The sequence below is a fragment of the Dendropsophus ebraccatus genome, chromosome 7 (assembly GCF_027789765.1).
Source record: "Dendropsophus ebraccatus isolate aDenEbr1 chromosome 7, aDenEbr1.pat, whole genome shotgun sequence".
NCBI lineage: Eukaryota > Metazoa > Chordata > Amphibia > Anura > Hylidae > Dendropsophus > Dendropsophus ebraccatus.
Genome location: NC_091460.1, coordinates 85,536,104 through 85,608,192, shown reverse-complemented (window position 1 = coordinate 85,608,192; position 72,089 = coordinate 85,536,104).

Below are 72,089 nucleotides of genomic sequence, written 5' to 3'. Positions count from 1 at the left end.
GGCTGAGGAACTAGGGGATATTTTGAGAGACTTGCCCAATGGTAAATCCCCTGGCCCAGATGGGCTAACCTACCTATATTACAAGTCTTTTGCCCCCCTACTTACACCCCACCTCCTAAAGGTATTTAACGCATTTCTACAGGGGGAACCTATCCCAACAACTATGTCACATGCCTTTATCACATTAATCCCCAAACCAGGGAAGGACCCCCTAGACTGCGGAAGCTACCGCCCCATTACACTCCTTAATGCCGATTTAAAATTATTTACTAAAATACTTGCTACACGATTGTCCATATGGCTTCCCCAATTAATTGACAAAAACCAAGTAGGTTTCGTTCCCTGCCGTCAGGGGGGAGATAATACTAGACATGTGATTGATCTGGTTGATGCAGTGAACAAGGAGAGAGGCTCGGCATTATTGTTGAGTCTTGACGCGGAAAAGGCCTTTGATCGCCTGGGGTGGTCGTTCATGCTCAGGGTGTTGGAAACGTTTGGCATAGGGGGGGGCTTTCCTCACAGCGATCAAGGGCCTTTATTCATCTCCAACTGCGACTATTAAGTTTCCCCATACACTATCCAGCCTAATCCCCATACATAATGGCACAAGGCAAGGTTGCCCATCATCACCCCTCATATTCGTCTTGTGCATCGAACCCCTGGCGGCAGCCATACAACAGCACCCAGACATACATGGCATCCAGATCAGGGGAGTTGACTTTAAACTTTCCTTATTTGCAGAGGACGTCTTACTTTCACTCACGCAACCACATGTCTCCTTGCCCAATTTACATAGCCTCCTAACCCGCTTTGGCCATCTTTCGGGGTACAAAATCAACACACTTAAGACAGAAGCCTTACCCATTAATTTGCCGAAACCCCTATTAGCTAGTTTGAAATCCAATTATAAATATAATTGGAAGGATCACTCCCTCAAATACCTAGGGATCCAAATATCTAATTCCTATTCATCGCTATACACCCACAACTTCCCCAAGCTTTTCTCGGAGATACGGGCTCTAATGGACAAATGGCACATATTACCCTTATCCTTCTTAGGGAGAATAGCAGCAGTTAAGATGACACTGCTCCCTAAATTGGTTTACTACTTTGAGACATTGCCGGTCCAGGTCCCTCTCAGTGCGCTCAAATCCGTACAAGCTACTATCCTCCGCTTCGTTTGGGCTCGTAGGCACCACAGAATAGCTAAAAATATTCTGCAGGCCCCCAAATGTTGGGGGGGTCTTGCCTTACCAGACGTGCTTTGCTATTACTGGGCGGCGCATTTGCGCCACATCCCGGCGTGGTCGGCACTGCGAGCCTACTCAAAATGGATGATTATTGAGAAGCTTTGGATCGCCCCCACACACCCTAATTCCCTATTATGGTCCACCTCTGACACTATCCTTCCGGGGCCGGTCCTAGGACCTATCACCTACACTAAACGGATCTGGAATGTTTGTACGCGTAAATTTCCCCTAGTGTCCCAACACTCTCCGATAACCTCTTTTATATTCCACCCAAAATTCTCGGATAGTCTCACCAGTGGAATGACAAAACACTGGTACGCTAACAAATTATTCCGCTTTGAGGACATTGTGAATCCGTCAGACCGTACTCTGCGAACGTTTCCGAATCTAGCTTTTGACTTCCACGTCCCTCTGACAGCGCAATAACACAACCTACAGATCAAGCACTACATGATGTCCCTATTCTCCTCCACTACAGTATCAGTCCCAACTGATTTCGAGCGGCTATGCAAAGCAGGGGTCTCCACCAAGGGCCTTATTTCTGATATATATAGAATCCTTAAACAACCCTTGCCAGACGCTGAAGTTATGTACCCATACATGAATAAATGGGAGAATCTCTTTGGGAGACAGCTACCTGTGACCGTCTGGAAGATAATCTGGGATAGAGCTGCCAAGACTTCCATATGTGTGACATATAAGGAGAACCAATATAAAATAATGTTCTTTTGGTACTACACCCCAGAGGTCTTACATGCCATAAATCCAACAATCTCTAATGTCTGCTACAGATGCCAGCGAGACTTGGGAACCCTACCACATATTTACTAGACGTGCCCATCCATCACACCTTATTGGCATATGGTTAAATGTCTACATAGAGAAGTCTCAGGCCTGGACATCCCATTAGACCCAATATTCTATTTATTATATTTAAGATGGGATGTATAGTCCTAAAACTGCTGCTCCATATCCTCACGGCTGCCAGATGCCTAATTGCTAAGTACTGGAAGCGCACCGCCCCTCCAACAAAGGAGGACCTGTGTGCCCGAATCCTGGATGTGAGAAACCTGGAGCAGCTGACGACAATGCTCGATAACAAAATGGAGCACTTTAAAAAGGTCTGGCGCTTATGGGACACCTACTGGGAAGAGAGAAACGCTACCCGTCCTCCACCGCCCCTGAGCCAACAACCTTAACATCCATACCGATGTCCCCTTTCCCCGTTGCCACCCCTATGTGTCCCCCCTGTTTGTCTTGTCTGGTCTCGGTGAGTTTCTCCTCGTTCACCATTGTTTATTCTGGTACATAGCACTTTGCTTGTGTTCACTGAAACCATGTTAACTTTGGGTTTTTACACCCCACGACTTATACTTTGTATCCCTGTGACATCTCTTTACATGCGGCTGTAATCCGCTACTGTTCCTGGAATAACCTGCCTTTCTCAGTTATGTCTCTTTGTATGGAAAACTTTAATAAAAACACAATTATAAAGAAAAAAGAAAAAAAAATGCTATATAAGCATGCATATCACTGTATTCAGACTGACCTATAGAATAAAGATAACATGTCAGTTTTACCGTAAAGTGCACAGAACCCCCCAAGATTTTCGGGATGGTATTTTTTCCCCCAATTTCAACCCATAAATAATAATTTGGGTGTTTCATCATTAATTTTATAGTAGATTGGAAGGCGCCATTACAAAGTACACTTATTTATGAAAAAACAAGCCTTTACATGGCCCTGTAGATGGGAAAAAAAAGAGTTAGAGCTCTTAGAAGGCAAGGAGGAAAAAGAGAAATGCAAAATTGAAAATTGTTGCGGTCCTCAAGGTTGTTTTGGGTTCTGTCCTTAAAGGGTTAAAGCCAAAGCCAGAAACAGACTACAAACAGAGAACAGGTCATAATGGAAAGAGTGAGATTTCTCTTATTTCCAAATCCATTCCTGGCTTTGGCTACAATAATCTGGCAGATAAATCTGTCTGTGTAAACACACCATAACAGGGGTGTAAGTAGAATTGACTGGGCCTCATTGCAAACTTTTGATTTTACATTGTACATACACACGAGTGTACATACACGCTCCAGAGTGGCTCAGGTTTGTTATAGTCACTCCTGTTCCCCTGCAGCAGCTGACAGTGTGCGGCTCCTTCTGACCCTCCTCCTTTGTTCCGACATGTGAGGGGAGCAGGCAGAAAGAAGCCTGAGCTCATATTGAGGAGAAGGGTGAGCGGCCCATGGGTGCAGGGAAGGGGGCCCTGTGTCTTTACACCTTTCTGCCTGTCATAATTACTATCTCTACATAGTAATTTGGTGGTTATCCAGCCTACTGGATTGAGCCTGTGACTGGGATGACAAGCAGAGTGTACTGATTAGCTGGGCTCAGGGATCCTAAAGTCTCTGATGGAGAATCTGCCTCCTGCAGGGGTGGATTAAGTTTACTATAGGCCTCGGGCTGTTCACCAAGCCTGGGCCCCCCACTCCACTGTACCTATGGCAACTCTAGCGGGGTGCTAAGGGTACATGATAGATAATGTCACGATGCCCTGATTTGTGGAAAATTGTGGTAAAAAAGCTGCAATTCTTTTGTAAGTAATGGCAGAACTGTATCCAGGAGACAATACACCACTGAAAGTCTTTTTGGGAGGCCATAGGCCTCCAAGGTGCTCAGGGCCCCGGGCTACCGCCCAAAACGGACCTATTATAATCCACTACTGGCCGCCCGGATTAATTAGGATGCAGGTGCATCCGTGTGCGCCGGCATCCTAATTTACTTTACACACAATGGAGAATGTGACTGGAGCCGCACTCTCCATTATGTGAACTGACATATCTGTGTGGCCGCTATTCAATGAATGTCAGTTTTTACCGCAGCCGCTAACGATCCCGGTCGGAGTGTATGCTAAGTGTATACACTCCAGTTGGGATTCCCTAAAACTGCAGTGAAACGTAAGTTTAGTATTAATCATGGCCGTTGCAACAACGGCCGTGATTAATACTAAACTTACCTTGTGTGAACATAGCCTAAAGCTGCGAGACAGACTTCGCAGGTGGAGGAGACAGCTAAACTCAATTCAGTACAGGACGTTATGTTTAAGGGTTTACCTTAAAAAAAAAAAGCGAGTGTTCCTAGTGCATCAAGTTGCATCAAGTCATGAATAGGTCAATTTTGATAGGAAGTTCTTTGTGTCAAGGGCTGTAAGTTGTCTTTAACTTATGTTCTTCCTTTTTGAGTTTATAATTTTATGTGGTTATTATATCCTTCTTTTGTTGTCCTATGCTCTTTTTGGAGTAAGAAAGTATACGTTTAGCCAGGAGGACTCAGCTACCTGGGATGGTCCCCATAAAGTAGATTCCCTGATGGCTAAAATTTCTAAGAAAAAAGCTTTGCCATTTGAGGACTCAACCTCCTTTAAACATCCAATGGATAGGAGGGCTGAGGTTTACCTTAGGAAAAACTGGGAAGCATCCACGTCTGCTTTCACACCCCTAATAGCCGCAACATCTGTAGCCAGATCTCTAGGGCTATGGGTATCTCAGCTAAAAGAACACATGAAGCCCATAGCAGATGCTAAGGATCTTCTTCCGTCTTCTGATGCTATGGACAATGCTGTTATATATATATCTCTGAGGCGTTTGCTGATGCACTTAGACTGTTGACATGGTCAGCAGCTCCGTCCAATTCAGCCCGTAGAACACTGTGGTTAAAAGAATGGAAGGGTGTTGTAACTAGAGATGAGCGAATACGATCGAGATGGTATTCGAAAGATTCAAATTCAATTAAGTAGTGTGGTGAATATGCAGGAAACATGCGAAAGGCCTCCCATCACAGTTGGCGCTTTTTATAATCCAATCACCATGCAGGGAGGCCGTGAGGGACCCTGGGAGTACGCACACATTGCGAAAACTGCGTCTACCCTCATTGGATGGCTGAACCACATGACCTCGAATCTTAAAAACTTGGTTCCCGCCTCTCAACCGCAGACACGCTTTTAACCTAGCCAGGGAAAGATCTTGCAGCAGGGAGAGAGAGGTTTTAGTTGCATTTTGGTTAGGCAGGCTTACTACAGAACCCAAAAGTCCTTTTCAGGGCTAAGATCCAGCGAAAAAGTCATCTCTGAATCCAAAGCACTTCTCAGTTCTAAGAAATAGATGATATAACAGCAGCAGTATTAGCAGGTGTATTCATTCCAGTACCCTGTGTGTAAAAGTGACTTATAGTGTCCCTGGTTTAGCCCACTAAGGGCACGTGATACATATTGCTCCAGTAGCCCAGTAAGGACACCTGATATATACTGTTTCAGTAGCCCAGAAAAAGGCACGTCATACACACTGTTCCAGTAATGTTCGTACAGCATGATGCAAGATACGCGCTGTGGGGATGAGTTCAAATGGCAATATAAAAATCTTTTTCAATATGCAGTTTAGCCAAACAGCAGTCCTTTTATTTCCAGCATAGAAGGTACAGCAGAACTAAAAACACTATAGGCTTGACTTCAGCAAAACAGAATATAAAGTCCAAGTGGACGTCACAAACTCACAGGTCCTTTTCAGATGCGGGTTCACCCGCTAGAATGTGGAAAGGTGGGATGGCACAGCTTTCAGACACCCACCAGCTTCCCAGGTGACACACTCTGCTGCAAGTCCAACAAACTCCAGAGTTGGAACCACACCCCCAGCTCTGCTGAGCTACCTGGATTTTATCCAGCCACAGAAAACCCAGCCAGGAATACGTGGGAGCAGTCATCCCACCCAGCTCTAAGACTGCTCCAGTGAAAGGCCAGCCCGGATCAGCTGTGCAAACAGCCATACTATTCAACAAAAAGTGTCAGTAACCTAGGTTTACTGACAAAAGCTACCAGCTTACTTCACCGAGGCCAGGCACCTCGGTGACACATATCTGTCATCTACTATGACACCTTGTATCTTCTCACAGCGCGAATAATATGACTCTCCACGGACGCACATTGAAATCATGTATGTAACGCTGTGCAAGAAATACGAAGGAAATGTGTGAACATTGCCGTAAACGTTCGCAAAGCATTCGCAAATATTTTTCATTTGCAGCTGCGGTGAGTGGCATTATACTGCGTTTTTGGGGTCTTGGGTGCACCCAGGCATGCTCCCCCTAATGTCCCAGTGTCATTCTGGAGGTGTTGTCATTGTTTAGGGAGGTTTCATGGGGGACTTGGTGACTTCCAAGTGGTCGAATTTGGATTTCCAAGTGCCGCAAATTCTTTTCCCATAGACTATAATGGGATCGAATATTCGTTCGAATAGTCGAATCTAGGTGACTACTCGATTCAAATATTTCACTACTCGCTCATCTCTAGTTGTAACCTCTAAAGCTAAATTTTGTGCTATTCCATGTGAGGGGCTACTATTTACTGTAGGTCCTTTCTTCATAACATCCTGAAGAGGGCATCAGATAAAAAGAAGGGGTTTTTCCTCATCCCTCAACAACCATCCCGCACCTTTAGTAATTTATTGCGAAAACTACATAACATCCTAAGTGCATTTTTTCCCAATCAGACCAAATGCTTTCCATATGCAATGTTAGAGCATATGGATTAATAAAAGCTACCTGCTTAGTGCCACACTGAAGTATCTCTTTAGATGACTCAAGTCTCAAGGAGCTCAATCAGCTTTGCTCAGCATATTTCTGCAGAGTATCAAAAGTTGGCCTGCGTATACCTATAGCTTCCTATATTGATTAAAAGGGAAACTGTTTTTCAGTGTCAAATCCAAATTTTCTGGTTTGTTAAAACTGTACAAGAAGAATTGAAATATTTGTATTTATTCATGTTTTTGATGAAAAAATTTAATTGTGTTAATCTATATTCAGCATGAGAAACACAATTGCAAAAAGCCATAATAGCTGCATTTTTTTTCAGCTCAATTATCCCAACTTCCTGTGCCTAGGTATGTGTTGCTGCATAAATTAGTTTTCCAACAGTGATCTATTTAAATACGAAACCTTTTATAAGAGGCAATTTTTTTTTAAAACCTTGTCTCTGTAGATGTTTAAAAATAATATTTAAAAAGAGAACCTATCCTTTTATCTATATTTTAGAATTAAATTGTTTATTTCCAATGCAACATACTCTTGTAAACATACTGTAGATTATAAATTAGTGTATTACAAATTAACCACCATGGAGTATTTAAGAAAACTGGCAGTATTGGGCAAAGGCAACTTAAAAGGGTACTCAGAGGCTCAAATTTTTTTCTTTTGCTAATACATTGCTATAATATAAATTACTTTGTAATATAACTTCATTAAAATAAGTTTTTTTTTATTACATAGCCACTTCCGGGTCCCTCTGCTGCCACCAACATTTGTGTAGGGAACTGCAGGTCTGTCTAAGCTCTAAAGTTCCCGATCCCCTGCTCTGATCAAGCGCTGCCACACAGACAGCACTGCAGTTCTCAACACAAACGTTGGTGGCAGCAGAGGGGCCTAACATATTTGGCAGCAAATGAATAGTCAGTTGTTGAATATGGTGTGTTGCAACCAGTTAAATAATGAGAAATAACAGAAATAGTGCCAGCCCTTCTGCTATAAAGGTACTATTAGACAAAGTGATTTTTAACAATTAGTGACTAATGCTAAGTTTACATGAGGCGATTATTGGCCCGATCGTATGATTAACAATTTCGAAGTAACGATTTTCTTTTAATAACGATCATCGTTTAGAAGGTACGATATATCGTACGGAAAAATCGTTTTGCGGCCCACCCGCAGCCCGCCCCCACGCTCAACCGCAGCCCTCTGTGCCGCCCCGATCGCCACCCCCGCCACTCCTATCGCCACCCCCGCCGCCTCTCCGATCGCAGCCACCGCTCCGATCACCACCCCCGCCGCCGCTCCGACCGCCCCCACCGCCGCGGCCAAGAGCATACGTTACCTGCTCCGCGCAGCAGGTACTCCGACATCCCCGGCTCCCATCTTCAGCGCATTGATTGGCTGAAGAGATGAGCCGGTAATTTCAAACGGCTCCTCTTCAGCCAATCAGTGCTCCTCTTCAGCACTGATTGGCTGAAGGGGAGCCGTTTGAAATTCCTGACTCGCCTCTTCAGCCAATCAATGCAAGGCAGCACTGATTGGCTGAAGGGGAGCAGTTTGAAATTCCCGGCTCCCCTCTTCAGCCAATCAGTGCTGCCGTGCATTGATTGGCTGAAGAGATGAGTCGGGAATTTCAAACGGCTCCCCTTCAGCCAATCAGTGCTGCCTTGAATTGATTGGCTGAAGAGATGAGCCGGGAATTTCAAACGGCTCCCCTTCAGCCAATCAGTGCTGCCTTGCATTGATTGGCTGGAGAGATGAGCCGGGAATTTCAAACGGCTCCCCTTCAGCCAATCAGTGCTGAAGAGGAGCACTGATTGGCTGAAGAGGAGCCGTTTGAAATTTCCGGCTCATCTCTTCAGCCAATCAGTGCGCTGAAGAGGGGAGCCGGGGATGTCGGAAGACCTGCTGCGCGGAGCAGGTAACGTATGTTCTTGACCGCGGCGGTGGGGGCGATCGGAGCGGCGGCGGGTGGCGATCGGAGCGGCGGCCGCGGTGGTGGCGATCGGGGTGGCGGGGGTGGCGATTGGAGCGGCGGGGGTGGCGCCTCTTGTCTGGTGATATACATCTGTTTGGCTCCGGCCTTTTTTCCATTTACCTTCCATCTTCTTTGTATTTGTGTCTATTCTGTTTCATATCATTTTCACCAGTGAGGATCTCCTATACTTTTGTATGTCAGCTTGTCTTTGTACCGTGTTTATCATACACGGCACAATGTTCGATTGGTTGTGCATTTTAAGTGTTTTTAACTTGTGTGTCCCATTTGTCGTTTTGTACCAATAAAATTTATTTTTGTCATACTCTAATTGACTTACTTGGTTAATATTCAATTTTGGATGTGCCACCGATACATTTGGCATGCTTTTGTTTGTGGGTTCTGAGACATATTGTAATCGTAACGACTTAAAGAACATATATAACAAGTCAGTTTTACCCCAGGGCGAACGGCGTAAATAAGAACCACTCAATAAAAGAAATGCTTTTTTTTTCAATTTCACCACACATTGAATTTTTTTCTGGTTTCGCAGTGTACTTTATGAAAAAAATTCAGCCTGTTGTTGCAAAGTACAATTAGTGGCGCAAAAAATAAGATCAATGTGGGTTTCTATGTGAAAAAATGCAAGTGCTATGGCCTTTTAAGCACAAGGGGGGGGGAAAAAAAAAAGGCAAAAATTTAAATTGGCCTGGTCCTCTAAGGGTTAAAGAGTAGAGATGAGCGAACTGCTCGGACTTTTGGTCCGAAAGCAGTTTGCTCTCTCATCATGCCTTTGATCCCGGCCGCATACTTGCGCTCACGGGAATATGCGGCCAGGATATTCCAGGAATTCCCTGGAATATCCTGGCCGCATATTCGCGGGAGCGCAACTATGCGGCTGGGATCAAAAGCATGATGAGAGACCAAAAGTCCAACGGTCCGCTCATCTCTATTAATGAGTCACCGTTGTAAATAATTTTTTTCCAGAAATCAGTAGTACAGGCGATTTTAAGAAACTCTGTATTTGGGTTTATTAGGCAAATATGCCATTATCTGCATTTAAAAAGACTTTTCCCAGGTCCCCCCCCCCTTCCTCTCCTTTCTGTCATCCACTGCTCAGATTCAGGAAATTTTGACTGTTTTACATCAGTCGGATCCTGTCTATGCTATGGGGGGGGGGGGGGGGGGGGGAGGAGAAAGGAGAGAAAGGAGGGGGATTAGTCGGCAGCAGAGAGCAGAGAACAAAGGATTTCACCACAGGGAGCTGAAAGCTCCTATATAGAGGTCAGAGAGGTCAGTGCTGATGTCAGAGGAGAGAGCCTGGTGATGTAGCTGTAAATTAACTCTTTGTTGTCCTGTTTTGGTGCCTCATCTCTCCCCTCTCCATAGAGAACAATGAAGACAGAGGGGAGAGCTTCAAACTGCTTTTTCATGATAAAAATGCATTTTTCGGCTAATTAACCCAATTACAAAGTTTCCTGTACTGTTCCTGGTGTCTGAAGTCAGCACACAATGGGCTAGGTCTAAGTGTCCTAGAGCAAGGCAGAAGAGACAAGCAAAGCAATAACCAATGACAATTGTCCATACAGTATATAAGACAGGAAGGACCACCCACACACAAAGTTCGTATGCAGCAAACAATATTTAATAGGGATGGCATGTTGTGCTGCCTTTGGACACCAGGAACATTTCTGGACATTTAAGTATAAAATTCCCAAGTTCCTAGGTCCTATGGCAGCCCACAATGGGACTAAGTAGCAGTGCAAAACAAAGGAGGGTATAAATCCAATACTTAGAACTCAAGCTCCTTCCTGCCCAGGGCTGCTTCACCAGTGACATCCAGCCTGTAGTAGGAAGTAAAGGTTGAAGCTCTTTACCACGTAGCTGCCCTGCAGATTTCCTGAAGAGACCTATTTGAGACTTTGGCCCAAGAAGAAGACATGGCCCTGGTCAAAAGAGCTGTAATCCCAGCAGGAGCTTGGAGATTCTGAAGCAAACAGGCTAGATGATTGGCACTAGATGAATGGCGCTAGATGAATGGCACTACGAATCCATTTGGAGATGGCATTTTTTGAAGCCTTGAAGCCTCTCATCTTGCCGCTGTAAAGGATGAAGAGATTTCAGCAGATCTAAAAGGCCCTATTACACCAAAAGATTATCTGACAGATTTTTTTGAGCCAAAGCTGGGAATGGACTATAAACAAAGAACAGTTAGTAAAGGAAAGACTGAGATTTCTCCTCTTTTTAAATCCATTCCTGACCTTGGCTTAAAAAATCAGTCAGATAATGTGAGGGTGTAATAGGGCCCTAAAGGAGCTTACTCTGTTTAGATATTCTAGAACTGCTCTTTTAACATCCAGTGAATTGACTGAAGCGTTTGAAGAAGGAAGGCTAGGGAGTATGATCTCCTGATCCATGGCTGATTGGGAGGAGACTTTGGGTATGAACCCAGGCATAGTTCTCAGGAACAAGGTGTCCCCTACGTCTCTGAGGTAGGGTTCTTTGCAAGATAGCACTTGTAACTGGCTAACCCTAGGAGCTGAGACCATGACCACTAGGAAGGCTGTCTTCTAAGACAAATGATGTAGTTCTGTTGAATTGAGTGGTTCAAATGGCGCCATCTTGAGGGCTTCCAAAACTAAATGCAGATCCCAGAGGGAGTGGGAGGTCTTATATTTCTTGCTCCTTTAAGGAATCTGGCAACCAAGGGGTTGCTGGAGAACCTTCCACAAAGGAAGGAATTAAAGGGGTAGTGCGGTATAAAACCTTTTTTCACTAAATAACACACATTACAAAGTTATACAACATTGTAACCTTAGTGTTATTTATGTGAATGGCCCCCTTCCCCATGTTTCCATCCCCCCCGACCGTTGACTCGGAAGCGTGATACTGTATACTCATGGAATCTCTGATGACCCTGTCCGCCATCTTGGGACGATCACGTCGCTCTTTAGAAGGCCGCCTGACTGCTCCAGCCCTCCCTCATGCCGGCCCCCCTCCAGTGTGTCATCAGCTGCTAAGCCGCAATTGGCTGAGACTTACAGAAGCCCCAGACCTCTTCTGTTATGCTCAGCCAATCGCAGCTGAGCAGCTGATGACGAGCTAGAGGGGGGCCGGCATGAGGGAGGGCTCGAGTAGTCAGGTTGGACTCCTGAAGAGTGACGTGATCGTCCCAAAATGGCGGCCGGGTTCGACAGTGATTCCGGGAGTATACAGTATCACACTTCCGGGTCAATGGTCGGGGGGTGGAAACATGAGGAAGGGGGCCATTCACATAAATAACACACATTACAATGTAGTATAACTTTGTAATGTGTGTTATTTAGTGAAAAAAGGTTTTATAATGCACTACCCCTTTAATGGCAGCGTATTGGACCTGAATGGTGTTAAACTTAAATCCTTTATTAAGTCCTTTTCTGAAGAAAATTCTGAAAACTGTAAATAGAGCAATCTGGAGAAAAGGCCCAGAAGGTTTTCCAAATCCCTGCAAAGACTGGTAAAGACTATCAGGGCTGAGGACAGCCCGAAGGGGAGACAGGAGAATTGGAGGTGATAAAGTTTTCTATTCCAGAGCAGTGCCACTCAAAGAAACTGCTGATGGGCTGGTGCTATTTGTATGTGTAGATAAACATCTGTTAGGTCCAATGATGAGAGGTGATCCCCCATATCCAGCAATGGAATCACCAATTTGATATTGTCCATTTTGAAGGAGATTCTCTCAATGAATTTGTTCAGGTGGGAGAGATCGATGACTAAACAAAACTGCCTCTTGGACTTTGAGACTGTAAATTTCCTCTTTGAGAGGGAGAAACTGGTTCCAGGCTATTCTTAAAAATAAATTCCTTGACCAGAGGATGCAGATGGGGGTCTGATGCAGTTAAGGAAGTATTGATCTTGAGGATGGGCTCTTAGCTTGAGGAAATAACTATGTTCGATGAGGGACAGGACCCACTTGTCTGTTGTGGACTCCAACCAGGATGTAAGATAGCGCCCGAGCCTCGCTCCTACACCTGAGACTGTTAAACTGGTGTCATAACTGCACATCTTTCTTAGGTGGAGCCTTGTTTTTGGAGAACAATGAAACAGATCTGGACTGCTTCGGTCTGAAGTTCTTGAACCTGTTAGCTCTATAATCCCTGCGAGCCTTGGGGGGCCCTTGGTTTGCCTCCGAGGCTGGCTTCTTAGGGAGAGGGAAAATTGTACCCTTATCCTCATGTAGATCCTTCAAAATGTCTTTTAGTTGAAGGCCAGAGACGCTGGCTGAAAAGGCAGAGCACACAAGTGATTCTTGGAGGACAGATCTCCAGCCTACTGCTTTAACTATACATATCTTCTGGTATAGTTTGATGCCATAAGAACCTTGGAAGAAGGTGTGAGTGCATCCACTGGAGCATCACAGAGGAACTCCGCAGCTGCCTTCATGGTAGGGATCTTTTCCAAGATCTCCTCCCGTGGAACCTGTGAAGACCAGTTCTTTGTGACATTGCTAAGCTGTACATCTAGAGCCTGAGCCACTGGCATTGAGGCTAGAGAAACCTTAGTGAGAGCCACAGCTGCAGAATAAACTTTTTTAGCAAGGATGTCAGCCTTACTGTCTAGTGCGTCTTGTGGAACAATTGATTTTTTTTGCCACAGCTAAGTCCAGTTTAGGAGGCACTTCCCATGCCGAAGTGTGCGCCTCATCTGGTCTATAAACTGCCTTAAACCTGGAACCAACATCAAGTCCTTTTTCATTCAAGACACAAGTAGTGGGTGAGATGAAAAAGCTTTTTCATCATTCACAGAAAAATAATATAACGCATCTATAGGTGCTTTATCTTTAAAAGATTTATCAGACTTCAATGTCCCTTTGCTTTTATGAGTCTAGAGATCTCATCTTTTTGAAACAAATAATAGTCATTAGATAAACCAGAGTCGGATAAAGAGACATCTTCATGAGAGGAGTAAGCAGGAAAGTTGTTGGCACCTGGACCTTCATCCCCAAAATGTTAGATTACTCACTTCTCACAATTTCACATATAGAATTCACAAGAGATACATTAGAAGCTGGCACTGCTGAAGTGCACAAAGTACATATGTCTGCAGGATGATCCTGAGGAAGAGGTGGCTGACAGGACTGGCATAGTCTGTGTCTCGTCTTGCAGGTATTCTTCTTGGCAGGAGAATCCAGGCTAAATCTGTAAAAAAGAGAGACACAGAACATGGCCAGCACCATAAATGAAATGCATACACAGCATGACAAATGGATAAACCTTACTGTAGTGTCACTATTAGCAGCTGCCCAACTGAGAGCATCAGAGAGAGGGATTTCCCTGTATTAGAAGGAGATCCCTGCTGGCTCCTGCCTCCTCATGCCCCCAATCCCTCCTCCGGACCGCCCACACTCCTCCCTGCATGCACTTTAGACAAAGGACTCCCTCTGCAGCCAGAGGAGTGATAGGACAGGCAGACGTCGCTCAGAATTGCAGACAGAGCGAGCGGGGAACGCAGAGAAGAACAACCCCGTCCAAATTTCAATATGAACATGAAAAACAAACCTGGGAGCACACAGCAGAAGGGGGGAGGAGTCAGATGACATGGAGAACTAATCTCCTCATCCGAGCACTGGGTAACACAGAGAACTCCCTATATGCTGAAACAGCATGATAGGAGTGTACAGTAAATAACAGTACATAATGCTGTTAGGCAAATAACACTCACCCCTGACGTTAGAAGGTTCATCGATTGGAAACCAAAGGCAAAATATGCTGCAGGGAACCTGTTGTACCCTCTTGTCAGGGAGAGGAAGGGTAGGGGGGACCCCAAGCAGCATCAGGCAGAACATCATACACTGTACGGTTCCATCACAAAGATCATCGGGGTAGGGGGTCCCCTGAAAGCCATGGAGCACAGGAGGATCGCACCACTGCTAATCCTAGCTCCTGGCCCCAACCCTCGATCAGGAAGCCAAACAGGCATAGGAGAGCCACACACAGTGACTCTGACTCCTATCCTGTCATGGACCATGGTGCCCAAAACAATGTTAGGGCAAATCCTGAAAAAAAATAGAGAAACATAATAAAAGTTAGAGAACAACGTTAGACGCAGTCTCTTCTATCAATGCAGATGAAAAAGACTGTGTGTGTGGGTGGTCCTTTCTGCCTTATATACTAAATTGCCAATTGTCATTGGTTATTGCTTTGCATGTTTTTTCTGCCTTGCTCTAGGGATCCTAGACTTAACCCACTGTGTGCTGCCATAGGACCTAGAAACAACACTTTTCTTTTCATCAGATCAAAGAAGAAAATGAACTACACTGGACTGCATTTTGTACATTTAACTTCTACAATAGTAGCAACCTTTCATTTTAGTCTCTTTACTGGTTAGCAACTTGCATTGCACAACTAAAATCATGATGCAGTTCTAGGCATACAGTATGATTACACATTTCATTTACATATTGCATCAGTGTAAATCTTACATGCTTGCCAGACTGAATGCATAATAGAGATAATACATTTGCTTCTAGTCCTTACTTGCATTGCCCATGAAGAATAAGGTCCCGCATATCTATGTGGCAGTGACTTCATAATATTAATGTGGCCAGATGTGATATTTACAAAGTTGCCTAGTAAATGACTTCTCTGTATAACAAAATATGACAATATATTGACAGCTTCGAATAGAAATTTCCTTTCATTTACCTTAATGTCTGAACAACTAAGACTGACAACTAAGACTGACCCAGGAGGACCCTGTCAAGTGTTGAGTATTTTGCAAAAGCAGAACAAATATAAACATACTGGCAAATAACCACCCGTCACAGTCAGATTGGACAGTTCAAGTGTGTCACAGAGTGTTTCCTGCAGGATGGAGATAAGATTGATTGGTTAGACTAATTTTTATGTTTCTTCAGGCTTTAAGCAATGAACGAAGCATACAAATCAGATGACAGCACATAAAGTTAGAAGTAAATCTCTAATGGTGGTTGCTTTCAATTTATCACATCATTAGTGAGTAGTGATTAAATAATTTACTTGACTGCCATAAACCGAAGCACTTTGCATCTCTTTTTTGAATACCATAGGGTGAATCGTGAAAAGCCAGTATGAGAAATTCTCTAGAATGAGTGTATTCTGTCTTTTCCCTATTAAATGTTTTAAATCACTAGACTATTGAAGCGTAGTTTGATTAATCACATATAAAGTGGTTGGCACTATAACCAGGTAACTATGAAAATGCAAATAACAAAAAACAGGTAGTCAAAGCTAGGGAAATGTATTAATGTCTATGTTGTAAGTAAAATCAAGAGACAATTCATCTTTATTGCATAAATGTAAGAAAATTCCCTATGTCTGCCCCCTCTCCTCTGTTCCCTGCCGCTGTCACCATCTTGTGACAGCGACAGGGGAGAGAGGGGAGGGGGCATAGCGCACAGCCGATGCATGCCCTGCCTTCCCTCTCTCCCCCTGGCTCGCACCATGGCTTACCTCCCTCCCCCCCGCCAGCCTCTGTAGGCAGGAAACCGGAAGCCTCCATGGCTAGCATCAGGGCTCTGCAATCTCTTCACAGAGCCCCGATGGACACCACCGGACAGAGAATTCTCCCTCTGTAGATGGAGAATTCTCTGTCTGGAACCCTATAGATGCTGCGGTCATGCTGACTGCAGTATCTACAGGGTTAACTCTCAGCACCGGAGCACGGCTCCGGTGCTGAGAATTGCGGTGCGTCCCCGGCTATCACTGACAGCCGGGACCCGCCAGGGATTACACAGACACAGCTTCTGCACCTGTGTTATCCTCAATCGTAAATGAACGTCACTGCAGCCTCAGGCATAGGCGCTGCAGTGATGTTAATTTACTGTGCAGTGGCGGGAGGGGGTTAAGGAAAACACATTATCACTGTTATCTTACTCCACCAGTATGCCTGGTAGCTCTGGGACCGCCAGACATGTGTTTTACACTTTTACATGCTTTGTCACAATGTAAGTGATTTTATATAAATAATTTGATTACATTTGTGCAAATGTGTAAAGATTGTTTCTCTACTTAATTTTGGTGTTGATCAATTTGTAGGATATATATATATATATATATATATATATATATATATATATATATATATATATTTGGGTCTTAACACCCTAATTAGTGATACATTTTGAGGGTACAACTATTTTTTGGGTGTGTTGTCAACCTATATTAATATTTATGCCACTATTATGGAGAAGGTTTTGGCAAATCAGCCTACATTTTAGCTCATTCCATTAGGTAACGGTTGTAATATCAAATATAATTTGTAAATAAACGGTGAAGTAAATGTAAGCTTCTCATGTTAACAAATAAACTATCATAATAATAAAGTCACATACAATATGTTGTTTTATATTATAATAAACAACAATTTACTGAAAGGAAAAGGATACAGTAAAAATGTTTCTTTAATATGAAGTAAGAATGTGGCAGTCCTGATCAACTCCGTTCAAAGGAAGAACAATTTCATTTATATCTACGAAAATCAGATGAAGCATTTACAGCAGAACACTATTCATTTTTGTTGATCCTCTCTTTATAAATATTTCAGTGAACACAATATGTTATGTATGACTTTATTTCTTTGGTTTAACATTTGTTGTTGAGAATAAGATATAATTAAGAAACACTTTTAGAATAATAATAAAAAAATAGATTTAAAATGTAATTCTTTTGTCCTCCTATTCTGTAGATCCATAATATACATTACATTATTCTATTTACTGGGATACTCGTGAAGCTAAGGGCCCGAAAGGGAGAGGGAGAGAGAAGAGGGGGATTTATTGTCATTGGGAAGTAGCTGTCTAAGTGCCACATTGCCATTCAAGAACAGCACATAACTTACGGCTAAAGGCACTATTACATGAAGCGATTACACTGTTACAGCCGATAATCGCCTTGTGTAATAGAAGACAACGATTAGCCGTCATGCATAATGTCGGTTGATCGTTGTCTTTCAACATGTTGAAAAGTCAGCTATTAAGATTGCAGTAGTATGCTGCCTTCACACCAAGTAACAGGAGCGGCGGCAGCAGACTGGCGCTATCTACTATGATCTGCGATCACCCGGGCAGCTCTCGCGCCCCCTGGCTCTTACCCGCTCACTGTCACCACATGTCATAGCGTCGGCAGCAAGCAGGGAACGAGGAGCAAGCGAGCTCTGACCTGACAGGTCGGCGCTCCCTTCCTCCTCTGAATCTGAATCTGAATAGGGGCTTAAGCTAGTTATTCCCATGGTTGTTGGATGTGCACCTCAAGTTATCCCCCTCACATGGTATTTCTGAGACATAGAAAGAATGAGTACTAAATGTATGTGAAATGCACTGGGAGCCAACTGGTGAGAGATCATTTAGTAAAGCAGATATTGTGGACCATTTCTAGTAATGCTTCTAAGGCTTGAACAAAGCAAGAGAGCAAAGGATTCCCATTTTTACATTATAACTTAATGCTTCAGTCATTTACAGCTTTGTTGGACCTGCATCCTGCCAAAGACTGTTGTATTTTCTACATATTGAGTAAAAAGTGAGTTTGACCATCTTTAGGCATGTGCCTGGTGTTACTAACCCAACATCCTTGGTGCAGCCACCCTCTTGGATCACAGTCCACAGGATGTGGGAAAACCTACAGGGCCCTTTGAGCCCACATGACCATGACTGTCTGTGATACAGTATCGCCAAGTCAGCCTGCAGGCTATGTCCCTCACAATATGTCACTTCTGGGCTGTTCACTACAATAGTAGCTAAAGTAACCCGGGCTGGGACAAGAAGTTTTTGAGCCCTAGGTAGAGAAGGCAAATGGTGCCCCCCCCCCCCCTTTGAACCCTGAAAGTGCCCCACACTGTATTAAGAGCCCCAATACATATGGTATCTTATAACACTCTTACTACCATACAGTGATTACATATTGCCTCCAAACTACTCTGAACAAAACAGGAAGATATCACCAATGATATTATTACATAATACTGCCACACCATGACCACTATCACTACAACCCTATAACGGAGTGAAGTTACATCCAGTGACTCACAGGGGGCGTCTTCTCTGATCAGAGTCTTTCACTTTTTCTTTTTCTCTCCATCCAGCGTGGGCCACCATGATGTCTCCCTGGCTGTGAATCTTCTCTCCCGAATCTGCCAGAGAAACATTTTAGGCTCCATACAGTAATTAGGTCTCCTGTCCCCCTATATAGTAGTTACATCCCTCTGTGCCCCCATAGTTTTTTAGGTGTCCCTGTGCCCCAGTATAGTAGTTAGGCCCCTCTGTGCAGCCCCAATATAGTATAGACTGCTGTGTTCTGCTCCCAGTAGTATATAGACCCCCTGAGTTCTGCCCCAGTAGTATATAGACACTCTGTGTGCTTCCCCCAGTTATATAAAGACCGACCCCCTGTGTGCTGCCCCCAGTTGTATATAGACCTCCTGTGTGCTGCCCCAGTTGTATATAGACACTCTGTGTGCTGCCCCAGCTATATATAGACCCCCTGTGCGCTGCTACTAGTTAGATAGACCCCTGTGTTCTGCCCCCAGTAGTATATAGACCCCTGTATGCTCCCCCAGAAATATATATACCACCTGTGGGCTCCTCCAGTTATATATAGACCCCCTGGGTGCTCCCCCAGTTATATATAGACTCTATATATTGACCCCCCTGTGTGCTCCCCAGAAGTATTTAGATCCCTTGTGTGCTTCCCCCAGTTATACATAGACCCCCTGTGTGCTGCCCCCAGTAGTATATAGACCCCCTGTGTGTTCCCCTAGTAGTATATAGACCCCCTGTGTGCCCCCCAGTTATATATAAACCTCTGTGTGTTCCCCCGTTGTATATAACCCTTGCTAGCCCCCCTCCCATATAGCAGGCATCCTCCAAAACAACCAAACTAACTAAGTAAAAAAAAACAAAAAAAAAACACTTATACTCACCTGGGCCATGCATCTGCTCTCCTCCGCACTCTTGTGGCCGCAGGAAGCATTTTGCCTGTGGCCACAAGAGGCCGCTCTCCCCTTGTGGTGTCAGGGAAGAGCGGCCTCTTGTGACCGCAGTCAAAACTCTGCCTCCGGCCACAAGAGTGGCTGACAGGAAGGGCCGTCTTAACAGCATTATGGGCCCTTGGGCAGGGCTGTAAACTGCCCCCCCCCACACACACATACTTTTGAGGCTGCGTCCGCTGCACGCAGGTACATGGGTCACTTAGCCTCTCATTGCAGGGATTTGTGAAGTGATCTAAGACTGATGTACAGTGGATAGTGAATGGTGCAGTAGACCAGGAAAAAAGATTCAGAGCAAGCACACTGCTAAACACAGTACAGTTGCTGCAACTGTGGGACAGACCAGATTACTTTATGGTCACTTTGAGCAACCATGGACCCCCTGAGAGCCCCAAACACCATTATAATAATCGGCCACTGTTGATGACCTCATACCTCCGCACAGTGCAGGAGCCAGGGAGGAGCCATATAACGGCCTGCACTGCCGTTACCTACTCCATTACTGCAGAAGAATACTCTACATCACTTACATTCTGCACTACAGATAGAGTTGAAGAGGATGTACTATCAGGTACACACATGAATCGGACGGCACCGACATGGGGAGGCCGATGCCTCGGTCCTTTTTTTGAACCTCGGCCCGGTTTTCCCGTACAATGACGCTCTATTCATGGTTACCGGCACGAGGGTGAAGCACTGAAGGTGGGCTGTCCCGCGCCATCTGATTCATGTGTGATTTTAAAGAAAGTGTACCTGATGGTACATCCTCTTTAACAGCAGAGCAGACAGTTACTTCTATGTCCCTTCCCCAGCTCCTGCCTGTGTAGAGGTCAGATTTGAGTTCAGAAATACAGATAAGACGTGAATGTAGCCTCCCTGCTGCTGTTAACCCTTTCTTTTGTGCAGCATGTAGGTGCTGCAGAGTATACTTAAAGTGACTGTACCACCAGGCCCAGGCTGAAGCACTGGAGGCGGGCCGACCCACCCTTAGTGGGAGGAAACCTTAGCCCCTCTATGATAGGGTTCCATTGATTCCATGGAGTCACATCATGGAGGGGCTGGGGTTTCTTCCCACTGGGGGTGGGTCGGTCCGCCTCCAGTGCTTCAGCCTGGGCCTGGTGGTACAGTCACTTTAATCTGCAGTATTGAAGGGGCAACAGCACAGGTTCTATAAACTTTTCCTCCTCACCTGCAGCACCAGGGCTTGGGGATAAAGGCCAGGGTGAGCAGCTGCATGTGCTTGGTGTCTTCTAAAGGGAAGCTGCTGGAGTCCGGGGTCCCAGCACAGAGAGGGACCAGACTGTCCAACAGCCAGGGTCAGTGCATCAGGTCCCACCAAGGTGAGCAGGGAGAGCATGGTGAGCAGCAAGCTAGCCCTGAACAGCAGCTACACATAGTGGTACAGATGGCCAGACTTCAGCAAAAGGTCCTGGCAGTAGATCAGGCAGCTCAGGCCACAAATCCTGATAAGAGTGCCCCCACTGAACTATAATGAATGATGAATACTTCCAGGACCTGTGCTCTGTACTGTGTGATACCCTTCCAGGACCTGTGCTCTGTGCTGTGTGATACCCTTCCAGGACCTGTGCTCTGTGATACCCTTCCAGGACCTGTGCTCTGTGCTGTGTGATACCCTTTCAGGACCTGTGCTCTGTGATACCCTTCCAGGACCTGTGCTCTGTGCTGTGTGATACCCTTTCAGGACCTGTGCTCCGTGCTGTGTGATACCCTTCCAGAACCTGCCAAGCTGCCTGTACCTGAAAAAAATGAACTGTTTAGATAAATTACCCATCCAGACTGCGCCCCCTGTCATTTGGTGCCCTAGACCATACCTAAAAGTATCTTCCAGGATGTCATAATCCTATAATCTCTCACATGCCTGAGGTCAGGGAGCATAGGATTTTACAGTTACAAGACGTATTTGCAGGAATTGTCCAGTGTGTGAGATGTGTATTTGTAGAATAGAACTGTGTGTGTATATTCACTGTGTGCAGCAGAGCTGTATGTGCATATTAATTGTGTGTACAACAAAGTTTTGTGTATATGCATTGTGCATGGAGCAATGCTTTGTATATGTGTGTGCTGCAGAGCTGTGTGTGCATTTGTGCATGTTGTCATTTTGTGTGCATTTAGTAAAAATATAATTACTATAAAAAATCCAATACAAAAATTAAGCAGGAAAAGCATTACAATACACTAAATAGCAATATTGGAGATCACTTCAGAAGAAATAAGGCCAGTTTCACACACATAGAACACAAACACATGTCTGCTGCCCTGTTAGGGTATGTGCACACTACAGAATCCCAATGGTATACCGCAGCTCGCAACCGCTTGCAGACTCCCGGTCATTCTCCGGGAGGCCGGCGGAATCTGGCAAACCATGCAATGAAGCCTATGGGAGCAGCAGAGATGAGCGCGGTCGCCAGAGTCAGCAAGCTGCGGAATCCGCGACAGGCGTTTCGAAGGGATTCCGTAGTGTGCACATACCCTCATGGCCACAATTCCTTGTACAAATGTCGTGTAATGACTTAAAATTAAAACATATAAAGTAAAATAGACATAGAAGTGCGTCTTAATTTAAGCGGCACTATAATATGAGCCAGCCGCTATTTACCTCCGGATTCCAGGGCTGTCATTTATATTCCTGTGGGATCCGGTATAGTGTAGTTCTTCTCTAATTGCTCATATGCTAATTAGCTGTTACGGAGCATTTGGGGGAGTTCCCCATGAGTCCCCTTAGTCCGCCAGGAAAGTTTAACCTTTTATTCAGGACCTGTGGGCAATCCAAAAAATAGAGGTTTTTGTATTGTTTTATAGCTTCAGTGACCTGGATTTAAACTGTGCTTTTACTTTTTTATTTCCCATTCCTGTGATATAACTGTTTTTCTATTTGGTTGACTATCTGTACTTTTTACTGAAAAGTCAGATGGGAGGGAGCTTTATTGCAAAATGGGGTGTGAATACTAGGCTCAGGGAGTGTGACTAAGAGCTTAATAATAAACCCCAGGATGTGATTGATACCCCTTTAGCCTCCTTATCACACTCCCTGCCTATCTGATCATTCAATAAAAAGTACAGAACTGAATTGTAAATTCCCTATATCTTTAGAACAGGAAAGAATGGCATGAAAGTAAAAACATCATTAAAACCAGGACACCTACAGCTATAAAGTTACAGACATACCACTGTTCTTGAATGTAATATGTTCTGGAAGGCTGTTCCAGAACCGAGCAGAGTTCTTCCATAGTTTTTCCATGATACATGATTCCACAGTATCACCTCTTAACCCCCTAGGAGGAGCAGAACACTAAAATGATGGATGTTCACCACTAGCTCCATATCCATGTGCACTGCAGCCTCTAGTGGTGAAAATGTGACTATAACTAGAGGTTGCAGTGCACATGAATACACAGACAGGAGCGAGGAAGCAAAAAAAAGAGGAGGGTGTTATGCTCCTCCTAGGGCAGTGATGGCTAACCTTGACACTCCAGCTGTTGCAAAACTAAATTAAAACTAAACTAAAACTAAAAGATATGGCTTTGGCAGTCCAGGCATGATGGGAGTTGTAGTTTTGCAACAGCTGGAGTATCAAGGTTAGCCATCACTGTCCTAGGAGATGATTCTGTGGACAGCATCACAACTTAACCTCTCCCTGGCTGGCAATCTGAGCCCTCTAAACAGCAGCAGTACAGACAAGGCTCCCTCAAGAGCTAAAGTTTTTTTATTCTAGCCAGGAAAACCCATTTAGAAAAGGCGGGGAACCTCTTCATAATAAAGGGATTCCCTGCCCTAAACAGTGGTACCCAGAACATTTTCAATAACTGTCGGCTTAAAGGGGTAGTGCGGCGCTAAGCAATTATTCACAAAATAACACACATTACAAAGTTATACAACTTTGTAATGTATGTTATGTATGTGGATGGCCCCCTTCCCCGTGTCCCCCCCCACTAAACCCGGAAGTGTGGTGCATTATACTCAACTGATTCGTGTCGACCCCCGGCCGCCATCTTGTGACAATGATGTAATCTTCGGGAGGCCGGACGAACCGCTGCAGCCATCCCTCATGCCAGCCCCCCTCTGCCGCGTCATCAGCTGCTCAGCCAAGATTGTGCCACTGATGACGCAGCAGAGGGGGGGCCGGCATGAAGGAGGGCTGGTGCGGTCCAGCAGACGTCAGTCAGTCGGTCCCGAAGACGACGTCAATGTCCCCAAGATGGCGGCCGGGGTTGACACGAATCAGGTAGGAAGGGGGCCATTCACTAACATAACATATAAACATTACAAAGTTGTGTTATTTAGTGAATAATTTTCTAACGCCGCACTACCCCTTTAACAACAGTTCAGCAGACAGTTATCGTCCCCAGGTTTGTTCAGATACTGAGCAAATTTCAGAAGTTTTGAGGCTTGTCTATGTGCTGTTTGGCATATTGTAGGGGAGATACAGTACTTTGAGGCATTTGCACAGTTATGGCTTTCTTCTGGCAACTCGACCATGCAGACCATTTTTCTTCAAGTGTCTCCTTATTGTGCATCTTGAAACAGCCACACGGCCATTTTTCAGAGAGTCCTGTATTTCAGCAGATGTTATTTGAGTTTTTTTCTTTGTATCCCGAACAATTTTTCTTGTAGTCGTGGCTGAAATTTTTGTTGGTTTAACTGACTGTGGTTTGATTTTCTATTTGTTAACCACAGTTTAAACACTGCTGACTGACATTATCAATTTCTTGGATATCAGAACAAAGGGAAGGTTCTGGAGTGGCCATCTCAGTCTCCTGACCTCAATATTATTGAGCCACTCTGGGGGACATCTCAAGCACGCAGTTCATGTAAGACAGCCCAGGAATTTACAGGAACTGGAGGCTTTTTGCCAAGAAGAATGGGCAGATTTAACATCTGGGAAAATAAACAGCATCATCCAAAGCTACCACAAATACTTCAAGCTGTCATTGATGTTAAAGGAGAGAATACATAATATTAGGAACTGGGGTATGTAAAGTTTTGATTAGGGTCACTTGGATGTTTTGGTTCTCATTATGATTTAATAAGAGGAAACACAGTAGTTTGACAATAAATCACCCAACAACTAACCATAACTGAAAAAAGTTTTTGTGTTATCATTCATATTCTCTGAGAAAAGGACAAAAAAAAGCTAAAATTCTGGTGGGGTATTTAAACTTTTGATCACAATTGTGTTCTGTTTGTGCCTAACGATCCCATGTACATAAGGTTTGGAAGTTCTGTCTTACATATTTTTTTTTTTTTTTATCAAAAGGCAGATCAAATCTCTGCTCAAGGAGAGGGTAGATTTCCTAAAAAATTTGTACAGAGTACTTCTTCTATGTGCGAAGAACATACACGATACTCAGTATAATAAAACAAAAAGGTTTACAAAGTAGGATATCTCACAAATGTTTTGTGCCAGGGGTCTAATGGCATGATTATATTTTGAGCTTTTAAATTGCTAAACAAAAATGTTACCCAAAAGGCCTGTTTGACCAAAAAATGTGTATAGATAAAAAAAAGTAAATTCTGGCTACGACAATCGCCTTGCTTTTCACTGTGTTACATTCATGTACATCTTCTTTGGACCAGTTAAATACATTTCAGTTGTTTGTTACGCAAAAAATGCTGTGCTCGATTTTGTCAAGCCATGCACAATTTTTTCAGGACGTTTTTCATAAATTCACCAAGCAAAATGAGAAATATAAATGGCTAAAACTAGTTAGAAAAATCACAGCTATTAGATTCAACAATAAATTCCCTCTGTTGTGATTAGCGTTGAGCGGACTAAGATTCTCTCAACTCTATTCCACTAATTCTCTGCGTCTTCAAAAGTTGGATCCAGCCCTAGGGCTGTCAGGAAAACATGGATACAGCCTATGTATACAAATGTATTTTCATGAGTCTCCAAGGGTTAAAGAAGCACTGGAATTCCTGGAATTCCTGAAATTCATTCCTTTAGTTGGTTTGTGTGATCTTACGGTGACCCCCTGAAAATTTCCTGTGTTCTGTGCTCTCAATGGGTTCAACAACACACAAGCCCTTTCCAGAGGAGTTACTGTTGATGATTACTCATCTCATGTCATGCAGTTATAATAGAGAACATGCCAATTCAGCCTCAATAACTCTATACTTAAAGTTTCTTAGTTTATTTGTAGAAATGAGCGAATAGTGAAATATTCGATAATTCGAAATCCGATTTGAATAGCTCCCGATATTGGTATATTCAATTGAATATCAAATCCCATTATAGTCTATGGGAGAAAAATCCTTGGGTCCTGGAAATCAATATTTGACCACTAGGAGGTCACCAAGTGCACAATGAAACCTCAGGAAATGATGCCAACACCACATAAATGCATATAGGACAGCAGGGGAAGCATGCCTGGCTGCATCTAACACTAGTGTATGCCGAAGATTCACAAACAAATTATGAACGTAAAGTATAAGCGTATGTTTCGGTCTAGCAGTACGCACTTGCGTACGTATCAGGTCAGGTGCAGTGTAAAATAAGTAATAATGAAAATTAACAATAACTACAAATTGGTAGTAGCAAGATAACCTCTATTATCCCACACTCACAGTATACAGCCATATACCGGATATATAATTGGTTTTTAAAATAATAAAATTGAAGAGCTGGTCAACTCCTTTAGAGGACACAGACTGTGCAAATAAGTAGAAGCAAGATAACAGCTATTATCCCACACTCACAGTATACAGCCGTATACACTATCAGTAGATATCTGAGCACACTGCCTGTCTCACAACAGCTTCTAAATATATGGTTTTTATATTTTTAGCCCTAACAAGGGCTTTTGGGGGCCCCTTCCTACCTAACTCCACCTTAAAGCTTTTTCTCCTTGGTGAACAGCCAGTTTAAGTTCTAAAAGTGAAAATGGTGACTGATCAGAAGTCACATAACCCTGCTACATTGATAAAATGTATTTATGCTACAGAGCAGGGATGAAACATATATAATCAGGTGTGTGCCTTTTCTTAAAAGAAAAACAAATTTAAACTAAAACAATTGTTAGGTATATCAGATAGGGCTACTACCCCACAAGCACCAATCCGGCCCCTGGCTGACCCCCTCCATTCATAGTCATTAGAAGGGTAGGGCCATTGCCCCGCCCCCCATGCATCCATCTGCCTCCTCCATTGATAATTTTTGGGGTTGGGCAGCCGGATCAGTGCTTGGGGATGGCAGGCAGAGTATTTTACAGCTAACTGTATGGGAACAGGGCCGAGTATAAAGGTAACAGAAGTACCTTCATCCTCAGCAGCCATTGCGCACTGGGAAGCTATAGGCAGGTTAGATTTGTCTAACCTGCTGATAGTTCCCCTTCAATTTAAAAGGAAGCCCATATACCTATATACACTACAATTCAAAAGTTTGGGGTCACATTGAAATGTCCTTATTTTTGAAGGAAAAGCACTGTACTTTTCAATGAAGATAACTTTAAACTAGTCCTAACTTTAAAGAAATACACTCTATACATTGCTAATGCGGTAAATGACTATTCTAGCTGCAAATGTCTGTTTTTTTGGTGCAATATCTACATAGGTGTATAGAGGCCCATTTCCAGCAACTATCACTCCAGTGTTCTAATGGTACAATGTGTTTGCTCATCGGCTCAGAAGGCTAATTGATGATTAGAAAACCCTTGTGCAATCATGTGCACACATCTGAAAACAGTCTAGCTTGTTACAGAAGCTACAAAACTGACCTTCCTTTGAGCAGATTGTGTTTCTAGAGCATCACATTTGTGGGGTCAATTAAACGCACAAAATGGCCAGAAAAAGAGAACTTTCATCTGAAACTCGACAGTCTATTCTGGTTCTTAGAAATGAAGGCTATTCCATGCGAGAAATTGCTAAGAAATTGAAGATTTCCTACAACGGTGTGTACTACTCCCTTCAGAGGACAGCACAAACAGGCTCTGACCAGAGTAGAAAAAGAAGTGGGAGGCCGCGTTGCACAACTAAGCAAAAAGATAAGTGTTAGGGCCACGGCGGCGTCCCGTGCTCCGGACCGCCGCCGCACCCTCTCTCCCACTTCTGCAGCAGCCGGTGTCCATATGCAGGGACCCGGCGCTGCTGTTGCTTCGGCCCCGGGAGGGCGGCTCACCTCACCGCGCTCCTGCCTGTCGCTGTGCCGGCCAGCGCGCGCGTCCCCCGGCTGTCTCAGATTTAAAGGGGCAGTGCGCTCCTAATTGGCTTGTATGTTAATCACTCCCCTATAAGTTCCAGCCCTGCCCCCTTCCAGGTGTTGGAGCCTCTACATGCTTCCCATAGCGTTTGGCCCAGCTCCCTGTTGTTCCTGACTCCTGTCCGCTACCTGGTCCCTAGTCCTTGTTCCTGATTCCTGTCCGCTACCTGGTCCCTAGTCCTTGTTCCTGGTTCCTGCTCCTCTCTTACACTATTGCTCCTTTTTTCAGCCTGTCACCTGCGGTTACGCCTACAGACCTCGCCTCGCCTGCCGTCACTAGCAACCAAGCCAGGGGTAGCGACCTGGAGGTCGCCTGCCGCAGCAAGTCCATCCCGCCTTGCGGCGGGCTCTGGTGAAAATCAGCGGCCCCTTAGACTCCGCTCCCTGGTGAGGTTAGTGCCATCGCTAGTGATGGTCCAGTGGATCCACTACTCCAGGTGTTACAATATTCACATTAGAGTCTCTAGTTTGAGAAACAGACGCCTCACAGGTCCCCAACTGGCATCTTTATTAAATAGTACCCGCAAAACACCAGTGTCAACATCTACAGTGAAGAGGCGGCTGCGGGATTTTGGCCTTCAGGGCAGAGTGGCAACGAAAAAGCCATATCTGAGACTGGCCAATAAAAGAAAAAGATTAAGATGGGCAAAAGAACACAGACATTGGACAGAGGAAGACTGGAAAAAAGTGTTGTGGACGGATGAATCCACATTTGAGGTGTTTGGATCACAAAGTAGAACGTTTGTGAGATGCAGAACAAATGAAAAGATGTTGGAAGAATGCCTGATGCCATCTGTTAAGCATGGTGGAGGTAATGTGATGGTCTGGGGTTGCTTTGGTGCTGGTAAGGTGGGAGATTTGTACAGGGTAAAAGGGATTCTGAATAAGGAAGGCTATCACTCAATTTTGCACCGCGATGCCATACCCAGTGGACAGCGCTTGATTGGAGCCAATTTCATCCTACAACAGGACAATGACCCTAAACACACCTCCAAATTGTGCAAGAACTATTTCAGCAGAAGCAGGCAGCTGGTATTCTATCGGTAATGGAGTGGCCAGCGCAGTCACCAGATCTGAACCCCATTGAGCTGTTGTGGGAGCAGCTTGACCGTATGGTACGCCAGAAGTGCCCATCCAACCAATCCAACTTGTGGGAGCTGCTTCTAGAAGAGTGGGGTGCAATTTCTCCAGCTTACCTCAACAGATTAATAGCTAGAATGCCAAAGGTGTGCAATGCTGTAATTGCTGCAAAAGCTGGATTCTTTGACGAAAGCAAAGTTTGATGTAAAAACAATGTTATTTCAAATACAAATTTCTATTTTCTATTCATTTCACAATGTATGGTGGTGAATAAGTGTGACTTTTCATGGAAAACACAAAATTGTTTGGGTGACGCCTAACTTTTGAACGGAAGTGTATTTATTATCAGCTTTAATTTTGATCTGTCATTTTCTCAGGCATGTTATGCTCTAAAATGTATCTAAGACATAACATTTGGTGCATTTAAAATAGGAAACTGTGGGGTGAATAGTTTTTTTATTTACAGTATCAATCTAAATTCACAGAGTAACCGCCTTAGGCCTTTGAAGTAAATAAATATAATTACACTAAAATTAGTAGCCACCTGTTAAAAATGAACATAAACGTGTAAAGTATAAATAATGACTTCATCCTTTTCTCCAGACAGTTATTAATGATGATAATAATAATCATCATCCACTTAGCGTTATTGTGTAAAATGGGAAAAGGATATTTGTAGTCATTCATTGTTATTATCAGTCTATTTCCTAATAAATGTTATTGCATTATTGCAGTAAAATAACAATCAGGGCGTACGTGTATAATTTATAAGAAGAGACAAGAAAATATCTCTAAACTGCAAAACTATTAAATGTATCTCCACATTATTGTAGTATGTGGCGCTATTAACCCTTTCATGTCAGCCATATGGCTATATACGTCTGCTGTCATCCCCAGCTAATGACTGACTTAAGCAATTGCACTGGTGTCAGTCGTTTAACCTTATTGCCATGATAAGTGATCTCGGCATTGAAATGGCACTTGTATCTGATCAGCACCCATGCAATGTTGGTTACTTAGCGACTGGGTGCGAGTATAGACAGGGCTTGAGTGATGTTGGAGACTCTATGATGTCTATGCTGAGTTGGCATAAACAGAAGTATTTAACCCCTTCCCGCATGAGGGTGTAACTGTACATTCTCATGCGGGTGGGGGAGTTCAGGGGGGACGCGCAGCGACTCCGCTCTGAATCGCCGCGTCCCCGGGTGCCGTGCCTGCTAATTTGCATTTTAAATGCAGCTGTCAAAGCTGACAGCTGCATTTAAAATGCTGCTTGGCCACTTCCCTGGTATCTAGTGGGGTGGATCGCCCCCCCCCCGACATTGTCGCGGAAGAGCGATCCCTGAGTCATCTGAGTTCCACCGGGGTCTGCACCGTAATGGCGCTGATCCCGCCTCGGCAGCCGAAGGAGGAGAGGCCTGTTGTGGGGATTTGCTATTGCTCTGGACAGTTCCTGACATGGACAGAGGTGGCAACAGAGAGCACTGTAAGGGCTCGTTCCCACTGAGCAAAAGCAGCTGAATTTCTGCGCTGAATCAGCGCTGAAATTTCAGCTGTTAAAATAGGTGCAGAGCTAATTTCCATTGTGTTGAATGGAAATTCTACTCTGCAGTTCACACAGTGGAATTTCCGCACTGAACTAATCCGCTTTCCGCCAGAAGAATGAACATGTTCATTCTTCCGCTAGCGGAAGCCTATACAAACCAATGGGGCTCTGATTTTCTGTTTCAGCGCGGAATACGCGCGTATTCAGCACAGGATACAAGCGTAATACAAGCGAAAATTACTCGCTGAATCAGCGCGGAAATGGGGAAAAGGGGGGGGGAGGAGGATTCTAGTATATGTTCTGGTATAGTCTAGTTTACTCACCAAATACTCGCTGAATTTCAGCGCTGAATGCATGCGGATTCAGCGCGGATTCCTCGAGTATTCCGCGCTGAATTTGTTAAGAGCTGATTACGAGCTGAACACTTTCCTAGCAGAATACGCAGGGATTCTGCTTACATTCTGCTTATATTCTGCTCGGAATTCAGCATCAGTTGATTTCAGGCGGAAATATTTCCTTGCGTAATCCGCTCCTTTTGCTCTGTGTGAACGTAGCCTAAGATTGAAAAGAATACACCACTTCTTGCAGGGTATACAGCAAGTCATAAGTACTGGAAGGGTTAAGATTTTTAAATAGAAGTCATTTACAAATCTACAGTATATAGCTTTTGGTATAGCATGATTTGAAAACATTTTTTCTTTGAATTACCCCTTTAAGAAGAGGACTGCGTCAGAAAACAGAAGCAACAGGGGTTATTTTGTATGCAACATTGTAAAAATACCCTCCTTCCCGTACTTATCTCTAAAATCACTATATGCTGAGATATATGGGAGTCTGTCAATAATTGTGCAGGTGTGTCCCTTCTTGGTTTATCGATAAACTCAATATATCCTGAGATGTAAGACGTGAGAATACCAGCTTTTGACAACAACATGATGTGGTCACACTCTTTGATAAAGCTGGCGTGAGCTGGTGAAACATGTCAGCAGGTAGGGAGGATGAATTTTACACAAGCTTACTATAGTTAGTTTTAAACAGACTGCAGCTGCTCTTGGACACAGTGAGATCTGAAAGGGGCACAAGAAAGTTATATATGTAGGTTTGTCTTGAGCTTTACCACCTACTTAAGCTAAAGTAAGCAGAGGTTCAGGATAAAAGGTTGGGAGCACATCCCTAACAATATGCATGGTGATTGACGGTAGCGATCAAATAGTATTAAAAAAAAATCACTTTTTCCGTGTGTAGTCTGTCTCTGCATTTTTTTTTGTGCCAAATTTATCAAAACTGAGCATGCAGAGCCATAAATTCTCACTCGTCTGTGCCATTTTAAAGTGGTGCATCTTTACATGTGGGCCATTTTAAGGCATGATCTGGCCTAAATATGTAAGAGTGTTTCATTTGTTAAAATAGAGCTGGCACAGATAATGTACATTTGGCCAACAGCCATTTTTCTGAACAACAACCCATGGGGTGGCTTAGGTAAACTGTGGTTGGCTCCCACCACTGTGGTAGTTGTAGATTTTGCAGATTTATGCCATGGATGAAATAATTTACAAACCCTCCCAATGGCTGAGTATGTCCCATCCGCGACTATATTAACTGTCATCCACAGAGGTGGTGTATGCAGCCAGCTGCACATGTGCTAAGCTGTATGTAGGCAAAACGGCCAAACAGCTACGCAGAAGGATGTGCAAATATCTCATCTCTAACATATTAGAGATCACCATGAAGGTCGTACGTCTGTACAGTGGTCCCTTAACTTACAATGGCTTCAAGATACAATATTTTCAACACACAGTGTTACTTCCTGGACCATCGTAACTTGAGACCAGACTCAACATCCAATGCTACAGACAGTCAAGATCTGCGGGACATGTAAAAAAAACTAGCTGATCGACCAATAAAAGTGGCCATTTTACTGGTAAAATACCAGTGTTAGTGAAATGCATGCACTGGTTGGCTGTCTGGTATCTCCTCTCTATAGTACAGTGTGATCCTACATGTCCTGTACTGCTCTTTACCTGTGCCAGGACGAGTAGCACCTTTGGGCATCAGGTGACCGGCAGGACCTGTACAGGATCTGAACAGGTCCATTTCTCTATATAGAAAGGAATTTAGAGTCTCCTGTAGCTCTTTCTGACTGTTGTATGTAAGGACTTGCTGTATCCATATTAGTTAGCTGCTTATTTTCCTTTAAATTTTAATACTTTCTCATTTTGGGGTATTTAGAACCAATTACTAATTTTCCATAGAGTTTTGGTCTCAAAATACAATGGTTTCAACATACAATGGTTGTCCCAGAACCAATTAATATTGTATGTTGAGGGACCACTGTATTACCATTTTGGGGGAATCTGTCAACCCAAACTAAGCCCTAGACGTGGGAACTTAGATTTAAAAAAAATCTAAAAAAGAGGCTTTCTGGTACACCGACTGAAAGGCCTGAATCCGAATGGCCTTATGAAAGCTTTGCCTTCACAACCTTTATCTAGTAATTAATAACTAATGCATCCAACAATGGATTCCCCTATATACATTAAGTATGTTACAGTATATACAGATATAAACATTGACATTGCCATTATTATGTCGTCCTGAATAAGCTAGCCTTATAGGCCCCATATTCTATAACAGTGAATTGTCTGAGATTCCTTCAATATATCTTAATTTAATATAATATATCCCACTGTACATATATGTAACTTTACCTTCATGCAGCAATGGTGGCTTTTTGCCATCTACTATCTAGATCAGTGATTTCCAGTAGCATGTATTTCTTTATGAGACCTTATCCTTGGTAAACCTTGTTGATCAGCGCTACAGAGCCTATTACAGCACTCATATGTTCACTGAGGTGAAGTCTTAATAAGTATTGCATACTTCTTTGAGAATGTATAAGTTTTACATTCCCGAGACACATGCATACCAGTCTGTTCAGATACGTCATTCCTGCACTACTTTGTAGTGAGATACAGTATGCTACAGGCACTGCACTCAGGAGGATTGCCCAGCACATGTCCTATAGTCCACTTACATGGTGCCAGAAGCTAAGTGTCTTAGTAACCAGTCATGTGACCAATCACCAAGCTACATTGTTTCAAGTTTACCACCCTCAGTTTGGCACCAAATAATCATTGCCTGACTTGTCAAAGGCGCATGCCACTCCTAAACATGTTGAGGGGGCAGAGGTGTGCTTTTAAGATTTAGTGTATAGAAATACATTTACAGGAGTCTCACTACAGGTCTATTATTAGCGGTATGAATAGGCAGCTTGCCTTAAAACTATATACAGTGGTACCTTGGTTTAAAAGTAACTTGGATTAAGAGCGTTTTGCAAGAAGAGCTCACAGTTTTTAAAAATTGTAACTTGGTTTAAGAGCATTGCTTTGGTTTAAGAGCTCCCTGTACTGGGTGCGAGGGGGAGTGGGAAAGCGACATGATCTGCACAGAGTGGTCTCCAGCCCTGTACTCTGACCCAGGAAGTCTCCCTTACCTTTCAAATCATAGCAAATCTGCTTCAGACTGGGGCTTGCATCAGGGGACAGGACTGTGGAGGTAATCTCTTCATAGCTGTAACTTTTCTCTTCCCAGACAGAGACTGCTGCATTATGTGTCCACATCTGCCCTGCTTATTCCTTCATGCTCCCAGCAGTCTCTGTGCCTTGTGTTTCCCATGCTCTCCATTCCTGCTATAATATGCCTGCACTTACACTCAGCTATACACACTACTGCTATAATGTGCCTGCATTTACGCTCAGCTATACACACTGCTGTATAGAAAAGTGCCTGATTCTCACTTCCTAGTCTAGCCTGTTCTACTACGCTACTGCATTATGAGAATCTGCAGCTTCATCCTGTATCTACAAACTGTTGCTGTTTTTCAGGTTTAAGCACTTCAGAATAAAAAAAAATCATTTTTGTGGTGTGAAACCAATTGTCTGCATTTCTGTGATTACTTATGGGAAAACTTGCTTTAGTTTAAAAGTGGCTTTGGATTACAAGCATGGTCCTGAAACAAATTATGCTCGTAATCCACGGCACCACTTTATTTAATGAGAAAATATCTCTATCCTAATGCTTTTAACTTATGTGCCACTCAGATATATAATAATTAATAAAAGTTACGTTTTATTTTTTGGGTGGCTGGGAAAATAAGCGGCATTATTTGAGTCACCTCTGTGATTCAATTTGTAAATAAGGCTAGGTTCACGCCACAATTTTGCAATCTGTTTAATATATCCGCTGTATGAAAAAAAAAAAACGGATGGTAAAATCAGATGCTGTTGTATGCCATCCATTTTCCATTTGCTTACATTATAGAAAAACAGATCATAACGGATCCTTTTTTTTTACATTTTGAAATGTTAACAAAAACGTAGTTGACCACTTTTTTTCTGTACGTTTTGCAAAATGGATCCAGTGAGACGGATTGAAAAATTTTGATCTGAACCTAGCCTTAGTGTCTGTATACACAGCACCAGGGTCCCCACAGTGTACGTGTAGGAAACTGCTACAGTATATTCAGACACTGGCATGGTATATACAGAGTATATACTGTGGCAGTCTCCTCCATGTGCACTGAGACGACCCTGGTGCTGTGTATAGACCTTTGGAGCTCCAGCTGCAACTCCCAGCAGGCCCTGCAATTGCAAAACTACAACCAGCAGTTTGCTCTGCTCTTGCTAAACCATAACTTCTTGCATGCACTGCAGTTGTAAAACTATTGCTCCCAGCATGCCCTTGAAAAACTACTACCCTTGGCATGTCCTACTGTAGCACAGCAGCAACTCCCAGAATGTCTCGCTGTTTGCAAAACTACAACTTCAAGCACGCTTTTATTGGAAAACTGCAACTACTTGCATGTCCTGATGACCTTGCACTATCCAGGCATGCTGGGGGTGGCAGTTGTGCAATAGCTCGACAGCCACAGTTTGTGGACTGCTGCTATAGGGGTCACATTGAAACTAGGTTTTACATTGCCCCCTTTCATGTAACACAACAGTCCCCCTGTGCCCATTGATCCAGTAGCCAGATTGTCCCCAATGGGTTCCTATGGAGACACAGAAAACTCACCAGCAAAGTTCTGACCTTGGTTATATCTGACAAGTTGGGTGACTACTCCTGGGCCAGCTGTCACCCAGCTGGCCAGGTCAAGGCCATGAACGATGTTGTGACCAGACAGAAGGAGGCAGACAGTATATGCTGGGACTTGTAATACCAAGGAGGCTGCAGCTCGATCTTGCCCCAGTGCATCCATTTGTCCCCCTAGCCACACATCCGCCCCAGCCACACTCTACCTGAACCCCCTCTGCTGTCACCTATCAGCTACCTGCCTTTGCGTGACACCAGCAGCATCTCTGCAGAACAAAGTCCTTGGCTGGCAGCCACAGAACCTCCTCCGGGTTCTGCAAATCCTGATCAGCGGCAGAGGAAGCCCTCACCCATGCTTGGTGCCAGCCTAGGTGTCGGTGGGCCGGGGTAAGTCAGTGGTTGGGCGCAGACTCTTTAGTGCTCCTAGCTGTGTGTTCTGCAAGGGTAGCCCACTGATGCCTTGCTCCCTCTGCAGATCAGAGCACAGGATTTTTTTTTTTTTTAATCTCTGCTTTCCAGCACCCTGTGTCCCAGCCCTGTGTCTTCTCTACTCTCTGGCGCCATATGTTCCAGTCCTGCATCTTTATAGCTCCCCAACCCGCCTTTTCCTGGCTTTGATGTGGTGTATTCCAGAAAAAGTTGAGTGACAATGCTCAGTGGCAAGGCTTTAAACTGAATGTATATTGCATATGAGAGCGCTGCATAAATAACTACTCATTTGTTTCCCGGAAACAGCGTCTAGGTTTTTTTTTATTGCCTCTTCCTAACCTGTTTGATTTTATTTTCCTTTTTCACATGTTTTATCCTATAGAGATAAATTGTTTGTGAATTGATCCAAACAGAAATGAAGAATAGTAAATTATTACTGGAACCTGACATATCTATGCTGTGTCACAGAATGAAATCTTTAAATAAATGATATCAGAGGCAGAACAAACACCTGTACATTGCGAATGTTAGTGGCCAACACAAGGAATGAGGATGCTGAAGGCTGTAGCAATAAAACTGCACCTTGTGATTCTTTCTTTGTTTACATGATGCCTACAGCATTGATCTGCTTAAAATTCAGCTCTTGTTCTATTCTTGCAGCCAACCCTGTACTGAAGGACTGCAAACCAGAGATTGTGTGTTTGTCGTTCCTTTTTTTCTCCTCATTTCATTTTAACTTGTGAATTTTGCCAGGAAAGAGAACTTTACCTTTGGATTCGGTGTTGATCATAATTATCCTATCTTTATTGTACATGACTGTGTTTTAATATGCAGCAAATTCTCTAAAATACGTCTAGACTGCTTGTGAAACATACTATTTGATGCAAAGGTACAACTCATTCAACAAAACAAGGATCTGGCTTTGATTTCGCTGCCATGTTTCCGGAAGGCTTATCTGTTAATACTATTTGCACTGAGGCGGATTTACTAATATTGTCACAGGGACTCGATTTGTATGATGCCTGAAACATATTCATCAACATTTTGCTCCTAAATAAATAAATGGTCTAATGGTAAATGTTTAAATAACATATTTTATAAAATGGCCTTGTTTAAGATGGTCTTAAACGTATTTTTATCTGACCCTTATATGATGCGAAAGCGTTCTACAGCTCTTTTCACGGTCATGTTTTATAAAAAGCCAATCACTCTTAAGTATATTGCTAGTAATGTAGGCATGAGGAAAACATACAGACATCATACAGATGTTGTCTTTGGTCATACATTTATTTGAACACAGGACCCTATAAGTGCAGGGTGAGGCTATGTTCACACACAGTATTTTTGCTCAGTATTTTGGTCCTCATATTGCAACCAAAACCAGGAGTGGATTGAAAACACAGATAGGCTTTGTTCACACACTATTGAAATTGAGTGGATTGTCATCATTTAATGGCAAATAATTGGCGTTATTTTAAAACATTGGTCGTTGTTATTAAATAACGGCCATTATTTGTCATAAAATGACCACCATCCACTAAATATGAGGACCAAAATACTGAGAAAAAATACTGTGTGTGAACCCAGCCTAAGGTCATGTTCCCACGTAGTAAGACACCGGCCGTTCCGTGACCTTAATGAATAGTGGCCGCAGAAAACTGAGATGTCAGGTTTTTGCAGCGCTGCTAGGGATCCCGGCCGAAGTGTATACTTGCCCAAACTCACAACATCATAGAAATGTATTGCAGTCTGGCCAGAATACTCATTTATATTAAGGGCATTTTTTTAACAGTTAAATATTCTTGGTGTAATCTATAGACCCCTCAATGTTACTGAGGTGATTGACGGTCAGCTGCATACACCAATAGAGTGGGTTACCCAGGAGGTGACAGTTTTGATAATGGGTGATTTCAACCATCCAGGTATAGATTGGGGTCACGGTTCAGCCAAAACCACAAAGAGGAGATCATTTCTTAATCTATTTCAGGATAATTTTCTGGACCAGTTTGTGGAGGAGCCAACTAGTTGATGTGTTGTTGGATCTGTTTTTTTCTAACAATGCTAAGCTGGTTGGGGATGTCACTGTCCATGAACACCTAGGTAACAGTGACCACAATATAATGACTTTTGCCTTGAAGTGTAGAAAGCACAGACATGTTGGGAGGGCAAAAACAATTCTAAAAAGGCCAATTTCCCTGGATTAAGGGCAGAACTTTAGGGCATAGACTGGTAGCGGCTGCTGTCACATACTGATACAGATAATAGATGGGAAATCTTCAAACCCAAATTAAATAACTGATAACTAATTAAATACTAAATTTATTCCTAGGGGTAACAAATATAAACAATTAAAATCAAATCCCACATGGCTTACAACCGAGGTTAAAAGGGCTATAAATTAAACATTACAAAGTCAGCAAAACCTGTAAGGGTATAAACCCACACACCGTATAAGCAGCGTATTTACTACTGCGATACGCAGCAAATACGCAGCAGATTAGATCTAAATAACTGAACACAGCATCAAATCTTCACCATCATCTGCTGCGTATTTGCTGCGTATACGGTGTGTGGGTTTATACCCTAAAAAAGTAATAAAAGCAGCAAAGATGGCAAAATAGACCCCACAAAAATCTTCAAATATATTAATGCAAAAAACAAAAAAAACCCAACAAGGTCTAAATAATGGTGATGGGGAGTTAATAACTGGTGATCAAGAGAGAACTGAGTTACTGAATGGGTTCTTCAGCTCTGTATATACAGAAGAAGAGGAAACTATATTTATATAGAGGTAACTATAGACAAGTAAGCTTAACCATTGGTGGGAAACTATTTTAGGGACTACATAGAGTAATATGTAGGGGGTAATAGTATTTGATGCAATAGTAGTTGATGCAATTGATGCATCGGATCGGATGCCATTGATGATGTCATCTGATTGATGATGTCATGTCATTGATGGTGTCATCAGTAATATTATCGATCCAATGACATCCATGACATCATTAATGACATCAAAGATCTGATGTCATCGTCAATGACATGACTGATGACATCAATGATGTCATTGGGTTGATTAAGTCAATTATGTCATTAATGATGTCATCTGATTGATGATGTCATCGATAATGTCATCAGATAAATAATGTCATCAATGATGCCATCAGATCGATGATGTCATCTATGAAGTTATTGATGATGCCTTTGATGCTTACATTGATGATGTCAACAAATTGATTGTCATTGATGATGTCCACATCAATGACCTTATCTATCCAATGACATCATCGATGACATCATTGTTCCGATGTCATCATGAATCCAATGACAATTGGATGATGTCATTGAGGACATGGTCAATGACATCATTGTTTGGATTACATTAGATTGATGATGTCATCAGATCAGTGATGTCAGGGATGTTATTGATGATACCATCAATGATGTTATCAATGATGTCATTGAAAATGTCATTGGATCAATTATGTCATTGCTGATGTAATCGTAGATGTTATCGGATCAATTATGTCATAGATGATGTTTTGATGTTTTTGATCAATTAAGTAATTTATCATGTCATTTCATTGGATTGATGGCGTCATCAGATTAATGATGTCATTGGATTGATGACATCATCGGAGCGATAATGCCATCAATGATGCTATTCATGATGTCATCGCATCGATAATGTCACTGATGATGTTATTCATAATGTCATCGATGATGTTATCAGTTTGATGATGTCATGTTATTGAAGATGTCATCAGTGATGCCATAAATTATGTTATTGATGATGTAATTGGATCAATGAGGTCATCTATGATGTCATCTAATCAAATATGTCATCAATGATGTCATAGATGTTATCGATAATGTAATTGATGATGTCATCAGATCAATGATGTCATTACATTATCCATCCGATGAGATCCTTGACTACATCATAGATGACATCATGAATTACATTATCAATTTAATGATATCATCAATTACATAATAGATCCAATGACATAATCGATGACGTCTTGAGTCCGATGACATCATCAATGACATCATTGATCCGATGACATGATCGATGACTTCCTTGATAACATCATCGATCCAATGACATCATTGATGGTGCCTTTGAACTTGTCATCGATGATGTCAACAGATCGATGATGTTATCAATGATATCATCATTGATTTCATCAGATCGAAAATGTCATTGGTGATATCATGGATCTATGGCATAATTGATGATGTCATCGTATCGATGATGTCATCGGATTAATCATGTCATTGATGATGTTATCGACTATGTTATCGGCTGTCATTAGGCCCAGCCAAAGGGTCAACCTGGCAAGCTTTGCTTATTGCAGGCATGTTGCATTGCAGTTCAGAAACAGGCAGTATCAAAGTGAAGTCCCCATGGTGGTAGTACAGTCAGTGCACCACCATCTCCCATCCTGTACTGTATAAGACTGCTGGAGTGCATATACAGTACAGTAGTGGTGCAGTCAGTGCACCGCCATCTCCCATCCTGTACAGTACTATATAAGACTGCTGGAGTGCATATACAGAACAGTAGTGGTGCAGTCAGTGCACCATTATCTCCTATATGTTACAGTGCTGGGATGGGGGGCACTATACAGTAAAGGATGAGTGAGGAGTTGGTGAGTACTGTACTATAATTTCTGGTTTTGTTGAATGTTTCTTGTGTATAATGTACTGTACAGTATAGTGCTGGTCTGTAATGTACAGTAGAGAATAAACTGGGCACTTTTCAAAGTAATATATGGGTACTGTAAGTAATTATTGGTGGGTGCTGGAACCAATTAAACACATTTACATTATTTCCTATGGGAAAACACTGCTCGGTTTTCAGACTGCTGGGTTCTCAAACTGCCTTCCGGAACCAATTAAGTTTGAGAACTGAGGTACCACCGTATGCATATAACTAAAGTAAAATACACACATAATCAACCCATAGCTCCCAGAATAATAATGTGCTGCCTAACTAAATTCAGATGCTGTCCCTGCTCATTTCACTCTCCCCACTGAATAGCACAAGAATCAGGAAAGACTGTGAGAAAGTTTGCCTCAATGTCGCGTTTTTACCGCATGTACGTAACATATGTAATGACACTAATTACTAATCACACAGTAATGCCAGTAGTGAACATAGCTATTGCATTACCTGATGTGCCCTTTCTTCTCCAGACCTTCATTGGCTCTTGTAAATTGGTGGGAGGATACTTACGCCATTGCGTACATTTTCATGTTCTAAAATGTTCAAAAATGATAGCTATTCGAGTCGAATTTTCCCAATGCTCGGGTGCTCGTTTCGAATTACAAACCCCATTTAAGTCAATGGGAGACTCAAGCATTTTTGCAGGGGAACAAAACTCTGCACAGGGAAGGTTGTGTGAAAACCTGGAAACTTCTGAAAAGCAGGGGCAGCATGCATGGACTTCTCTGAGACTGCCTAATCACACCATTATGCCAAATTCTGGGCAGCAGCCTGGTGGTGACCCTCAAGACAACTTTGGGCAACAGTGTAGTAGCGAGCCTCCAAAAAATAGTATGTGAGAGCCTGGAGGTGACCTTTAGACACAATTGGTTTGAAAAAGCACGGTGGTGCACCCATGAAGGACAGTCTGTGACTGAGATTGCAGGTGAACCCCCAGAATTGTAGTCTTGGTGGTGAACCCCTATATTACATAGTTTGACTGAGTTTTTTCAGCATAGTGGTGAACCGCAGAGCGGCTTGGTTAGACTGAGATAGCAGCTAAACCACCCAAAAATTTTGCCTGACACAGCATGGTGGTGACAACAGAGTGACCAAGTTAGATAAGGTAGCAGGTGAACCACCCCAAAATTCAGCCTGACACAGCATGGCGGTGACAACAGAGTAACCAACTTTGATGAGGTAGCAGGTGGACTACCCTAAAATTCAGCCTGACACAGCATGACGCTGACAACAGAGTGACCAAGTTAGATGAGGCAGCAGCTGAACCACCCAAAAACTTAGCCTGACACATGATTGCAGTGACAACAGAGTGACCAAGTTAGATGAGGTAGAAGGTGAACCAACCAAAAATTTAGCCTGACACAGCATGGCAGTGACAACAGTGTGACCAAGTTAGATGAGGTAGCAGCTGAACCACCCAAAAATTCAGCCTGACACAGCATGGCGGGGACAACAGAGTGACCAAGTTAGATGAGGTAGCAGGTGAACCACCCAAAAATTTAGCCTGACACAGCATGGCAGTGACAACAGAGTGACTAAGTTAGATGAGGTAGCAGGTGAACCACCCAAAAATTCAGCCTGACATACAGTAGCATGGCGGTGACAACAGATTGACCAATGAGATTTCAGTCAAAAGGCTGTAGTCAACCCTCCTAAAAAATAGTTTTTGAATGTCTGCAGTTTACCCTCCTAAAAAATTGATTGGAGAAAAGGCCTGTAGGTGGCCTTCCATAAACATTGTTTGAAGAGAGAGAGTTGGCCCTCTGAAAAATTGTCTATTGGCTTAGTGTTTGTGTAAGAAGAGATGGAGGAGGAGGATGAGGAAAGGATACATGAAGAATTTTCATTTTGAGCTTGGAGAGTTGTATTCTGTTGAAATGTAGCCTTTATTCATTTTAATAAGCGTCAGGCTGTCAGCGCTGTCAGTTGACAGGCGGGTACTCTTATCAGTGATGATGCCACCAGCTGCACTGAACACCTGCTCTGACCACACACTAGCGGCAGGGCAGGCCAGCACCTCCAAGGCGCACAGTGCCAGTTTGGCCCGTGTGTCCAGCTTTGCAACCCAGTAGTTGTATGGAGCAGAGTGAGCACACAGGACGTTAGTATGGTCAGCTAGGTATTCCCTCACCATCTTTCTGAACAGCTCCCCCTACTCTGTCAAGACGGGGGATGGGTGACATAGGCTTGCTGGGGTGCCATAAAACTGGAAAAGGCAAGTGCTTGACAAGCTGACGCCTCCCCTCCTCTCCTCCACTAGTTGGCCCCAGAACTACGTCCTCTGTCGCTAACAGTGTCAGATGGGAAGGATAGTTTTAGCTTGTTCACCAGGGCCTGTTGTTATTGATTCATCCTCATACTCCTTTCCTCTGCAGGAATGAGAGTGAAAAAGTTCTGCTTGTACCGGGGGTCCAGGAGGGTGAACAACCAGTAATCAGTGTTTTAAAAAATGTTTCTAATGCGAGGGTCACAGGAAAGGCAGCCTAACATGAAGTTAGCCATGTGCGCCAGAGTCCCAACAGTCAAGAATTCCCTCTCCTCAAGAGGCTGACTCCCCATTTCCTCCTCCTCCTTAGCCCATACACGCTCAACAGGTAAGAAGGAATGAGCATAGGTACTCTCTTCAGTCTTGCCAACAGTCTCCTCCTCTTCCTCCTCCTCCAATACATGCTGAGAAACAGACCTGAGGGTGGTCTGGCTATCATGCAACGTATCTTCTTTCCCGATCTCCTGTGACAAGTGCAAAGCCTCTGACTTCAGGCTGAGCAGTGTGTTTTTCAGCAGACAAAGCAGTGGGCTGGTGACGTTGATAATGACGGCATTGCCGCTGACCATCTGTGTTGACTCCTCAAAGGGGCTTAACACCTGACATATATCAGATATCCACATCCACTCCTTATTGTAGACTTGAGGAAGCTGACTAACCTGACTACCAGTTCACATGGAAGTTGTCATCTGGCAGTCTACAATCGCTCTGCGCTGCTGGTAAACCCTGGCTAACATGTGTAACTTGGAATTGCATCACGTGGGCACGTTGCACAACAGTCGTTGAGCTGGAAGTTGTAAGTGCTGTTGCACCTGCCTCCCCTCAGAAGCATTGTCTTGACTAGGCTTACCAACCCAGCTCGGGTCAGTCACGTCATCATCCACCAGCTCTTCCTCTGATTCCTCACTCTTCTGCCCTGACAACAATGTCACTGTCTGACGACCGTGTCTCATCATAATCATCCGAGACCTCTTGACACACTACTTGCAAGTCCCCACTCTCGTCACCCGCAGACTCCGAAACTTTGATATTTTGGGCATCAGGGCAGAGCAACTGCTCAGGTTGCTGCTGAGCAGTGGTTTGTGACTCTGGGAATGGTCCTGAAAAGAGTTCCTGGGAGTATTCCGGATCTGAATCCCTAATTTCCATGGAGGGTCCAGGATGGGGGGAAGGAGGTTGAGCTGGAGGAGCCAGAGGTCCACTCCCTTGGCTAGCGTGGGTGGACTGCGTGGAAGACAGGGTGGTGGATACATTACTGGACACATTATCTACTATCCACGTCATCATCTGTTCGCACTGTTGTGGTTTCAATAGTGGTGTTCTACCATGTGACCCTCTAAGTTGTGAGATGAAGCTAGGAAGTGAACCTCTACAGCTTTCCACTGCTCCTTCATCAGCAGGTACTGTTTCACCCTGCCCAGGACCACAGCCTCTGCCCACTACATCACTTGGATGCCCATGCCCTCATCCTCGTCCTCGTCCCTTACCCCTGGGGTTCACTATTTTGTCTATTCACTAGACTATGTTTGGTGTACCGCAGAGCACACACTAGTTCCACATCGAGGAGTTTTCCACACCGGATCCTGACCAACGGCAGCAGCTCCCATATGGTCTTCATGCTTTGTTTCGGTGTTGTACTCGTACACAACCCAATCAGGTGAGCACGTTTTGACCTGGTGTGCCCATTATTCACACTCAAAGGGGCAGATTTATCAAAGGGTGTAAAATTTAGACTGGTGCAAACTGCTCACAGCAATCAATCACAGCTCCTCTTTAATTTCACCAGAGCTGGAAGCTGAGCTGTGATTGGTTGCTGTGGGCAGTTTACACCAGTCTAAATGTTACACCCTTTGATAAATCTCCCCTAAAATGTCTGCACGTAGAGCTTTCCCTATTGTATTTTCGCAGAGCACACACTAATTCACTAGACTGGAGTGAATGTAACTGAGAGGACCCACTGATTCACTAGACTGGAGTGAATGTACAAGATAGCAAAAAAGTATTCACTAGACCAGTGTTTCTCAATTCCAGTCCTCAGGCCTCACCAACAGGTCATGTTTTGAGGATTTCCTTAGTATTTCACAGGTGATATCATTATACTCAGTGCACCAGGTATTAGCAGAGGTTTCCTTTGTATGGGATATCCTCAAAACATGACCTGTTGGTGAGGCCCCAGGACTGGAATTGAGAAGCACTGCACTAGACTATGTTTTGTGTACCGCAGAGCACACACTGATTCACTAGACTGGAGTGAATGTAACTGAGAGGACCCACTGATTCACTAGACTGGAGTGAATGTAACTGAGAGGACCCACTGATTCACTAGACTGGAGTGAATGTAACTGAGAGGACCCACTGATTCACTAGACTGGAGTGAATGTAACTGAGAGGACCCACTGATTCACTAGACTGAAGTGAATGTAACTGAGAGGACCCACTGATTCACTAGACTGGAGTGAATGTAACTGAGAGGACCCACTGATTCGCTAGACTGGAGTGAATGTAACTGAGAGGACCCACTGATTCACTAGACTGGAGTGAATGTAACTGAGAGGACCCACTGATTCACTAGACTGGAGTGAATGTAACTGAGAGGACCCACTGATTCACTAGACTGGAGTGAATGTAACTGAGAGGACCCACTGATTCACTAGACTGGAGTGAATGTAACAGATAGCAAAACAGTATTCACTAAACTATGTTTTGTGTACCGCAGAGCACACACTGATTCACTAGACTGGAGTGAATGTAACAGATAGCAAAAACTTATTCACTAGACTACGTTTGGTTTACCGCAGAGCACACACTTGATCACTTGACTGGAGTGAATATATCTGAGAGGACCCACTAATTCACTAGACTGGAGTGAATGTAACTGCGAGGGCACACTGATTCACTGGACTGGAGTGAATGTTACTGCGAGGGCACACTGATTCACTGGACTGGAGTGAATGTAACTGCGAGGGCACACTGATTCACTGGACTGGAGTGAATGTAACTGAGAGGACACACTGATTCACTGGACTGGAGTGAATGTAACTGCGAGGGCCCACTGATTCACTAGACTGGAGTGAATGTAACTGCGAGGGCACACTGATTCACTGGACTGGAGTGATTGTAAGTGAGAGGACACACTGATTCACTGGACTGGAGTGAATGTAACTGAGAGGACCCACTGATTCACTGGACTGGAGTGATTGTAAGTGAGAGGACACACTGATTCACTGGACTGGAGTGAATGTAACTGCGAGGGCACACTGATTCACTGGACTGGAGTGAATGTAACTGCGAGGGCACACTGATTCACTGGACTGGAGTGAATGTAACTGAGAGGACACACTGATTCACTGGACTGGAGTGAATGTAACTGCGAGGGCCCACTGATTCACTAGACTGGAGTGAATGTAACTGCGAGGGCACACTGATTCACTGGACTGGAGTGATTGTAAGTGAGAGGACACACTGATTCACTGGACTGGAGTGATTGTAAGTGAGAGGACACACTGATTCACTGGACTGGAGTGAATGTAACTGAGAGGACCCACTGATTCACTGGACTGGAGTGATTGTAAGTGAGAGGACACACTGATTCACTGGACTGGAGTGAATGTAACTGCGAGGGCACACTGATTCACTGGACTGGAGTGAATGTACAGTATACACTAGACTGGAGTAAATAACAAAGAGAACAAAAAAGTATTTACTAGACTGTTGTGAATAGAACAGAAGAGCACTTCCAGTATTAGGCGAGCCTAAAATGTACCGCTAAAATGCTTTGATACTAACAGACAGCACTCATCAGTATTAGGCAAGCCAAGAATATACCACTTAGGTGTTTAAAAAAAAAAAAAATGAAATAAAAAACACAAGTTGCAGTATGCGGCCAGGATAGGTGTAGCTGCACTACAGGTCCCAGAAAGCCAAGATGCTGAAGCAAAAAGGAGAGCTGTATGTTTTAGGGGACCGGGTGAAATGGACACTGCACAGCCAGGATAGGTGTAGATGCACTACAGATCCCAGCAAGCCCATGTCCAGCAGCAGCAAAAATGAGGACTGAGAGGACTTTGGGCAATTTCTTTGGGGTCTTTGTGGACCACATGCTGCCCCCTGGCACCAGTCTCTCTGCTCAGTGTGAAGCCAAGATGGCGGTAGCTGCACTACAAGTCCCAGCCAGCAGCCAAGAGGAGGCCAAAAAAATGTAGTTGTAGCCTTTAGAAGGACTGTTAGGTTCTTTGTGGATGATTCCTGCCTAACAGACACTATTTTCCCCACCCTAACACTCTCCCTGACAGAAAACAGCTCTCTCCCTAAGCTCATCCAGCCTGCGAGTGAAGCGAGCATCGCGGGATCTGATTCTTATATGCCCAGGTCATCTGATCTGGCCAGCCAGTCACTGCTATCGACGTGCAGGGGTTCCCAAATGATTCTAGGAGGTCCCAGAGCCTCCCCTGCATGTTGATTGGCCCAGAAAAAGCCGCCAAACATGCAGGAAGAGGAGATGCCATGTTCTCGAGTATCGCGAGATGCTCGCCCGAGTACCGAGCGCTTTCGAGTACCCTAATACTTGAACAAGTACCAATGTGCCAAGTACAAGTGCCAATGTTGGTGATGCCCCTTCCAGTTGTCTGGTCTAGGCCCCTCTGGGTATAACAAATTGTCCCCATTGGTTATTAGGATCAGCAGACGTGAGCCCAATCTGTTATGTGCCCATCTATCCCTAAGGGCAATGTCTAAGTGTATCCTCTGCGATAGACTCGAGATAGGACAAGAGAACCCCACAGTGGGAACATAGGGACCAAGGTGGAACCTCAAGTCTTCTAGTACTTATCAGCTGCTGTATGTCCTGTTGTTTTCTTTTCAGTCTGACAGTGCTCTCTTCTGACATCTCTTTTCGAGAAGCATGTGACTTATCACCTACCGGATCTGTAGCGGATTTGATGCTGTGAGTTAGCAGCGAAATCCGCTGCGGATCCAGTGCTGTGAATTTGAAGGGGTCCCACTGTGTGTATGGCCCCTTTAACCCCTTCGCCACTGGCCGACAGCCTGCCCGCCCGCAGCCCACGCCCCCCGTCCGCCCGCACCGCCTGCTGCCCCGAGCATACATTACCAGCTCGGTGCCGCGGCTTGATTCAGGCTCCCGCCTCCCCTCGCTCCTCTTTAGCCAATCAGAGCTGCCGTGCACTGATTGGCTGAAGAGGAGTGAAGGGAGCCGGGAGCTTCACACATCTGCGGCACCGAGCTGGTAATGTATGCTTGGGGTGGCCGGCGGTGCGGGCGGACGGGGGTGTGGGCTGCGGGCGGGCAGGCTTTCAGCCGGTGGCGCGGGGGCTAAAAAGGGGCTGGGTCCCATACGTGCAGCGGATCCTCTGCGTGTATGGGACCCATTCAAATTCACAGTACTGGATCCGCAGCGGATTTCGCTGCTAACTCACAGCGTTAAATGTTCTGCGGATCCGGTAGGTGTGAACGTACCCTAAGGGTAGCTTCACACACACCATACAGTATTACAGCAGATTTTATGCTGCTGTTCCGCAGCTGATGAGCAGCGGATCCGCAGCAGATCTGCAGCAGATTTGATATAAATAACTGAACACAGTATCAAATCTGCACCATCCAAACTGCTGAGGATCCTGTACGTGTGAACACACCCTCAGATCTGGCTGGGTTCACACTATGTATATTTGAGGCTGTATTTGGTCCTCATGTCAGGTCTTCATAGCAACCAAAACCAGGAGTGGATTGAAAACACAGAAAGGATCTGTTCACATAATGTTGTAATTGAGTGGATGGACGTCATATAACAGTAAATAACTTCCATTATTTCAATACAACAGCCGTTGTTCTAAAATAACAGCAAATATTTGCCATTAAATGACGGCAATCCACTCAATTTCAACATTATGTGAACAGATCCTTTCTGTGTTTTTAATCCACTCCTTGTTTTGGTTGCTATACAGCCTCAAATATACAGCCTCAAATATATCAAGGCGTTTTCTCGATGTTATCCTGTGGATAGGGGACAAGTTGGTATTATATTAATTGTATTATGTATTACAATACCTTTATTCAGGCGAAGGTAATAAGATCTAAAAAGTAAAGTGACATGCAATATAATCACAATAATATTCAATATAATGAGTAATGGTTTATGAGTGCCCTTCAAAGTTGCAGCTGCTATAACATAGAAAATAAAGCATGAGTACAGTTAGAATTTAATGGAATAAGTAACTACAAGGAAATACTCAATCTTTACTAATGTCTAGCAGCATCATTTGAAAGCAAAGTAGATTATTGCCTTGGTTTGGTTGAAAATGGAATCTAATTTAATTGCTCTCATGTAATGTATGGCTGATGATTCTAAAACCTTGGCAGCCTCAACTGTACAGTGCATCTGCACAGGTGACATTGCCAACACGGTGACCAAGCCAGGAAAAATAAATATGCACATTAATAGTGCATATATCTTCATTTGCATGTTGATCTGCATATTAGTCAAATTATTAGTCAGGCATGTCAAGGCATGCCATTGTGATGGTTACCAGACTAGTGATTACTTTTATACAATCTCGTACCTATGGGTAGGGAAAATAGTCTTATGTCTTTGTTAACCACACTTAGAAAAAGAAAGGGGGTGGGTTACTTAATGAGTTCCCAGAGTTTTGTGATCGATGGTGCATGCATATATGCGCTACAAGTTGCAAGTCGGGTTTAGTGGTGGGGATGTGACTAAAATGATCTAATACAGGGGTGACAAACTCAAATACACAGTGGGCCAAAATTTAAAAATTGGACAAAGTCGCGGACCAACCTTGATAATTATTGAAGTGCGAATGCGGTGTTCCTGGCACTTTCAGTGGTGTGCGTCTCCCAGCACTGTCCACTATAATACATGACATTATAAATTGCTATAAAATGATTAATCCCCAACCCATGTAATAGCCAGCTCCCTAATATTACTCCATGTAGTAGCCAACCCAACCAAAATTGCCCCACATATTAGCCAGCCCTCCCAATAGTGCCTAAATAGTAGCCACCCCCCAAGGGTCCCATATAGTAGCAAGCCCTCCCTAATAGTCTCATATAGTAGCCTGCCCTCCCCAATAGTCTCATATAGTAGTCTGCCCTCCCCAATAGTCTCATATAGTAGCCAGCCCTCCCACATAGTCTCCTATAGTAGCCAGCCCTTCCCCATAGTCTTATATAGTAACCAGTCATCCTCAATAGTCTCATATAGTAGCCAGCCCTCCCCCATAGTCTCTCATATAGTAGCCATGGTGGGCCAGATGTAATTCAAACTCTGAATTGCCCGGCGGGCCAAAAATAAAGGCCCAACAGGCCAGATGTGGCTCGCGGGCCAGAGTTTGACATGACTGATCTAATAAAAGAACTGTTTAAAGGCACCAAATGATATAAGGAGTTTTGCTCATGGCAGGCCCTAATTCTTTTCTGGCTTCATTGCAGCATAGGCTATGTTCCCACGTAGTAAGACACCGGCCGTTTCGTGACCCAGCCGGGTCACAGAACGGCCGGTGTAGGAGAGGATCATCCCAGCCGGATGTTCTTCACTGCCGCTGAATTCTGATGCGGGCCCATCAGTGTGCTCCCGCATCCAAATTCCCTGCTGCTCACAATGGAATGTGGCCGCATGCTCCATTGTGTGCATTGACAGGTTCTCTGCGGCCGCTATTCATTGAAGTGGAGTATATACTATGGGGGGCATTTATCAACGGAAAAAGGTCTATTTTCTGGCGTAAAGTGACCCGATGCAAGTAAGTTTATTCGCAAATGGACGTTTTGCGAATAAATATTTGCATCGGCCAATTTTACGCCAGCCTCACCAGGGGGGCAGGGAGGGGGCAGAAAAGGGGGCGCGGACTCTGAATCCACTTTATTTATCATTTTTCACGCTGAAACACGCTGGACTTAATAAATGTCCCACTATGTGTATACACTCCTCCCGGGATTCCATAAAAGGCAGCACAATGTAGGTAAATGATTAATCATGGCCGTGTTGCAAATCGGCAACAACCGCTGTGATTAATCATTAACTTACGTTGTGTGAACATGGCCTTAGAATATAGCAAACATATTAAGGCTAGGTTCACACTGTGTTTTCACTTTCCATATGACTAGACTGTTTTTAAATGTTTAGTTTTAACATACAGAAAAATGTGGTCAACGCTTAAAGTGTGTACGTTAAAATTGCAAAAAAAAATTGGATCATTTTGATACTTATTTTTTAAATAATGGGAGTCAATGGAAAAAGGATCCTAGCGGATGGTACAAAACTGCAGCCATATTTTCACCAATAAAAATGATATGTTAAACATACAGCAAAATACAGAGGTGAGAACTAAGCTGACAACGTCAGTTTTTTAATAGGCTTAGTGCAGTGACGTCCATCATTCCATTTACTTCAAATCATTACATTTAAGTCCATTAAATCATGGCAAAAACGAACAACTTTTTAAATAGAAAAAGCAGACTCCTTTTTTGTTTGTTTTTTTAAGTTAGTGTGAGCATAGCCTATATCTCACTAAGGCTATGTTTACACATTGTATAACACCGTCCGCCGGGCGGTGTTTGGAAGGTTTCTGCAGCAAATACTGCTGTATTAGCTGCAGGAACAGTATTTTTTTTTTTTACAACTGAATTGCAGGCACCATTAGGTGTGCCCACAAATCAATTAACCCCTTCAAGACCAAGCCTATTTGCGCCTTAAAGGGGTATTCCAGGAAAAATCAATAATTTAGCAATGGAAAGGGTTAACCAAGGTTAACCCTTTCCTAATATACTTACCTGTCCGTTTTTGGCCCCCCACGGAGATCTCCCGTCCGGTCACGTGATAGTCCAAGCTGTGACTCGCGGATCCTCTTCTTCCGGTTCGGTGACGTCACCACCCGGCCGGCGACTGACTCTTTCTTATTAGCAGCAGAGCACTGAACCCTGACTGACTTGTAGTGTGTAGCCAATCGGGGTTTAGTGCTCCTGCTGTACGAAGTTAGCCGGGTTCTGATCCCCCCGGCCCCCTCCCTGTGCTATAAGCCCGATCCTCCTGGCCTTCTCCTTTCTATGTAATCTGTCCTGATCAAAGATAGCTCACCCGCACCCCCCAGTGTGCTGCGGCGCCGGCCCCCGTATCGACACTTATTGTAAGCAGCTGTTCTCAGCTGACAGGCGCTGTGTGTGTATGAGGCAGGAGAGAGTTCATGCATGCTTGTGTACGGAGCAAGCATGAACTCTCTCCTGCCTCACACACACACACACACACAGCGCCTGTCAGCTGAGAACAGCTGCTTACAATAAGTGCCGATACGGGGGCCGGCGCCGCAGCACACTGGGGGGTGCGGGTGAGCTATCTTTGATCAGGACAGATTACATAGGAAGGAGGAGGCCAGGATGATCGGGCTTATAGCACAGGGAGGGGGCCGGGGGGATCGCTGTAATGGTAGAGAAGGAGGGGGCCGGGGGGATCGCTGTAATGATAGAGAAGGAGGGGGCCGGGGGGATCAGAACCCGGCTAACTTCGTACAGCAGGAGCACTAAACCCCGATTGGCTACACACTACAAGTCAGTCAGGGTTCAGTGCTCTGCTGCTAATAAGAAAGAGTCAGTCGCCGGCCAGGTGGTGACGTCACCGAACCGGAAGAAGAGGATCCGCGAGTCACAGCTTGGACCATCACGTGACCGGACGGGAGATCTCCTTGGGGGGCCAAAAACGGACAGGTGAGTATATTAGGAAAGGGTTAACCTTGGTTAACCCTTTCCATTGCTAAATTATTGATTTTCCCTGGAATACCCCTTTAATGACCAGGCTCATTTTTCAAAATCTGACCTGTCTCACTTTATGCGCTTATAGCTCAGTGATGCTTTAACGTATGCTAGTGATGCTGAGAAAGTTTTTTCATCACATATGGCACTTTATATTAGTGGCAAAATTTGGTCACTACTTTGTGTGTTTTTTGTGAAAAACATCAAAATATCATGAAAAATTTTATGAACTTTAAAATTCTCTGCTTCTAAAAAATGAAAGTCGTATCACATAAATTAGTTACTAAGTCACATTACCGATATGTCCTCTTTATTCTGGCTTCATTTCATAAACATATTTTACTTTTTTAGGGTGTTATGGGGCTTAGAAATTTATCAACAAATTACCACATTTTCGTGAAAGTTTCCAAAACTGATTTTTTTTTAGGGACCAGTTCTTTATTTAAGTTGATTTAGGAGGTTTGTATACTGGAAACCCCCATAAGTGAACCCATTTTGGAAACTACACACCTTAAAGAATTAATCTAGGGGTATAATGAGGATTTTAACCCTACAGAGGCTGGAGGAAAGTATTCACCATTAGGCCGTAATACGTTTAGATTAAAGTTTCTCATTTTCAAAAGGAACATGAGAGAAAAAGCACCCCAAAATTTGTAACGCAGGTTCTCTTGAGTACTACGGTACCCCATATGTGGGCGTAAACCACTGTATGGGCACACATCGGGGCTCAGAACGGAAGGAGCGTCAATTAGCTTTCCCATTGCAGATTTTGCTGTAGAAATTTCTGAGCGCCAGGGGCGTTTGCAGAGCCCCTGTAGTGTCAGCAGAGAGAAAAACTTCCATAAGTCACCCCACTTTGGAAAGTACACCCCTCAAAGAATTCATCTTGGGGTAGGATGAGCATTTTGACCCCACAGGTATTAGAGGAAAGTATTCAAAATTAGACAGTAAAAATGAAAAACTCGAATTTTTCCAATAATATGTTCGTTTAGTTTTAACATTCTCAATTACACGAGGAACAAAAGAAAAAAAGTACCCCAAAATTTGTAACGCAGGTTCTCCTGAGTAAAAAGGTACCTCATATGTGGGCATAAACCACTGTATGGGCACACAGCGGGTCTCAGAAGAAAAAGAGCGCCAATAAGCTTTTCCAATGCAGATTTTGCTGAAGAAGTTTCTGAGCTCCAGGTGCGTTTACAGTGCCCCTGTAGTGCCAGCGGAGTAAAATCTCGCCATAAGTAACCCCATTTTGGAAATTGCACCCCTCAAAGAATTCATTTTGTGGTGTGGTGAGCATTTTGACCCCACAGGTATTAGAGGAAAGTATTCAAAATTGGCCAGTAAAAATGAAAAACTCGAATTTTTCCAATAATATGTTGGTTTAGTTTGAAATTTCAACATTTCACAAGGAACAGGAGAAAAAATATACCACAAAATCTGTAAAGCAGGTTCTCCTGAGTACAATGGTACCCCATACGTGGGCATAAACTACTGTATGGGCACACAGCGGGGCTCAGAAGGGAAGGAGTGTCAATTTGCTGGAGCAAAACTGCAGCTACGGACAACCTGCTGTGGTTACAGACAATCTAGGGTGGTTACAGGCAACCTGCTGTGGTTACGGGAAACATGGGGTGGTTACGGACAATCTGGGGTGGTTACAGACAATCTGGGGTGGTTACAGACAATCTGGGGTTGTTACAGACAAACTGAAGTGCTTATAGGTAATCTGAGGTGAGTACCTGTAATCTGGCGTGGTTAAGGGCAATCTTGAGGGGGTCATTGGCAATTTGGGGTGGTTAGAGGCAAGGTGCGGTTTTCAGTGGCAAGGTGCGGTGGTCAGAGGCAAGGTGCGGTGGTCAGTGGCAAGTTGCGGTGGTCAGTAGCAAGGTGCGGTGGTCAGAGGCGACGTGCGGTGGTCAGTGGCAAGGTGCGGTGGTCAGTGGCAAGGTGCCGTGGTAAGAGGCAAGGTGCCGTGGTCAGAGGCAATGTGCGGTGGTCAGAGGGAACGTGCAGTGGTCCGAGGCGACGTGCGGTGGTCAGAGGCGACGTGCGGTGGTCATTGGCAAGGTGCGGTGGTCAGAGGTAAGGTGCGGTGGTCAGAGGCAAGGTGCGGTGGTCAGTGGCAAGGTGCCGTGGTAAGAGGCAAGGTGCCGTGGTCAGAGGCAATGTGCGGTGGTCAGAGGGAACGTGCAGTGGTCAGAGGCAACGTGCGGTGGTCAGAGGCAACGTGCGGTGGTTGCGTGTAATCTGGGGGGTTACATGTAATCTGGCATGATTACGCGCAACCTGCGAGGGGTTACAGACAATCTGGGGGGGTTACAGACAATCTGGGATTGTAACGGATAAACTAAAGTACTTATAGGTAATCTGGGGTGGGTACATGTAATTTGGGGTGGTTACAGGCAATCTGGGGTGATTACGGACAATCTGGAGGGGGTCACTGGCAACGTGCGGTGGTTCGGGCAACGTGCGATGGTTACAGGCAACGTGCGGTGGTTATGGTCAACGTGTGGTGGTTACGGGCAACGTGTGGTGGTTACGGGCAACGTGCAGTGGTGTGTGTTTTATTTTTTTGTATGTTTTTCACTTTGTGTACTTTACACATTCATTTTCATTGTATTACTGTTAGGAATGTGACTTTGCGCTCCTCAGTCCGTGTCGGGCGGCCAAGGAAGCGCTGATTTTATGTCTGCTGTTGCACTGAATATTGTGTCTGAATTGTGTTTCACTTCTCAGCCACACCTGCCTTGCCTGTCAGACTTCTGGCAGTGCAGGTGTTACTGCACTGCTAGGTCTGTTCAGCTGAGCTTGGTGCTGGGATCAGGGCTGCTCCAATCAGCTGCTGGACCTGGTCTCTTATCCTGGATAAAAAGCAGTCAGATCCTCAGTTCCCCCAGGTGACCATGACAACCCCCACACCTCCAGAACCACCTGTTCAGCTCCCTAAAAAATTCAAGGGAGATAGGAAGGATTTCCGATCCTTCAGAGAGGGGTGTAGACTATTTTTTCGGCTCCATCCTCGCTCTTCTGGGGATGAGAGCCAAAAAGTGGGAATTATCATGTCCCTTCTGCAAGGCCCACCGCAGGAATGGGCATTCTCCTTACCTCCCAATGCAATGGAGTTGACTTCAGTTGATTATTTTTTTTCAGCCCTAGGGCTGTTGTATGATGACCCTGACCGGACTGCGGTGGCCGAACGCCAACTGACCTCCTTACGTCAGGGTAAGAGACCAGTAGAAGACTACTGCGCAGAGTTCCGGCAGTAGTGTATCCCTTCCACCTGGAATGATTCTGCCTTGCAGTATCAGTTTCGGCTGGGTCTTTCGGACCAGTTGAAGGATTTGCTAGTGGCCTACCCCCCTCCAGAGACCTTGGAGGAAACCATGACCTTAGCTATAAGGGTTGATAGACGTATGCGGGACAGACGCAGGGAAAAGGGAACCTCTGACTCGTTCAAAGCCCCATCATCTGTTGTCTCCTCTCCTAAGTCGTCTTCTTCCCTGTCACTATCTCCAGAAGAACCTATGCAAATTGGAGCAACAGATGCTAAGACCCGACGGACCTATCAACTATCACCGCCGGAAAACTCCAGCACCTGAATGATTGTCGAGGGGGTCATTCAGGCGCACAGGTACCGCTCGATATGAAAAATAAATTAATGGTGCCCATTTCACTATTTTTAGGTGAGAAATGTATTTCTGGGTTTGCCCATGTGGATTCTGGGGCATCTGCTAATTTTATTAATTCTGGGTTCTGGTCCTCTCTGGGGGTATGTCCGCTTTAGCTTAAGTGCCCGCTGAGTATTACTGGAGCGGATTTTACCCCATTGGCTCAGGTTAATGTGCAATATATAACTCCCTCTCTTGATGTAAGGGTGGGTTCTATTCACTTTGAGTCATTGGAATTTTTGGTTATGGACAATTTGTCTTTAGACATTATTCTGGGGTTACCTTGGCTGGCACAACACAACCCAACATTTGATTGGTCCACCAGGGAATTGATCAAATGGGGATCTAACTGTGCTTCGCATTGTGTTGCGCTGAATGTTGCAGATTGTTCTCCAGTTGAAGGAGAGATCCACTGTACTACCACTGTAGCAGCCATAGCGGCTGCTATGGGGCCCGCCACATTAGGGGGCCCAGTGACCCACTCCTGCAATACACTGGGCCCTTTAAGCTGTCATAATTTGTAGTCGCAAATGACCTCCTGGGCTCTGCAAATGTCCCTATTAACTCCAAGCACTCTTGATGAGTACTTGCAGTTATGACTACACTTGATGGTTTAGTAGTCAGTTGGGGGTGGGGGCCCAATCAAAAGTTTGCCATTTCTAGTTACGCCCCTGGAGAGATCCCTGAGTTTTTGTCAGATTTTGTAGATGTGTTCGATGAAAAAGCAGTAGATGTCTTACCGCCACATCGCCCATATGATTGTGCTGTTGATTTGGTTCCAGGGTCCAGGTATCCGAGGGAAAGAATTTTTAATTTGTCTAGGCGTGAGAGAGAGGCAATGCGTGAATACATCAAAGATAGTTTACGTAAAGGCCACATTCGCCCTTCTTCTTCTCCTATGGGTGCGGGATTTTTCTTTGTGGGGAAAAAAGATGGGGGCCTGCGCCCCTGTATTGATTATCGTGAGCTAAATAAAATTACAATGAAAAACCAGCACCCTCTTCCTCTTATTCCTGATTTATTTAACCAGATTGTTGGGGCTAAGTGGTTCTCTAAAATTGACCTGCGAGGAGCCTACAATCTCATCAGGATAAGAGAGGGTGATCAGTGGAAAACCGCTTTTAATACCCCCGAGGGGCACTTCGAGTACCTTGTTATGCCCTTCCGATTATGCTGTGCCCTAATTGTCTTAAAGCATTGCAGAAATTCTTGGGGTTCGCTAATTACTATAGAAAATTTATTAAGGGTTTTTCCGTAATTGCGAAACCCCTAACCAATATACTAGAAAGGGAGCTGATTTGGTAAATTGGACTCCTAAAGCCGTTCAGGCATTTGACAAGCTTAAAAGATGTTTTTCGGTTGTTCCAGTCTTTACTCAACCTGACTTCGAAAAACCTTTTGTGATCGAAGTAGATGCCTCGGAGGTGGGGGTGGGAGCTGTTCTTTCACAGGGCCTGGAGACACTCACCAACCTCAGACCTATTGCTTACTTCTCTAGGAAATTCTCCAAAGCTGAATGCAACTACGACATAGCCAACCGGGAGCTTCTTGCCATAAAATGGGCATTTGATGAATGGAGACATTTTCTAGAGGGGGCTAAGCACAAAATCAGGGTCCTAACTGATCACAAAAATGTGGTGTACCTAGACAAGGCCAAGCGTCTTACTCCTCACCAGGCTAGATAAGCTCTCTTTTTTACACGTTTTGATTTTGAAATAACCTTTAGACCTGGTTCCAAAAACGTAAGAGCTGACGCCTTGTCCCGTAGCTTTGAGACCAGCAACGTCCCTACCGGGAAATCTGAGACTATTTTAGCTCCCATTCTACAGCCCGGTCTCGCTGCCCAAGTGGTAGAGTCTCAGTCCCTGGCCCCTAAGAATACCCCTGAGAACAAGCTCTTTGTCCCTCCACACCTTCGTTTAAGAGTTTTTGAAGAAACACATTGCTCATTGTTGGCAGGTCATCCAGGTATAGCTGGCACTAAATATCTGTTATCTCGACATTATTGGTGGCCTTCATGGGCTCCGGATGCTAAGTTATTTGTGGAAGCTTGTGAGATCTGTGCCAGGTCCAAGGTATCTCGCAGACTTCCTGAGGGTTTGCTTCAACCCCTGCCACTGCCTGCTAGACCTTGGACCCACATATCTATGGATTTTATCACCGATTTGCCCCCCTCCAAAGAGAAAACGGTGATCTGGGTGGTCATTGACAGATTCTCAAAAATGTGTCACCTCATTCCTCTCAGTAAACTTCCTAATGCTCGAACATTAGCTTCCTTATTCATTAACCATATTTTGCGCCTGCATGGTGTCCCTGAGAATATTGTATCTGATAGGGGGGTGCAATTCATATCTAAATTCTGGAAAGAGTTCTGTGGTCGCTTGGGTATTTCTTTGTCGTTTTCCTCTGCTTTCCATCCTCAGTCCAATGGTCAAACAGAAAGGGTTAACCAGTCCTTGGAACAGTTTTTGAGGTGTTTTGTTGCAGGGTTACAAGACAGGTGGAGGGAATACGTGCCTCTAGCTGAATTTGCATTGAATAACCGAGAAAGCCAATCTCTAAAGATGTCGCCGTTCTTCTGCAATTTTGGTTTTAATCCGAGGTGTTCATCAGTACATGCTGCCGAATCAGTTAATCCGTCTGCTGAAAAGATCTATAGAAAACCGTGCACAGTTTGGGCCCAGGCTCTTCAGAGCCTGGTTAAAGCCCAAGAAGGTTTTAAAAAACAAGCCGACAAAAGACGCAGATCTGAGCCAGAATACGTGGTAGGGGATAAGGTTTGGCTCTCCACTAAGAATTTGAAGTTAAGAACTCCTTCTGGTAAACTCTCTCCAAAATACATTGGTCCTTAGGTAATCGGGAAAATCATTAACCCTGTGTTATCAGTTACAATTACCTAAGAGTTGGAAAATACATGATGTCTTTCATAAATCGCTGTTAAAGAAGTATGTTAACCCTGTGTTGCCGTCTACTCCCCCTGCTCCCTTGGTCGTCCAAGGTGAACTAGAATACGAGGTGGAGAGAATTCTGGATTCTCGTTGGGTCCAGAGTTCTCTACAATATCTTGTACACTGGAGGGGATTTGGTCCGGAAGAGCGGACTTGGGTGGCGAGCAAAGACATGCATGCACCTCGTCTGGTTAGACAGTACCACATGCGTAACCCTTCCAGGCCGGGTCCTTTGGGTGAGGGTCCTGAGGCCCCTCATAAGAGGGGGGGTACTGTTAGGAATGTGACTTTGCGCTCCTCAGTCCGTGTTGGGCGGTCAAGGAAGCGCTGATTTTATGTCTGCTGTTGCACTGAATATTGTGTCTGAATTGTGTTTCACTTCTCAGCCACACCTGCCTTGCCTGTCAGACTTCTGGCAGTGCAGGGGTTACTGCACTGCTAGGTCTGTTCAGCTGAGCTTGGTGCTGGGATCAGGGCTGCTCCAATCAGCTGCTGGACCTGGTCTCTTATCCTGGATAAAAAGCAGTCAGCTCCTCAGTTCCCCGCTGGCTATTAGTTGTTACTAGTCCCAGCTCCCCTGCTCCTTTCCCAGCGTTCCCTGTCCCAATACCTTGCTATTGCTCTGCCCGTGTTCTGACCTCTTGCTTGACTTTTAACTATCTGCTCTCCTTCTAATTTTGTACTGCGTTGTCTGTTTGGTTTTGACCCTGCTAGTTGACTATCCTCCATTGTGTTTTGTTTGTCTGTCTACGTTTTGTGTAGGGACCGACTCCGTGGTTGTCCGCGACCGTTTAGGGTCGACCGAGGCAAGTAAACAGGTGACAGTGGGTGGGTTCAGATCTAGGGCCCACTGTCTCTTGTCTTGTCTACGCCTGCCAGTCCTGACACCTTTAGAGACAGTTGTGAGGTACCAGATGGGAGACAGTCCTCAGGGAATGTGTACCTTCTCAGCAGTGAGATGGGGAGCATTGAAGATGCAGGGCCCTGTTAAAAAATTGGTGGATGTCCTCCAGCAGCCACATGTGGCGGCTCTGTATTTGAGCGGGGCCTGAAGTGCTTACCTTCTGGCAGCAGTTGGGAGAGAACCAGTGACTGGAGCATCTTGGATGGAGAGGATGCGTCCTGCAGCAACGGCTCATCAGAAGCATTGCTGGTAAAGCTGCGGCCTACGTCCAGGAGGGAAGATGGCAATTGTTCTCCAGAGGTAGGAAAACAGAATACTGAGCCAGTGAGAAAGCCATCTAAATTGCTCTGCTGAGCACTGAGATGGAGCAGCCTGGTCTGTGGAGTGAGCCTTTAAACTTTTTGGCTCATAGGGTTGGCTAATGTGAGGTAGGGAAGAGGGATTGTGGAAAAATAGTCTCCCTGCAATGGGAGCTCAAGAAGAATATGTCTTCACCCTGCCATTGCCAGTATACACCAACTCTAGGGTTTCTTACTGTTATTTCTAATCATAGCTATGCCCCAACAAGCAGAAATAAAAAGCAGAAAAGAAGCTAAAACAAAAAAGAAAGCATATCAAGTATTATCAACAACAGATATAAAACTTGTTACATGATTATTTGATATTCCTCTTAACTAAAATGTTTTGGTATTTGGTTTTATTTATTTATTTTTGTGTTTGAATTTGAGTGATTGCAACATCCTTTTTAGCTGAAGGTAGATTGTTGGTTTCCTACGGTTATTTTACAAATTTCCATAGGTAACACTATGTCACTTTATATCTCACACTGATTTCGGGATGGTAAATCATGCTTTATGTTGCACTATAACTTGCTTCCAGAATGACTTCTCAAGATGACATGGTATGTTGCCCCAGAGGCAATGGCTGCTCATGTTTTGTTGTCTGCAATGCATACATGGAAATTCATTGTCATTCCTGTGCTGCTTGTCCTTAAGCAACATAATGAGATGTGAAATGCTGTTCTGGCATTCTATCCAGTGCTTAAAAATGTGCAACTTACATTGCCTGGGGTTTTAAGAATGTGTTTCTTGATTTTAAAAATGCTATGATATGTTCTTGACAATTTTATTTTGGAGATGCAGTATTCATATTGCCTTGATATAATGCATACTATTGAAACTCTGTTGTTTGTTTTACATGTCTCAATTGTTGTGGATTTTTGGAATGCCTTGAATACATAGTTCTTACAAGAGATTGTCTAAGAGAAATCATTATTTATGAGTTATTCAGGAATATTTGTCTTATCGGGGGCATCAACAGTCTGCACACATACAACTCCATGGGACATAAACACTTTATATTTGTGAGTGCTAGATGGCCCAGAAACAAAAAGACACACAGAGGTCTAATTCCTGAAGGCTGGTTTTGAATATTGTGTTCAGTATCTAATCAAAAGACAATGTGGAAGATTTACTAAGCAAAATGTGCCAGAATTCTTCCTCCTATGTCATGCCTCAAATATATGTTATCATTTTTTATGATTAAAAAAGAACCATATTGTGCATCACTGATTTAATGCAAAATATTGGAATACAGTAAACCAAAAGATGGCATAGGTAAGAGAAAAGTGTCTAATGTATCTAGATGCACCAACATTTGGCCACATCTTAGTAGGAATGGCCCAGATTTTTTAGTGACATTGCATTGAATGTTCATTATTGTTCATTGTTTAGTTTAAGTTCGTAATTTATCAAGCTGCCTAATGCTGTTTAGTAAATCTTGTTACTTGACTTGACGTGACATAATGTGACTGTGTGCATCAAACTGTTTAGTATAGAAATTCACATAATAAATTAGCTAGCAACAGGTTCGAAGAAACTCACTTACTCTAAAGACTGGGCATTAAGCAGACCACTTTCTTATTGGTCCATTTGAAGCTACACCTACTGTATGTGACACTTGTGGTGGCACAATCTCTATCTGTTTTTTTTTTTGTTCAACTGATGTGTTGGTTGCTTTTGACGGCAAAGGGGTTATTAAATGTGTTGTAAACAAGTTGTGCCAAAAACTCCAACTTGCCCCAACTCTTATGGTGAAAAATGCTCAGTAAATGTTGAGATTTGGCCTTAAATAATTTGTCCCATTGTCTTCCTGATTATGGAATGCTTCTATACATCGTACAGTCCTGTAATTTACAATACTTCCTGTGATTGTACATAAAATAGCAACAAAATAATCAGTTAAGTTGTACAGTTTTTTTTTTTTTTTAGAAAAATCAAATCTCTTTTTATTAGAGATACAGATAATGGCATGGAGACAAGTAAATTCTCCAAATTTTAGAAACAGGGTAACACAAATGTTAGAACCACAGCATGTGCTGCAATTCCTACCATCAGACATGTCAATTAGGTATAGCACCAGTACAAGACCAAGAATACAAATAATAATAATAATAATAATAATATTAATAATAATAATAATAAAAAATGGGGATGTGTGTGTGTATACCAGCATCTAGCATGATAAGTAGGACAGTGGAACTGGCCAATTAACCAACAACATTTCATGGCTAACTACTCTGCTGAAGGGCATGCTTTCATCCTTTAGTAATCTATATTTATTCTAACTGTACAGTAAAGTATATTAAAAGGAAATCACATGAATCATTTTCTCACTACTTATGGGAAAGTCACCAATTTGTCTAAGTGGTTCAGAGGGCAAAAACAATTGCATTTTTTTGTGCAAACACCCCTGTGGTGCAAAAACTGAGAAGGCATGAAGGTGAGAAGGGAAAGGGAGGGACAGTGGGCACAGTCGAATGCAGAAGGAGCATAACTTCTGCATGTGCCATAACAATTTAGCACAATTTACACCAGCTCAGAGCTTGCATAAATGTTATGAAGGTGCACAGGCAGTTCTGATTCTCCTGGATTGTTATACAGGTGGTGGACTTGAAATACCAATCTTGATTAATCCCCCCTTGAGTCTACCTGCTTAAACTGAATGTACCATCAGGTACCTCACTTTAAGTTTTTTACATGAATGGATCAGCGCCAGCTTGGGGGATGCTGGTGACGTGGTCCTTTCTTTGAACTGCCTTCCAGTTCCCGCACACAACACTGGTCTATTTCCAAGCACCGGCCTGGCATAAAGCAACGGGGGCGGGCCTGCAGCACCCAGTGTGATGAAACCCCCTCCCCTCTGTGATGTGGCTCTATTGATTCTAATAGAGCCATGTTACAGAGGGGAGAGGAGATCGTCACACTGGGGGCCAGTGGATCTGTCCCCAGGACTTCATGCTGGGCCAGTGCCCTGGAATAGATTGTGCCCAGCACCGGGATCTCCACGCCGATCCATTCATGTAAAAAACAATGTAAAAAGCAATGTACCTAATGATAGTGAAAACACCTCAAACGAAACACTTTTTATATATCCACAGGTTAAATATACTCAACTGTCCTCTTTAGTCCTCTAGTGAGTAATAGCAACAGTGTGCATGCTCGATTACTGTTCCACTCACTTGGGGGACAAATGACCCAGACATTTATCACCTATCCATAGTGTCTAACTTGGAAATCACTTTTAAATAAAGAACATGTAGTAGAGGTATCACAATTAAAATACAATTAACTACTATATGTTGTTATGTTACACAGAGGTAGTCCTTCCACTAGTGATCATAAGACTAGTTTCTGATTCGTGTTTAAATAAAGAAGGCCCCAGTCACCTGTCCACTTCATCTATGTTACAATACAATCTTTTGTTTTATTAAAGGACTCTTTCAAGTAGATTATGAATGAACCTTGAGTATAACTGTACCTACTTAATTTTGTAACTCTGTTTAAGGAGAACACAATCTACTGTAATAAATATTTGAACATTTGTTTAATGGTTTCAGAAGCTCTTGACCCTTTTCCTTTTATGCCTTTGCAGTTTAGAAAGTTAACTAATCACTAGCATTTTTACTTTTGTATTTAAATCTCAGCTGCAGTTTTATTAGTGACCCTAAGTCAGATGAGTCTCAGGTGGCCAGTAACAAGTTCAGCTGTGCCTTTCATGTGATTTGTGCCATGATTATCACTGCAATGATGTTTTCCACATTCTGCCATGTTTCTGATAATTGTACTCTTCAAATCAGATTAAATGGTTAGCCACATGAAATATGCAGCACGTCTAAGGTTTTCACTTGCATTTACATCATATTGCAGCCTTCATTTTAATTAGTCCTGGATCATTACAGTGTTCCTTCATGTGCCACATGCATCTACCCGCTAACAAATTACTGTTAAAGGTTAAATGGCTATACCAGAAACTGCATAATACATGGGTTTGAATATTTTACCTGTACAGAAAAGCTCATTACTCATTCAGATTAAATGATCTACATTTTTCTATTTTTAATGACGTCAATAATGAAGCTAGTTTTGTTTGTCTTTAACCCTGTCTTTGGCCGCATGCCTTTGCAAAGGGAATCCCCCTCTCCTTCACACACCCTTACCAAGGGTTACAGAAAGCACCATGTCCCACACCATGAAAACTTGGGGCAGTAACCTATTTCTCTTCAGCTGTACCATACACTTCCCTGTACGGAGCTGCACTTAGTCTGTTCGGTGTTCCCCAAAGTGTGGCCCCACTGACTGGTTGTGATCCTTGCACCCTTGTAGTTGCACCATGGCCAAACTACTCATAGCTGTTACTGGACCTTCTGTCTTCCCTAATCTGTGCCACACATTCTGTAGCTGCAGTTTGCAGGTGTCCTAAACTGCCTTCTGATGTGTTTTTTATTTAGCCTAGGGGCACCAGTATCAGCCATAGGTGTGAGGTGCAGCGCTCTTTTTCTTCCCTGAACCGTATTTTGTTTCTCTCTTTTCTCAGTGTTTTTGCACTCCTCCTGGCAACCCACATGACCTCAATTAGCAGGAGACACCTGAGTGCACATGGTTTTAATCCCTCCTGTCTTTTCCCATTCTGTCTGCAGCAGCTATGGTGAGCGCAATACCTCATCCAGACTCGTGCTGTTTGGGGGCGACATTCTCCGCCGGCAGTGCTGGCCGGGTTCTGGTGTGGTGTTTTTGGGTCTGGTCCTGTGGCATAGGGGTCGCAGGGCCGTCCCATGGCCCCCGTTCCCTGACTGTGCATGCCTGCGGGGTTGGTAGCCACTGACTGGCACGGTGTGGACTTAGTGTAGGGACCCATGTGTATCAGATACCTGCACGATGGTACATGGGGCAGTATGGCTTGATCAATTCATACACAAAATTCTGATGTGTTTTTTATTTAGCCTAGGGGCACCAGTATCAGCCATAGGTGTGAGTTGCAGCGCTCTTTTTCTTCCCTGAACCGTATTTTGCTACTCATAGCTGTTACTGGACCTTCTGTCTTCCCTAATCTGTGCCACACATTCTGTAGCTGCAGTTTGCAGGTGTCCTAAACTGCCTTACACCTTGGGTTAAGCCTGGTTTAGCGCTTTTCTCACACACAGCTCTTACTGCTCCCTCAGCACATACCGTGTTTCCCTAAAAATAGGACATCCTACTAAAATAAGACACCCTCACTATCTGACCAACTAACCTCCTAATGTAAGACATCCCCTCAAAATAAGGTACCCCCACCCTAAAGTAAGGCACCCCCCCCCGAATGTAAGGCCACGCCCCCCATGACCCCCCGCTACTCACCTAATCCCCTTGGGGACCTTCACGTTTCAAATAATTTTGATTAAATTTTTTCTGAAAGTTTTTAAGCATACAGGTTGTAAGCATATAAAATATGCAGTATGGTAAGAGTAATACAAAGCAGAAACAATACAGAAGACCAAAGTCAGTATGGTGTCACAGGCAGATTATGCTGTGCAGTGAATATAAATAATGCAATGACCACGGACATTACTCAGGGAGAAAAAAGGTGGTTACTCTAGCTAAGGTGTAAGTGTATCTCTCACCAATTGCTCAGAAGTATTATGGTAACTTGTAGCAAAACATTATCAGTAAACACATGCCCTTGCAGAGCGCATCTAACAAAGTGCTAACCTAAAGTTAGCAATATGCTAATTTTTGGGGCACAAAAATTCAGAATAAGCTGAGGAGATCGTGAGAAAAGTATGTCAAACTCCAGCTAGTAGCAAGAAAGATTTCATTCTTCGTCGATCCATTTGTCCCTCGAGAGAGACACCATTTGTTGGGTGATATTCCAAGAGTTGAGTAATTTCATACCGTCCTCCAAATTGTTGATCACCGAAGAGGTGTCATCCTTAGATATGATAAGTCGTGAATGAGATGCCCATTTATAAGGAGTTTTCTTCTCCCGTAGTATCGTGGTGACTGGGGTGAGGTATTTACTCCATTGCAAAGTGGCTAGAGACAGATCTGTAAATAAATAGACTGTTTGATATTTGCCTGGTATTGTGCAGCAGATGTTTTGGTCTGGGGACCCTACGGGCCCAGTCAATAACAAGCTTCCGATTTTTATATTCTCCGTATGAAAGCAATGGACATAGTGGGGTAAGTCAGTGGTTGTTACTGTTTCCGGAATGCCCCTTATTTTAACCCCTTAGTGACCGCCGATACGGCTTTCTACGGCGGTCACTAATGGGACTTATTCTGCTGCCATCAGCTTTTTACGGCGATGGCAGAGAATAAAGCTGCGGGGCCGGGCCGGCCCCCACCCCAACCCCCCCGGCTGCCGGAGGTAGCTGAGGGGTTGGGGCAGTGTGTGGGGTCCGTCCCGGCCCCCCCCCCTTACCGACGATCGCCGCTATTAACGTTATAGCGGCGGCCGTCGGTAAAGAGGATTACCGGTGCTGCCGCCGCCTTTCATCTCCCCCCGCCGTGAATCTACGGCGGGGGGAGATGAAATAAGTGTCCCCCAGACCTCAGATCAGACCCCCCTAGTGCCCCGATAACTAACCCCCCTCCCCCGGCGGCCATCATTTCCAAGATGGCCGCCGCCATCGCTGTGAACCGACTAACGTCGGTTCACAGCGATGAAAGAGTTAAAATGAATGAAAGCCCCATGCTCTCCGCCACCGGAGGTAGCGGAGAGCATGGGGCAGTCATCGGGGACCCCCCTGTGGGGTCCCGGTACAAGCGATCAGCGGTATATACTATATACCGCTGATCGCTTGTACCATGTGCTCCCGACACTTTTTATCCCCTGTCACCATAAATGATTGGTGACAGGAGATAAAAAGTGATGTCCCCCCACCCCCCAAGTCGCCCCCCACCCCCCCTGTCACCCCCGTCCCCCAGTCACCCCCCCTTCCCCATTTACTCACCGGATCCACGGAGCTCCTTCCTCCTCGACGTCCTGGCTGGTTATGAAGTGCGCATGCGCTTCACAACCAGCCAAGCTCTGAAAATTTAAAGTGACAGAGACCAATTTGGTCTCTGTCACTGAACTATGATTACTGTGATAGAAAATATCACAGTAATCATAGTAATACAGTGAAAATGAATATGTAAAGTACAAAAAGTGACAAACATACAAAAAAATAAAACACACACTTTTTATTATAGTAATAATTGCAGTTTACTCCCAAATTACCCCTAACCCCTCCCCAGATTACCCGTAACCACCGCACGTTGCCCGTAACCACCGCACGTTGCCCGTAACCACCGCACGTTGCCCGTATCCACCGCATGTTGCCCGTAACCACCGCACGTTGCCCGTAACCACCGCAAATTGCCAGTGACCCCCTCCAGATTGCCCGTAACCACCGCACGTTGCCCGTAACCACCGCAAATTGCCAGTGACCCCCTCCAGATTGCCCGTAACCACCCCAAATTACATGTACCCACCCCAGATTACCTATAAGCACTTCAGTTTATCAGTAACAATCCCAGATTGTCTGTAACCCTTCCAGGTTGCACATAACCCCCCCAGGTTCCCCGTAATCATGCCAGATTACATGTAACCCCCCCAGATTGCACGTAACCACCGCGCGTTGCCTCTGACCACGCCACGATGCCTCTGACCACGCCACGATGCCTCTGACCACGCCACGATGCCTCTGACCACCGCACGTCGCCTCTGACCACCGCACGTCGCCTCTGACAACCGCACGTCGCCTCTGACCTCCACACGTCGCCTCTGACCACCGCACGTCGCCTCTGACCACCACGCGTCGCCTCTGACCACCCCAAATTGCCAATGACCCCCTCCAGATTGCGGTGCCCATGTCAGATTACAGGTACCCACCCCAGATTGCCTATAAGAACTTCAGTTTATCCGTAACCACCCCACATTGCCCGTAACAACCCCACGTTGCACGTAACCACCCCAGATTGTCTGTAAGCACTGCAGGTTGCCCGTAACCAGCCCACGTTGCCCGTATCCACCCCAGATTGTCTGTAAGCACTGCAGGTTGCCCGTAACCAGCCCACGTTGCCTGTAACCACCCCAGATTGTCTGTAAGCATTGCAGGTTGCCCGTAACCACCCCACGTTGCCCGTATCCACCCCAGATTGTCTGTAAGCACTGCAGGTTGCCCGTAACCACCCCACGTTTCCCGTAACCATCCCAGATTGTCTGTAAGCACAGCAGGTTGCCCGTAACCAGCCCACGTTGCCTGTAACTAGCCCACGTTGCCTGTAACCAGCCCACGTTGCCTGTAACCACAGCAGGTTGCCCGTGACCACCACAGGTTGCCCATAACCACCACACGTTGCCCGTAACCACCCCGCGTTGCCTGTAACCACCCCACGTTGCCTGTAACCACAGCAGGTTGCCCGTGACCACCCCATGTTGTCCGTAACCACCCCAGATTACCTGTAACCACCTCAGGTTGCCCATAACCACCCCTGGTTGCCCGTAACCACCCCACATTACCTGTAATCTCATTTTTTTTATTTTATTTTAGTAACTGCGCTATTCTAATAACTATTACTAGCTGCGGTTTTGCTCCTGTAAATTGGCGCTCCTTCCCTTCTGAGCCCTGCTGTGTGCCCATACAGTGGTTTATGCCCACATATGGGGTACCGTTTTACTCAGGAGAACCTGCGTTACAGATTTTGGGGTGCGTTTTCTCTCCTGTTCCTCGTCAAATTGAGAAATTTCAAACTAAACCAACATATTATTGGAAAAATTCGAGTTTTTCATTTTTACTGGCCAATTTTGAATACTTTCCTCTAATACCTGTGGGGTAAAAATGGTCACCACACCCCAAGATGAATTCTTTGAGAGGTGCTCTTTCCAAAATGTGGTGACTTTTGGGGGGAATCTATTCTGCTGACACTACAGGGGCTCAGCAAACGCACCTGGCGCTCAGAAACTTCTTCAGAAAAATCTGCACTGAAAATGCTAATTGGCGCTCCTTCCCTTCTGAGCCCGGCTGTGTGCCTATGCAGTGGTTTATGCCCACATATGGGGTACCGTTCTACTCAGGAGAACCTGCTTTACATATATTGGGGTGACATTTCTCTCCTGTTCCTCGTGAAATTGAGAAATTTCAAACTAAAGGAACATATTATTGGAAAAATTTGAGTTTTTCATTTTTACTGTCTACTTTTGAATACTTTCCTCAAATACCTGTGGGGTCAAAATGCTCACCACACCCCAAAATAAATTCTATGAGGGGTGCACTTTCCAAAATGGAGTGACTTATTGGGAGATTTTACTCTGCGGACACTACAGGGGCTCTGCAAACGCACCTGGCACTCGGAAACTTCTTCAGCAAAATCTGCATTGAAAAAGCTAATTGGCGCTCCTTCCCTTTTGAGCCCTCCTGTGTGCCCATACAGTGGTTTACGCCCACATATGGGGTACCATTGTACTCAGGAGAACCTGCGTTACAAATTTTGTGGTACTTTTTTCCTCTTGTTCCTTGTGAAATTGAGAAATTTCAAACTAAAAGTACATAATATTGGAAAAATTTTAGTTTTTCATTTTTACTGTCTACTTTTGAATACTTTCCTCTAATACCTGTGGGGTCAAAATGGTCACCACACACCAAGATGAATACTTTGAGGGGTGCACTTTCCAAAATGGAGTGACTTATGGCGAGATTTTACTCCGCTGGCACTACAGGGGCTCTGCAAACGCACCTGGCGCTCGGAAAGTTCTGCAGCAAAATCTGCATTGAAAAAGCTAATTGGCGCTCCTTCCCTTCTGAGCCCTCCTGTGTGCCCATGCAGTGGTTTATGCCCACATATGGGGTACCATTGTACTCAGGAGAACCTGCGTTACAAATTTTGGGGTACTTTTTTCCTCTTGTTCCTCGTGAAATTGAGAAATTTCAAACTAAACGAACATATTATTGGAAGAATTCGAGTTTTTCATTTTTACTGTCTTCTTTTGAATACTTTCCTGTAATACCTGTGGGGTCAAAATGGTCACCACACACCAAGATGAATTCTTTGAGGGGTGTACTTTCCAAAATGGGGTGACTTATGGGGGGTTTTCTCTCTGCTGACACTACAGGGGCTCTGCAAACGCACCTGGCGCTCAGAAACTTCTTCAGCAAAATTTGCATTGGAAAAGCTAATTGGCGCTCCCTTCCTTCTGAGCCCTGCTGTGTGCCCATACAGTGGTTTACGCCCACATATGGGGTACCGTTGTACTCAAGAGAACCTGCTTTACAAATTTTGGGGTGCTTTTTGTCTCATATTCCTTTTGAAAATGAGAAACTTTAATCTAAACGTATATATTATTGGAAAATTTAAATTTTCAATTTTTTTACTGCCTAATTGTGAATACTTTCCTCCAGCCCCTGTAGGGTTAAAATGCTCATTATACCCTTAGATTAATTCTTTAAGGTGTGTAGTTTCCAAAATGGGGTCACTTATGGGGGTTTTCAGGATACCAGACTTCTAAATCCATTTAAAAAAAGAACTGGTCCCTAAAAAAATCAGTTTCACGAAAATGTGATAATTTGCTGATAAATTTCTAAGCCCCATAACACCCTAAAAAAGTAAAATATGTTTCCCAAATTATGCCAGAATAAAGAAGACATATTGGTAATGTGACTTAGTAACTAATTTATGTGCTACGACTTTCTTTTTTTAGAAGCAGAGAATTTCAAAGTTCATAAAATGCAAATTTTTTTTAATTTTTCATGATATTTTGATGTTTTTCACAAAAAACACACAAAGTAGTGACCAAATTTTGCCACTAACATAAAGTGCCATATGTCACGAAAAAACAATCTCAGAATCGCTAGCATACGTTAAAGCATCACTGAGCTATAAGAGCATAAAGTGAGACAGGTCAGATTTTGAAAAATTAGCCTGGTCATTAAGGCCAAAACTAGCTGCAGCACGAAGGGGTTAAGATTGTTGCGTCTCAAGCGGTCTTCTAAAGCTGCAATTTTTCTCTCTAATTGCTGCACCATGTTTTCCAGTCCACAGTGACAGTCAACCATGGAGTTGTGTGAGTCAATTAACTCCCCCACCTTATATTTCATATGCTGTACTCTATTTTCAACTGCCGTTACAGATGTTCTGATGGAGTTAACAACACGGTCAAATCCAGCTTGAAAATATTCTCTAAACGCCACTAACATCATCTTAAGGGAGGTGTCAGAGGTTGGTACATCGTGTGTCTGTAAGACCTCAAAACAGTCCTCATCAGTGGTAGTTATGATAGTAGCATTAGGAGTGGGGACAGTAGAGGGAATATGCAAAGATTGCTTTAATCTGTCTGAGTTCAGATGGGAAAGG